The 60,948-nt window shown below is 44.6% G+C and overlaps 1 long non-coding RNA gene across 1 annotated transcript; it reads left to right on the top strand.

Annotated features, from left to right (window-relative positions):
• Positions 1 to 43,289: 43,289 nt before the first annotated feature.
• Positions 43,290 to 48,448, top strand: LOC141087772 (uncharacterized). The gene is made up of 2 exons (XR_012231718.1): positions 43,290 to 46,671; positions 47,279 to 48,448. It is a non-coding gene; the product is annotated as an uncharacterized lncRNA (long non-coding RNA).
• Positions 48,449 to 60,948: the final 12,500 nt, after the last annotated feature.

The following is a 60,948-nucleotide window of genomic DNA, read 5'->3' on the forward strand; positions in this document are numbered from 1 at the left end:
GTAACGACCCACCCTATAAAACTGTCCCACTAGTTAACCCCTTTATTGAACTCCTTAAAAAATAAAAATAGAAAACAAAGCAAAAAAGAATGCACAGCATTATTAGCGTAAAAATAAAAAAGTTATAGCTCGCAGAATAAAGTGATGCAAAAATTATTATTTTTTTATATAAAATTGTTTTTATTGCATAAAAGCGCCAAAACATAAAAAAACTACATAAATGAGGTATCGCTGTAACTGTACTGACCCGAAGAATAAAACAGCTTTATCAATTTTACCGCACGTGGAACGGTGTAAACGCACCCCCCCAAAAGAAATTAATGAAATGCTGTTTTTTGTTCATTCTGCGTTCCAAAAATCGGAATAAAAAGCGATCAAAAAATGACACGTGCCCGAAAATGGTACCAATAGAAACGTCAACTCGGTGAGTCAAAATAAAACTATTTTTACAATAAAAAGCGTCTTTTAGCGTGTGAAAGCCGGCAAACATAAAAACCCGCTATAAATAGTAAATCAACCCCCCTTTATCACCCTCTTAGTTATGGAAAATAATAAAATAAAAAAAATGTATTTATTTCCATTTTCCCATTAGGCTTAGGGTTAGGGCTAGGGTTAGGGCTAAGGATAGGACTAGGGTTAGGACTGAGATTAGGGTTAGGGGTGTGTTGGGGTTAGGCTTGGAGTTAGAATTGGGGGGTTTCCACTGTTTTGTCACATCAGGGGCTCTCCAAACGCGACATGGCGTCTGATCTCAATTCCAGCCAAAAAAGTCAAATGGCTCTGCCATGCGCCCAAATAGTGGTTTACCCCCACATGTGGGGTGTCAGCATACTCAGTACAAATTGCACAATAACTTTTGGGGTCCTGTTACCCTTGGGAAAATAAAAATTGGGGGTGAAAAGATCATTTTTGTGGAAAAAATATGATTGTACGGCTGTACGTTATAAACTTCTGTGAAGCCCTTGGGGGTTCAAAGTTCTGATCACATATCTAGATAAGTTCCTTGGGGGGGTCTAGTTTCCAAAATGGGGTCACTTGTGGGGGGTTTCCACTGTTTATGCACATCAGGAGCTCTCCAAACGTGACATGGCATCCGATCTGAATTCCAGCCAGTTTTGCAGTGAAAAAGTCAAAAGGCGCTCCTTCCCTTCTGAGCTCTGCCATGCACCGAAACAGTGGTTCCCCCCCACATATCAGGTATCAGCATACTCAGGACAAATTGCACAATAACTTTTGCAGTCCAATTTCTCCAGTTACCCTTGGTAAAATAAAAAAAATTGAACCTGAAGTAATTTTTTTTGTGAAAAAAGTTAAATGTTCATTTCTTTTAAACATTCAAAAAATTCCTGTGAAACACCTGAAGGGTTAATAAACTTCTTGACTGTGGTTTTGAGCACCTTGAGGGTTACAGTTTTTAGATTGGTGTCACTTTTGGGTATTTTCTATCATATAGACCCCTCAAAGTGACTTCAAATGTGATGTGGTCCCTAAAAATAAAATGGTGTTGTAAAAATGAGAAATCGCTGGTCAACTTTTAACCCTTATAACCTCCTAACAAAAAAAAAATTTTGGTTCCCAAATTGTGCTGATTTAAAGTAAGCATGTGGGAAATGTTACTTTTTAATTTTTTTATGTGCCATATCTCTGTGTTTTAAGAGCATAAAAATTCAAAGTTGGAAAATTGCAAAATTTTCAACATTTTCGCCAAATTTCAGTTTTTTTCACAAATAAATGCACGTAATATGAATGAAATTTTACCACTGTCATGAAGTACAATATGTCACGAGAAAACAATGTCAGAATCACCGGGATCCATGGAAGCGTTCCAGAGTTATTACCTCATAAAGGGACAGTGGTCAGAATTGTAAAAATTGGCCCGGGCATTAACATGCAAATCACCCTTGGGAGTAAAGGAGTTAAAGGAGTATTCCTATTTTCTAGATCCTATCCCTATATGTAGTAGGTGTAATATTAATAATATTAGCAAATATCTCCAATTAGAAATGTAGTATAGTTCTTCTGATTCGCTATGTCTCTTTTCTCATGTACAGGCATTGCAGGTAGGTATCCATAGCTACGACCTCTGAAATAGTAACAGTTAGCTAGTTGTTTGTGGTTGTAACCATGAATACCTAAGGTCCTGCAAGTCTGCACGTGAGGAAAGAGACATAGCTAATTAGAAAAACTATACTACATTTCTAATTGGAGATATGTGCTAATATTATTATTATTATTATTATTACACCTACTACGAGAATACTCCTTTATTGAGTAATATAGAAGATGAAACAAAACTGATGCAAGAGAAAAGTGGAGTCATTTCTTATAAAAGCGAAACACATTTCTGGTTTCATTTTTCAAAAGGTGTTACATGAGCTGGAATCTGATTGGCAGCTTTGGACCACTGCTCCACAATGTTTCCACCAATTTTCATGCACTTCTAATTATTTTTATTTTTTAAGATCTTTATTTTTTGTCTTTTTTTAACTCAAGTGATTAGTTACAAAACAAAGAAATATTTTCTTCTGCACAGAGAAATTAAATTAGTGACAAGGTAAAATATCATTACTGTGGAAATGCTACAAGATATTTGTGGCGCAGAATGACATCTAGTGGACACAATGTGTATGGCAACTAACTTCACTTACAAATATTTTAATTTAATAGTGGAACGTGGGGTGAGTACTTGTCCAGAGATAACCGTGGGGATGGGACAGTGAAAAGGTTAACTAGAATTTAAATTTCTTTTAAAAAGTCAAACTGTACAATATGTGTGAATCAATCAGTTTATAGTTTGTTGTTTTAAAAAGTTTTGCTTCTTTACCAACTTTAGTTCTATCCTATTCCCTCGTGTAAACTAATAATGTTTGTGTTGCCATTCTGTATCCGTACTACTGCAGACGGACAGCATTTAGCCCTTCTAAGGCTACGGCCACACTATCAGCATTTGGTCAGTATTTTTTCTCAGCATTTGTAAGCCAAAACCAGGTGAGGAACAATCAGAGGAAAAGTATAATAGAAGCCCGGGCATCAGTTCTGCATGATTGGCCCACTCTGGGTTTTGGCTTACAAATGCTGATGTGAAATACTGACTAAATACTGATAGTGTGACCGCAGCCTAAGTGGACTGACTTCTGCTGCTATTCGGAGGCATGGTGTGGTTTCACGGCCAGAACATGGACTATTTCCTCTGCATCTGATAATGGAGACAGTGGAGGAGCCATCAGATAACAAATTGCTTGCAGGACTCCTGAATGGATGTATGCAGGTCAGGGCAACTGCCCATGTGTGGGCGCACAGTCCAAAAGTCACCTGGAAAAAATACATTGATAAAAAATGGTATACAGCGTCCAATAGTAGGTGATAAAAAAATCAGAACATCTTTTTCCTGTCATAAAGTGCAATTTTTCTACCCCTCATAGGTCTTCTTTAAGCATACACAATGGCGATCACGGCATAATCGTGCAGGAGGTGCTGCATACCCAATCACTGCAGGAGTTGGGTCCTGCTAGAGGCTGAGCTCCTGCAGTGAGAGCCGGAGGTGGTGCTGAAACAGCCAGGGGCAATACCAGACCCGCCCCCTGCTGATTAACCCTCCAGATGTCGCGACATTTGGAAGATTGCGAAGAAATGCATGGACCATTGACACCGTCCCTGCATCTCTGATAGCTGTGATTGGACCGTAAATGTAAGTATCCAATCACAGCAATGTGTGCAATGTGAGGAAAATGCAGCATGGCTCCATTTTGTCACTCTGTCTGTGACATCGTTAGACAGAGGTGTATCTAGGCTTCCTGGCACCCGGGGCAAGAATTTGGTTCGGCGCCCCCCCCCCCAAGTACATATGCGACTTGCACTCTTAGCCATGTACCCACGAGCTGCTCTCCCTAATGCTTTCAATGTTCAGTAAAAAACTGTAAGCAGGAAGAGAAGCTCATTGTCAAGTATGAAAATCGCATATGAGTGAAGTGTCCGTGTGATGACTACTGGAACCTGCAGCGCTGAGTCCTGACATTGCAGCTTCTGAATTCTCACAACGAATGCACTGCACACTTTTAGGATTCTCCCTTGCCGATGTACAGTCATGTCAGCACAAGTATGTGATTTGTATACTTCTGGCCACACTCCGACTAGACGTGCCCGGCCTCGCTCTGTTCATTATCATTGAGTGAGGCCACACATGTCTAGTCAGCATGTGACCGTATGTATGTATATTACCGGCACGAGAGAATCCTAACAGCGTTCAGTGAGCACTGTGGGAATTCAGAAGTCTGCAGTCACATAGAATGACTGCAGACTCCGTACAAACCTGGACAGCCCCTTTAATGTTCCTAACAAATAAAAACATGAGAATAAGTCAGTAGCACAAATAACATTTAAATCCAAGTACCTTATAGATGACGTCGTCTCTGCAGTCATTCTCCTTTTCTTCTTCTTGTCCAAACCCCATGATGAGTTTTCTCACCCACATCTTGTCTCTGCAGGCTTCCCTCTTCTCCGGTCTTCTGCAGCAAATCTCCACACGATGCCCTTAAAGATAGAAGTGTCATTATAATGCTCCTGAATAAAAATGTCTGCAATATACTGTCGCCTCACACTATTCCCCTCCCTCCTCTAACATCCCTCTGTTCACTATACTGTCTCATCATATATTTACCCCCTCACTCTCTATACTGTCTGCTCACACATACCCCTGACTCCCTATACTGTGTCCACATACATTAACCCGTTTGCTCCCCATACTGTCTGCACCCAACCCCCATACTGTTTCCTCATACATACTCTGTGTCCTCAAATCTCCCCACACACATTAAATCCCCCCATCCCCACTCCAAATCCCTCACACACATTAACCCCCCATCCACACTCTAAATCCCTCAGACACATTAAATACCCCCCCATCCACACTCCAAATCCCTCACACACATTAAGTAACCCCCCATCCACACTCCAAATCCCTCACACACATTAAATAACCCCCCATCCCCACTCCCAAATCCCCCCCACACATTATATATCCCCCACTCCAAATCCCCCACTCCAAATCCCCCAAAACATTAAATAACCCCCATCCCCAGTCCCAAATCCCCCACACACATTATGTACCCCCCACTCCAAATCCCCCACATATTAACCCCATCCCTACTCATTAATTCCATCCCCACTCATTAACCCCCCATCCATACTCCCAAATCCCCCAACACATTATGTACCCCCACTCCAAATCCCCCACACATTAACCCCCATCCCCACTCATTAACCCCCCCAGACATTAATTCCATCCCCACTCATTAACCCTCCACAAATTAATTCCATCCCCACTCAATAACCCCCATCCCCACTCATTATCCCCCGACACATTAACCCCCATCCCCACTCATTAACCCCCCACTCATTAACCCCCATCCCCACTCATTAACCCCCATCCCCACTCATTAACCCCCCCACACATTAACCCCCCATCCCCACTCATTAACCCCCCACACATTAACCCCCATCCCCACTCATTAATCCCCCACACATTAACCCCCATCCCCACTCATTAACCCCCACACATTAACCCCCATCCCCACTCTTTACCCCCCACACAGTAACCCCCATCCCCACTCATTAACCCCCCACACATTAACCCCATCCCCACTCTTTACCCCCCCACACAGTAACCCCCATCCCCACTCTTTAACCCCCATCCCCTCTCATTAACCCCCCCACTCATTAACCCCATCCCCACACATTAACCCCCATCCATTAACCCCATCCCCACTCTTTAACCCCCCCACATTAATCCCCATCCCCACATTAACCTCATCTCCACTCATTAACCCCCCACGCATTAACCCCATCCCCACTACACATTAACCCCATCACCACACATTAACACCCCCCATCTTCGGTGGTTTCTTCAGCTCCACATTGGAGCACACTTACCACCAGCGCTGAGCGTTCACTCTGGGCACCGGGGAGTGACGTCAGCAGCGTGATCACATGACATGTCACGCTGCTGACGTCGCTCTGGCCCGGCGGTCAGAGCTGCAATTGTACTGGCGTCTATACAGACGCCAGTACAATTGTTCCCTGGGAGCCGGCACGCGCACCTTCTCTGCGCCAGCTGTCAGCTTGACAGCTGATACAGAGAACCGCCGACTCTCAGGCCAGGGGGGCAGCAGAACGCAGCCGCCAGGGAGGACACTGCGGACCGCTGCATTGCGGCCCGGACTGTGCCCCCTGCCGGCTGCGCCCGGGGCAACTGCCCTGGCTGCCCCTCCTGCCGGCTGCGCCCGGGGCAACTGCCCTGGCTGCCCCCCCTAGATACGCCCCTGTTGTTAGAGATCAGGGCTGTGCTGCTGGTGGAAAACGTCAAATCAAGAATCAACTACTGGATATCTCCCACTCCGTGTCACCCCAGTCTCCTTTGTCCCTCCTCCCTTCTCAGTATAATTTTTTAGGCATTACTTTTCCATATCCATTTTTTCGTCCATCCATCCATCGTTAAATAGCTTTAGTTAGGAATAGGCAGAGATGGACTGGGACTGAAATTCAGCCCTGGCATTTGAAATCACACAGGCTCATGCTGTACTTGCCCCAGATGGGGATATATTACTAATATTACCTTGCGTGGAGGAAATCAAGATTTACTACAAGACCAATATTTCTAATAATACCAATAATGCCACTATATTAAGATTAAATAATTATAGTATAAAAATAATAATAGTGCAATATGACAGACAGATACCAACAAACCATAACCAAATATTACCAGCATATAAAATATTAATAATACCACCATGCTGACGGGGTTGAGGGTAAAGTCTACGTAACTTCAGGTTTATGAATCCTCCTAGTGAGCAATGGGAGGATTCTCCAGTGCTGGCATTGGGAGTGGCCATCATGTGACCGCAAGTATGTGGTTTTCACACCTCCGACCACATTCCTACTAATTGTACTTGGCTTTGCCAAATTCACTTGTATTGAGTGAGGCCGTGCATAGCTAGTTAGCATGTGACCACATGTCTCGCATAAAATAATCAGGGGAGCAACTACAATAGGTTACAATCACACCCAGGCCCTGGAACCTAGGATGCCCCAAAAGTCCCTTTGGCCTACATAGAAAGATTGATGCTATTAAAGACTTGCAATAATTGGGGACCCCATTAGAACTTTTGCATTGGAGCCCATGCTGTTCAAGTTGCGCCACTGCACATGATTACCAACTCCCAGCGCCAGCACCGAAGAATCGTCACAGTGTGCAAGTTCTGTGAGGATTCAGAAATTCTCAGTCACATACAGTCACTGCGGACTTTAAAGGGAACCTGTCACCAGGTTTGGCCGATACGAGTTACAGCCACCGCCTTTCAGAGCTTATACACAGCATTCTATAATGCTGTAGATAAGCCCCCGAACCAACCTGCAAGAGAAGAAAAATAACTTTTATTATAGTCACCTGCGGGGCGGTCCTGTCTGATGGGTGTTGCAGGTCCAGGTCCGGCGCCTCCCATCTTCTTGCGATGCCACCCTCCTGCTTGCTTCATGACTCCTCGGCATCGAGCTCCTGCACAGGTGTTCTTATCTGTCCTGTTGAGGGCAGAGCAAAGTACTGCAGAGTGCAGGCGCTGGGAAAGGTCAGAGAGGCCCAGTGTGAGACAGCTGTGATCGGAGGTATAAAATTTACCTCAGGTCACTGGTGTCAGCGATTGGGACAACTGCTCCCATCATCCAACACCTGCTGCTGCTAATAATAGCGAGAGCAGGATCGGCTGATGAGAGTCTTCATTAGCCGGCTCCTGCGCAGTAAATAAATAATAATTAAAAAAAAAACGGTGTGGGTTCCCCTGTATTTTTGTTAACCAGCCAGGCAAAACTCACAGCTGGGGGCTGCAACCCTCAGCTGTCAGCTTCAACAAGACTGGTTATCAAGAATAGAGGGGTCCATGTAGAGGGCGCACTCAACAGGGTAAAATATGGCTCATTTATTGACATATAATTACATGTCAGGTCAGAGTGGAAATACAAGAGTGTCAGCTTGTGAACACTCTTGTATTTCCACTCTGACCTGACATGTAATTATATGTCAATAAATGAGCCATATTTTATCCTGTTGAGTGCGACCTTTCCTCTACATGGATTCAATCAGTTGATCGCTGCGAGGTCAAGCACCCAGGAGCTCTGGACGACAGCTTGCTGCCAGGCATACACCACCAGCGGACATCTGGTAATAGCTGTGCCGTCCGCAATCTCTGTTTTTGTACAAGAAGGGAGGGGTGCCATCCAATTTCTTCTCGTTGGACCATCTCTAATTATACTATATGGAAGCCTATGGGAAGCAAATTATACTATATAGAGGTCTATGAGGAGTGCAGTATACTATATGGAATACTATGAGGTGCATTGCACTATATGGAGGCTATTTAGGGTGTCATCATACAGTGAGGAGGCCATCATACAGTGTGGGGATTACAGTGAGGGGGGCTATCATCCAGAGTGGGAGATAATGTGGGGTCTTTTTACAGTGTGGGGGCCATCATGCAGTGTGAAGCAGTTTTGGGGCTACTAAGGAGTCAGTATACTGTGTGGGGGCATTATACTGTGCATAAAGGAACATCATACTTTGTAGAGGGGAGCTGTACAGGGAGGAGACTTGGAAGATTATTAAATGTTAAGTAGGCACATATTGTTATAGGGGCATTCCAGTTACTATGACTGGTAGACAGAGGTCATTATTACTTTCTAGGGGCAAAATATGGGCACTGTTTTCTAGGGCACTTGCACAGGGCATTAATATATTCTGCACATTTGTTTGACCATCTAGAGGGCACACAGTACCACACAGTAGGTGCAGTAATAGGGACACATACGTCACCAGCGGCTCAGTATTAGGGTTTTAGCAGGATAAGGAGTTTGTGCAGGTTGAGGATAGATGGGGACAGTGATGGAAATTTGCGAAGTCAAATGTGTCTTTGTTGTACTCTCTGCAGCAGAGTCCTGGTTGGAGAAGTCATCATATCGGTCTGGGCCACATGGAAAAGACGGGAAATGACTCCATTATTATTATTATTTATTTATATAGCACCATTGATTCCATGGTGCAGTACTGTAGATAAGAAGGGGTTAAATACAAATTACAGATATCACTTACAGTAAACAAACTTACAATGACAGACTGATACAGAGGGGAGAGGACCCTGCCCTTTCGGGCTTACATGCTACAGGATGGTGGGGAAGGAGACAGTAGGTTGATGGGTTGCAGCAGTTCCGGTGTTGGTTGAGGTGATATCTCCGGTAGTCGTGAGGAGGCAGCGGGGTCATTGCAGGCTGTAGGCTTTCTTGAAGAGGTGGGTTTTCAGGTTCCGTCTGAAGGATCCGAATGTGGTTGATAGTCGGACATGTTGGGGCAAAGAATTCCAGAAGATGGGGGCTATTCGGGAGAAGGGAGAATTCTTGGTGGCGGTTGGGTGAGGAACGAATAAGTGTGGAGGAGAGAAGGAGGTCTTGGGATAACCGAAGATTACGTGAGGGAAGGTATCAGGAGATTAGTTCAGAGACATATGGCGGAGACAGGTTATAGATGGCCTTGCAGGTCAGTATTAGTAATTTGAACTGGATACGCTGAGGGTTTGGAAGCCGGAGAAGAGGAGGACTAGCGAGGAGAAAGATGAATTAGTCAGGCAGCAGAGTTAAGGATGGACTGGAGAGGTGCGAGGGTGTTAGCAGGGAAGCCACAGAAAAGGATGTTGCAATAGTCGAGGCGGGAGATGATGAGGGCGTGCACAAGCATTTTGGTAGATTGAGGGTTGAGGAAAGGACAGATTCTTGAAATATTTTTGAGCTGGAGGCGACAGGAGGTAGAAAGAGCTTGGATGTGCGCTTTGAAGGACAGGGCAGAGTCAAGGGTTACTCCGAGGCAGCGGACTTCTGGTACTGGGGAAAGCGTGATGTCATTAATTGTGATAGATAGGTTAGGTAAGGAAGATCTGTGAGATGGAGGAAAGATGATGAGTTCAGATTTGTCCACAATGAGTTTGAGGAAGCGAGAGGAGATGAAGGAGGATATGGCTGATAGACACTCCGGGATTCTGGGCAGCAGAGAGGTGACGTCTGGGCCAGAGAGGTAGATCTGAGTGTCGTCAGCATAAAGGTGGTATTGGAATCCTTGGGACTTTATGAGTTTTCCCAGGCCAAGGGTATAAATTGAGAGCGTAGGGGTCTTAGAGCAGAGCCTTGGGGGACTCCAACAGAGAGAGGGTGGGATGAGGCGGTAGTGTGGGAGTGGGAGACGCTGAATGTGCGGTTAGAAAGGTATAAGGAGATCCAGGATAGGGCGAAGTCTTTGATGCCAAAGGAGGAGAGGATCTGTAGCAGGAGGCAGTGCTCAACTGTGTCGAATGCAGAGGACAGGTCTAGAAGCAGGAGTATAGAGTATTGTCCGTTTGCTTTGGCTGTAAGTAGGTCCTTAGTAATTTTGGTCAGAGCTGTCTCAGTGGAGTGATGGGGGCGGAAACCAGATTGTAGATTGTCAAAGAGCAAGTTAGATGAGAGGTGGGAGGAAAGTTCAGCGTGGACGTGCAGCTCCAGGAGTTTGGAAGCGAATGGGAGCAGTGATATTGGGCGATAGCTGGGCATAGCGGTTGGGTCGAGGGTTGGCTTTTTAAGGATAGGCGTGATTGTGGCATGTTTAAAAGCAGAAGGGAAGGTACCGGACGTTAGCGATAGGTTGAAGAGGTGGGTTAGGGATGGGATAAGTTTGGTGGTGAGGTTGGGGAGGAGGTGGGATGGGGTCAAGTGCACAGGTTGTGAGGTGCGATTTAGAGAAGAGGCGATTAAGCTCCGCTTCAATGATGTTGGAGAGGGAGGTTATGGGGTTTGGGCATTGGTCTGGTATATAAAGGGGTTGTGGTGGTTGAACAATCAAGACTTGCCTTGTTTGGTCGATCTTATTTTTGAAGTGTGTGGCAAAGTCCTCAGCAGAGATGAGGGAGGTTGGAGGGGGCAGTGGTGGGTGGAGGAGGGAGTTGAAATTTTTGAATAACTGTTTGGGATTGTAGGATAGGGAAGATACGAGGGTTGTGAAGTAGGCCTGTTTAGCAGAGGTGAGGGCAGATTTGAACACGAGTGTTGCCTATTTGAATGCAGTGAAGTCATCTAGCGAATATGTTTTCTTCCAATGCCGCTCTGCAGCCCTGGACACTTGCCAGGACTTTTTAGTGATGTTATTGTGCCAGGGTTGTCTGTTGGTACGTCGCATTCTGCCATGAACGAGAGGGGTGACCGTGTCAATAGCTGATGCGAGAGTAGCATTGTAGAAAGTAGTGGCACTGTCTGTGTCTTGAAGTGAGGATATGGATGCCAGTGGTAGAATAGACTCAGAGAGCTCGTGGATGTCTAGGTGTGCAAGGTTTCTGCGGGGGTGCGCATGTTGCTGGACTTGGGTGCCAGGAGAGGAGGACAGGGATGAGAAAGTGAGAAGATGGTGGTCAGATAGAGGGAAAGGGGAGGCTGTGAAGTTAGTTAGGGAGCAAAGACAGGTGAAGACCAGGTCTAGTGTGTGTCCGTCTGTGTGGGTGGCTGAGGAGGACCACTGAGTAAGTCCAAAGGATAAAGTAAGGGACAGGAGTTTGGAGGCTGCTGACTGAAGGGTATCAGTGGGGATGTTGAAGTCACCCATGATGATAGTGGGGATGTCAGTTGAAAGAAAGTGAAGAAGCCAGGTAGAGAATTGGTCAATGAAGGCAGTGATCGGGCCTGGAGGTCGGTATATGACGGCCACTTGGAGGTTGGAGGGACAGTAGATGCGGACAGAGTGAACTTCAAAAAAGGGGAGGATTAGGGAGGGAAGAGGTGGAATTGGGTTAAAGGTGCAGTTGGAAGAAAGGAGTAGACCCACTCCTCCACTGTGTCTGTTGCAAGGGCGAGGAGTGTGGGTGAAGTGGAGGCCGCCGTAACACAGCACAGCAGGGGAGGTGGTGTCAGAGGGTGTCAGCCAGGTTTCTGTGAGGCAGAGAAAGGCAAGATTATGAGAGAGAAAGAGGTCATGAATCACATGGAGCTTATTGCAGATGGAGCGGGCATTCCAAAGTGCTCCAGAGAGAGGGAGCAGGGGGTTGGGTGTTAATGGCACGGGTTTTAAGTTGGAATGATTGTGGTAGTTTTTATTAGATAGGGAGCGGTAAGAAGGGGTAGTAATGGGGTTATGAGCTGTGGGGGTCCAAGATTGGGAGATATGTCACCAGTAGAGTTGAGCGCCTTTGGTCGGACCGTGTTTCGTGAAACCCGACTGAAACAAAATTTGAGTCAGATGAAACTGGTCTGACTATGGCAAAAAAAAGTCGGAGTTTCGTCTGAAACCCGACCCTAAAGTAAGTCAATGGGGAATAAAAGTCGGCATTGAGTGGATGAATGTCAAAAATCAGCGACCTCACTAGCGATCTCGCTGTGTGTGACGGGGCCTTAACACCTTGCACCTGATAATATCTCTACTGGCCCCAACATGGATATACACAGTGGCGGATTATAATGAGGTCAATCTGGGCGGTAGCCCAGGGCCCAGTGGTGTGGGGGAGCCCACCAGCCCAGGATCAATTGCCCAATTATAATCCGCCACTGGTCTTTACTCTGGAGCTGTCCATCCAGCTGTGGAGGTTGCTCGGGTCCCTCCTCTGTCCCGGCTGCCCCCTCCTCTCAGCTGCTCCACACAGCTGGCTCCTCCGCTCCCGACGCCTGTGCTGCCTCCTCCCCCTCTCGCTCTCTCCCTCCTCCAGCATCGGCGGTCATCCTCCTCTCTCCCTCCATCTCTGTCCAGCTCCCCACTCTCAGTCCCACCGGACGAGGACCTCAATAACCACACCATGATGACAGGCAGGGGTGCAGGCTGTTATCTTCTGTAAGCACAGGACCTGTGATGAGATCACAGGAGGGGAGGAGTCAGGGGTCACATGATCAGGGGCTCGTTGTGTACAGAACTCTGCTGTGCTGATCGTCATCATGGTGCTGGATGAGGGAAGTTTCTGTGTGAAGTCAGGAGAGGTTTACAGGGTGGATGTAGCAGAGCTATGTGTGTACAATTTTGGACGTAGCAGAGCCGTGTGTGTATGAGGTGTACGGAGTGGAGCCATGTGTGTACGAGGTGTACGGAGTGGAGCCATGTGTGTACGAGGTGTACGGAGTGGAGCCATGTGTGTACGAGGTGTACGGAGCGGAGCCATGTGTGTACGAGGTGTACGGAGCGAAGCTGTGTGTGTGTGAGGTGTATCGAGAGGAGCCGCGTGTGTACGAGGTGTATCGAGAGGAGCCGCGTGTGTACGAGGTGTACGGGCTGCCAGGGCTGCAAACAGGTGCCCATTAGGTTGGTAGCTCTGTGCTGGGCACCCTGAAGAATGTGCATGCAGGAAGTATGGAGAAAGCAGTGGCAGCCGTGGCCACACAGCACATGCACTCACCTAGGCACCCCTGGACACCCTGTCTGCGCCCTGCTGAGGTGCAGGGTCTGCCCCCATGGGTGGGGGGTTTATAGATGCTGCGGCCACCCCTAGGCCCCTGTAATTGCTGGCAGCCATTAGCCTCGCTGTATCCTGTCAGCTGTGGCAGAAAGTCAGCTGGAGTGTACAAAGTATAATGGATGTCCTATGTCCCCCATGTAACCCCTGGCACATAACAGCAGGGCCATAGGTGCAGACAGTTACCAGAAGGAGCTATGAGGGGAAGAGGCAGTGAGCAGGCGGGGAGTGGCTGCCTAATGTTTCTTTAGGCTGTGTGCACACGTCCGAAATTCCCGCGTATTTTATGCGTTTTTACCGCATTTTTTTGCCGCAAAAACTAAACGCATAAAATTAGCAAGCCATTGTATTCAATGGCATTCCGCACATGCTGTGCTAATGCTGCATATTTTTCCGTTCCTAAATCGCATCGTGGAAAAATACGCAGCAGGCTCATTCTTTTTGCGGAAAATGTGCGGATCGTACCCAGGGTCTGGAGGAGAGGAGACTGTCCTCCAGGCTCTGGGTACCATATCTCTGGTAAAAAAAAAAATAATTAAAATAAAAAATCGTTGATATTTTCACCTTCCAGCGTTCCCAGGCCTCAGCGATGCTCCCGTTCCCAGTGATGCCTTGCGTGACAATGACCTGTGATGACGTAGCGGTCTCGCGTGATGCTACGTCATCAGCGGTCATTGTCGCGCAAGGCATCACTGGCATCGGGAGCTCCCGGGAGCATCGCGATGATCGGGAACGCTGCGGGGGACGCCAGAAGGTGATAATATCATAATTTTTTTTATTATTATTTTTAACATTATATATCTTTTACTACTGATGCCGCATAGGCAGCCTCAATAGTTAAAAAGTTGGTCACACTTGTCAAACACTATGTTTGACGAGTGTGACCAACCTGTCAATCAGCATGCAAATTATTTGCGTATTTCCCGTGGCAGGGAGTTGCGGAATTGCCGCGGAAAATTCCGCAAAAAATCTGCACACGTGCACATAGCCTAACTCTCTCCTTGTTTCCTGTTTTAGTTTTGTGTGGTTGAGCAGCAGCGCAGAGATGACAGCAAGCGGCGGCCAGGACTAGCTGTCATACATGTCCTCTCCGCAGCCGGAAATCATCATTACAATCTCAGTAATACAGCAAATCTCTTCCTGCTGCCAAAGTCTCTGCCCCCTGAAATCTCTGCTGCTCCCAGACTGGCACGGAGAGGGGTGCCCAGGCGTGCAGGAGGGATCCCCTCCTCTGTGTGGAGCGCAAGGCCAGGGCTGTGCAGAGGGATCCAGTGTACAGCAGGATGAGTCAGTCCCCGGGACCACCCGGCCTGCCGGGGGTGCAGGTAAGATCTGGCTGCTCCATGCTGCTCAGGGGGGCAGTAGCTGCAAGTTCACTCACTTCAGGCTGGGATACTTCTTGCGATACTACTCTTCTAGGGTGTATCTCAGCCGAGTTATGGAGGTACCTCAGTGTGGAATAGCATTATACAGGGAGTCCAGTCATCTCCATAGTGGGTGGTGGGGAGGTCCTGGGGTCAGTAGTAGCCGGTGATACTGAGAGGTCGTTACATTGTAGCCAGGATTTAACCCTTTCTCTGGGAAGATGTCCATACACAGACGACCGGTAACCAATCATCATAGTGGAAGTCGTCTGTTTCCATCAACTTTGTTATATGTGGGCAGTGGGTACCTCTATTAAGGTGGGCACGAGATGGCAGGTCTTGTCGCCTCTGCCTCACACATAAGTTACTATGAGGTGTACTTTATTCCTGCCACATTTCTTTCTTGGCCTACTGAGAGAAATGTTTTGACCAGTTGAAAGTTATACAACCTGAGGATTGTGCATGTGTGCGCTGCCCACATGTAGTAATATGTGTGTGTGTGTGTGTGTGTGTGTATGCATATATATATATATATATATATATATATACACACATATACAGGGGTTGGACAAAATAATGGAAACACCTGGAAATATCAACAAAAGTTAGTTTAATATGGTGTGGGTCCATCTTTTGCAGCGATTACAGCCTCAATTATCCGAGGTATGGATTCATACAATGTGTGAATTTTTTCCAAAGGAATTTTAGCCCATACTTCAGTTAAAACACCATGCAATTCTTTGAGCGACGATGGCGGCGGAAATCGACGTCTAACTTGAATCTCTAAAATCGGACATAAATGCTCAATAATGTTGAGGTCTGGGGATTGTGGGGGCCAGATGAGATGCTCAACTTCATTAGAATGTTCCTCGTGCCATGCTTTAACAATTCTAGCTGTATGAATAGGTGCATTATCATCCTGAAAGATGGTGTTCCCCTCCGGGAACAGTGCTTGAACCATAGGCTGCACTTGGTCGCCCAAAATGCCTAAATAATCTCAGCTGTTAATTCTTCCATGAAGGGATATCATTGGCCTGGCAGATCTCCATGAAATAGCACCCCAGATCATCACAGAACCTCCGCCATGTTTTGGGAGAAGGCAGTCTGGATGGAATGCTTCTTTCGGCTGTCTCCAAACGTACACTCGGCCGGAGGTCGGAAATAGGGTTAATGATGATTCGTCTGAGAATATCACGTTTCCACTGCTCGAGGGACCAATTCTGGAGGTTTCTACACCACTCTAAACACTTGGAAACATTTGTCATTGAGAGCAGTGGTTTTCTAATTGCAGCTCTTCCGTGGAATCCAGAATTGTGCAGCTCCTGACCAACAGTTTTCATGGAAAATGGGTTCTGTAGGTGTTCATTTTAGAGTCCGAAGGTCTCTCTCAGTCAACTTCGACTTTCGGCCGGACCTGTGCTTTGCTGCGGACATTTTTCCTTCTCTTTGAAACGTAGTCATTACTTTGGACACAGTACCTCTTGACACACCAAGCATTCGGGCACTTTCTGTTACACTAGCGCCTGCCATACGAGCACCAACAATTTGGCTTCTTTGAAAATCTGAGAGGTCTGCCATTGGTATCAGGTTTTCAGCAATGTTCTTACAATTCTGCAAAACAGACAGTTAATTTACATACACATATCACATAACACAAATCAACTACAAAACATTACCATATGTCACGGTTTGCATGTATGTTTATAACATGTTCGAAGATTATGATGCCAAAACGTTAGATGTTTCCATTATTTTGTCCAACCCCTGTATATATATATATATATATATATACTTACTCCGACCCCTATATAAACCCTGCCCCTCCGACCGCCGTCCACTTTCCCATGCTCCTGTTCCAATCCTGGGGTCTTTTTTGTCCCCCCTTGGTCCTCCACATGCTGAACATCTGGGACATGACTAACATTGTGCATTGTGCGCTTGTTTGTGGCCAGATGCACCATTGTGTCCAGTGTGTGAGGAGACGATGACTTGTCTGTGGAGTTAACCCCTCTGCTGACATGTTGGGCACAGCCTGTGATGAGGAGCGTCTCTTCCTGTGTATCCAGCCACAGGCTGCACATCGTAGGCTGCTTCTTGGGGAAGTTCATGAAGCAGAAGCCTCTGTGTGACTCATGTGAAGTAACTTGTCTGACAGGTCATGGGTTCAGGTCAGCAGGTGATTGCAGACTATTAGCTGGTTTCGATATTAGGTACAGGCGAGTCAGGACTAGATGTTGGGTGGGAGCCTTCCAGTATTTGTAAGGCCTCGTGCACACACTGAGTGTTTGGTGAGCTTTTACCTCAGTATTCATAAGGCCTCATGCACATGCTGAGTATTTTGTGATTTTTTTGCTCAGTATTTGTGAGGCCTCATGGACACACTGAGTATTTGGTGTTTTTTTACCTCAGTATTTGTTAGGCCTTGTGCACATGTTGTGTATTTGCTGAGTTTTTTACCTCAGTATTTAACCCCTTCCCGCCCCTTGACGCACTGTACGCATCATGAAAACTAGTGACTTCCCGACCCCATCACATGACCGGGGGGCCCACAGAGTCTGAACAGCCTGGGGCCCTGGCTACCCTTAATCCACCCCTGGATATACAGCAGTAAGTATTGAGTTCAATGCAATAAATCAATTTAGCAAACATTCAGTAGGCACTGTTATATACCATTAAAGGAAATGTTGCACTAGATGACAGCAAGCAGTAGCAGAGATTGTACCATTAAAGGAAATGTTGCACTAGATGACAGCAAGAAGTAGCAGAGATTGTACCTGTGTGAAGAGAGGAGAAGAGAAGATGTGGATGTCATCAGAAAGAATGTTATCTGTAACCGTGCTGTAATCTCCTATATGTTCTGCAGGACTGTTATCTACCACTATATGGTCACTATATGGTACTAATGTCAGTGTTGGTCTTTGTATGGAGATTTTTATTAGTAACAGCGTGGTCATCTGCTAAGGTTCTCCTACATCCACTATTGGGGTACGCCACCATAATTAAAATCAGGGTTACCTGGTTATGGGCCCACTCAGAAGTTTTGCCCCCGAACTAAAACCCTAGCTACGCCTCCACTACTACATATTGGGTTAGGTTCTTGGAGATTGGAATACCCCTTTAAATAAAGTGCAGGTGAGCTCAGTCAGCAAAGCTACCTCATGCTCAGCATACTATTAACGTATTGCATTTTGCATTACTGCAGTATACTGTATGAAAAGCACCACCAATTTAATACTAAGGGCCCGATTCAATAACACCTTTCTGACATTTGTCGTAATAATATTTCCCTGAGCCCTGGGCCTATCTGACCAGGGACGGATTATTACATAATTTCGATCGCCCACACAGTGCATGATCAGGAAGTTTCTCTGTCAGTGCAGAGCTGACAGTTTATGTAGCATGGGGATGCTGCATCCCCATGTTTTACAAGCGATCAGCCTTCAAAAAATGATAGTCCCATAGTGGAACAAAGTAAAAAAAAAAGTAAAATAATTGTACAAATATAAAAAAAAATCTAAAATAATAATAAATCAAAAGATATTGTGTCTATAAGTCTATAAATAAATATTTATATAAAAAAAATATAAACAATAAAAAGTACACATACAGTGGCATGCAAAAGTTTAGGCACCCCTGGTCAAAATTACTGTTATTGTGAACAGTTAAGCAAGTTGAAGATAAAATGATCTCTAAAAGGCCTAAAGTTAAAGATGACGCATTTGTTTTGTATTTTAGGCTAAAAAGTAATACACATTGTCATTTTTTTTACATTTTAAAAATTACAAAAAGAAAAATGGTCCGATGCTAAAGTTTGGGCACCTTTGGAGATTTGTGTGCTCTGATAACTTTGACCAAGGTTTCAGACCTTAATTAGCCTGTAAGGGATATGGCTTGTTCACCCTCAATGTTAGGAAAGGCCAGCTGATGCAGATTCAACAGGTTTAGAAACACATAGCCTCTTTTAACCTTGTGCGAAAAAACAGCCACCATGGGTTCTTTTAAGCAGCTGCCTAGCACTCTGAAAATGAAAATGGTGGAGGCCCACAAAGCAGGAGAAGGCTATAAGAAGATAGCAAAGCGTTTTCAAGTTGTCCTTACCTCAGTTCAATATGTAATTCAGAAATAGCAGTTTACAGGAACAGTGGAGGTCAAGATAAGGTCTGGAAGGCCAAGCAAAATTTCAGAGAGCGCTGCTTGTAGGATTGCTAGAAAGGCATATCAGAACCCCCACTTGACTGCAAAAGACCTTCAGAAAGATTTAGCAGATTCTGGAGTTGTGGTAATTGTTCTACTGTTCAGAGACACCTTATCAAATATGGCCTTCATGAAAGAGTCATCAGAAGAAAACCTCTCCTGCACCCTCACCATAAAATTTAGCATCAGAGGTATGCAAAAGAACATCTAAACAAGCCCAATGCATTTTAGAAACAAGTCCTGTGAATCTTTGAAGTTAAAATAAAACTCTTTGGTCGCAATGATCAAAGGTATGTGCAGAGAAAAAATTGCATAGAATTTCAGGAAAAGAACATCTCTCCAACCATTAAGCATGGGGATGGATCAATCATGCTTTGGAGTTGTGCTGCAGACAATGGCACAGGGAACATTTCACAGGTAGAGGGAAGAATGGAGTCAATGAAATTTCAACAAATTCTTGATGCAAACATAACACCATGTGTAAAAAAGCTGAATTTGAAAACAGGATGGCTTCTACAAATGGATAATGATCACACACATCAAAATCCACAATAGACTACCTCAAAAGGCGATAGCTAGAGGTTTTTCAATGGCCCTCACAGTCCCCCGATTCGATCATCATTGAAAATCTGTGGCTAGTCCTCAAAATAGCAGTGCATGCAAGACGACCCAGGAATCTCACAGAAATGGAAGAATTTTCCAAGGAAGAATGGATGAAAATCCATCAAACAAGAATTGAAAGACTCTTGGCTGGCTACTAAAAGCGTTTACAAGCTGTGATATTTTGAAAGGGAGTGCTACTAGGTACTAACTATGCAGGGTGCCCAAACTTTTGCATTGGCCTATTTTCCTTATTGTAATTTTTAAAATGTAAAAAATGACAATATATAATTTTTTTGGCCTAAAATACAGAGAAAATGTGTCATCTTTAACTTTAGCCCTTTTAGAGATCATTCCATCTTCAACTTGCTTAACTGGTCACAATAACAGTAATTTTGACCAGGGGTGCCCAAACTTTTAAATGCCACTGTACATGGTATCATCCCACTAACTAACCCCTTTAGTGAACACCATAAAAAAATAAAAAACAAGGCAAAAAACACACACCACCGAACAAAAGGTGGAATAAAACGTGATCATAAAAAGGATATAAATAAACATGATACCTCTAAGTGTCATCTTGTCTTACAAAAACGAGCTGCCATACAGCTCCATCAGCGGAAAAATAAAAAGTTATAGCTGTCTGAATATAGCAATGCAAAAATAATGATTTTTTCTATAAAATAGTTTTTTTGTGTAAAAGCGCCAAAATATAATCACTGTAATCATACTGACCTGAAGAATAAAACTGCCTTATCAATTTTACCACACCCGGATTGGCATAAACCACCCATTCCCCCCCAAAAAAATTCCTGAATTGCTGGTTTGTGTTCAGTCTGTCTCCCAAAAACCAGAATAGAAAGCGATCAAAAAATATCATATGCCCAAAAATGGTAACAATAAAAAAAGTCAACTCGTCCCGCAAAAACAAGCCCTCACATGACTGTGGGACAAAATATGGAAAAATTATAGCTCTCAAAATGTGGTGATGCAAAAACTATTTTATGCAATAAGGCTATGTGCCCATGTTAGCGTTTTTAAACGCTCAGGAAACGGGTCTCCTTCCCAGAAAACGCGCGTTTTTGATGCATTTTTTCCACGCCTCTTCTGGACTATAGGAGTTAGCCAAAAACGAAGACCTAAGCGGAAATTAATGAACATGCTGCGCTTTTTACTGCTAAGCGTTTCCTTAGCGGTAAAAAACGCATCCATTGGAACAAAAAGGCCAAAATGCATTAAAATGAATGGGATGCTTCTTTTAAGCGTTTTTGATGCGGTTTGACCCCGAAAAACGCAGCAAAAACGCTTAAAAAACACAACATGGGCACACAGCCTAAAAAGCATCTTTTAGTGTGTGACAGCTGCCAAGCATAAAACTCCAATATAAATCTGGTATCGCTGTAACCGCACCGACCTGAAGAATAAAATCGCCTCATCACTCATACCACACGAGGAACGGCATAAAAAAATAAATAAAACCAATTATTCACATGCTGTTGATTTTTTTTCATTATGCCTCCCAAAGATCACAGTAAGGCTTGGCGCACATTTAGGGTATGTGCACACACTGCGGATTCTGCTGCGGATCCGCAGCAGATTTGGCCCTGCGGATCCGCAGCAGAATTAGCTGCGTTGTATAGTACCATTATAGCCTATGGAAAATGGAAACCGCAGAAAGAATTGACATGTCATTCTTTTCTGCGGATTCCGCTGCGGTTTGCCATCTCCTCCATTGTAGAGATGAAAAACCGCAGGGCAAAACCGCAGGCTAATCCGCAGATAAACCGCAGGTCTTTTGACCTGCGGATTTACCTGCAGATTTTGCAAAATCCGTGCGGAAAAATCCGCAGACCAATCCGCAGCGTGTGCACATAGCCTTATTCTGCACTCTGTGCTGAGCGCTTGCACTGGGGTATCCATGTAAATCTGTGAAATACGTGATTCAGATCGAACCTCTGGTGGAAGATTCCCTAAAATGAGGCAGATGGAGGCACTGTGGACGCTGTCTGACCTGTGATCCGGCGGTGTGTGTCTTTTTAGGATTGCATAAAAGTGTCGTCGGCCACAGTTTTGGGCATTTCTGAAAAGAAGGACACTGCTGAACAGAGGCCAGACGAAGTCCAGAGTAACTCTGCTGCCTCATTATAGTGATTCCTCGGGAGTTTCATCTGAATCACGTCACTCAGAGATTTAGATGGAAACCCCAAAGTAAGTGCTCAGCGTAGAGCGCCAGATAAATATGATCCCAAATGTTATGTAAAATGTTTCCAATAAAAGTTTCAACTCAACCCACAAAAAAAGCAAGTGCCCACTCAGGTCCGTCATCTGTTAACGGAAATATAGGGGGCTTCCACATTACTGTAGTACTAAGGCTCTGTAAAAGCGAAATGACTCCTCACCTGCCAAAAGAAATTCAGCAAATTCTCCGCTCTCAAATCCAAATGTCCTCCGCTCCCTTCTGAGCCCCACAGTGTACCTGCTCTTCTAGCAATTTGGGACTCTGTATATGGAGTCAGCAAACTGTTCTAGGAAAATCTGCGCTCCAGGAGGCAAATAGCGCTCCGTTCCTCCTGAGTCTCTCCATATGCCTAAGTAGTTCTGTACAGCCACATATGGGGTATTGCCACGTTCAGTAGAAATTGTGGTAAAAATTTTGGTGCCATTTTTATCCAAATGCCCAATGGTATAAAATTCTGTGACACACCCATGGTGTCAATATAATCACTGCACTCCTAGATGAATTAATTGAGAGGTGTAGTTTGTAAAATGGGGTCACTTATGGAGGATTATGCTGTTCTGGCACCTCATGGGCTCTACCAGTGGGTCATGGCACCTGCAAAATATAACAGTAAAATCTGGAGATCCTTGCCTTCTGAGGTTTGCTCTGTGCCTGAAAAATATTTCCCGATTACATGTAGGGTATTGTCACACTCAGGAAAAAATTGACTTCAGTTTGCTGTTAAAAAAAAATGTCCTATTAGCCCTTGATCACTGCAAGACTAGATGAATTCATTGGGGAGTGTAGTTTGTAAAATGAGTTCACATATAGGGGGTTTCTGTTGTTTTGACACCTCACTGGCTCTGCCAGTGTGACATGGCACCCTCAAACCATTCCAGCAAAATCTTTACTCCAATATGGCGCCTCTTCCCTTCTGAACTTTGCACTCACTGTGCCTCAAAAGTAGTATGGCCCCACATATGGGGGATAAATTGCACAACAAACTGTATAGTGCAATTTCTACTGTTACCCTTATGAAAATGCAAAACTTGGGGCTAAAATAACATTTTTGTGAGGAAAATGTGATTTTATTTTTTTCACAGCTGAACGTTATAAACTTCTGTGAAGCACTTGGGGGTTCAAGGTGTCACCACTAGAGATGAGCGAATTTGTTCGGATTTTGACTCCGAATCTGATTTTGACATTTTCGAGCCATACTTGAACAATATTCATGCCGAATATATGTCTCATGATCGATCCCGAACATATTCGGTAATTTCTACTCCCATTGACTCTAATGACGTTCGGCTGTGTTCAACGAATATTACAAAAACAATATTCGATTCCGATCAGATTCGGAACTGAATCTGAACAAATTCGCTCATCTCCAGTCACCACACATCTAAATACATTCCTTGAGGGGTCTAGCTTACAAAATGGGGTCATTTGTGGGGGATTTTCACTGCTTAGGCACATCAGAGGCTCTCCAAAGACAACATGGCGTCTGCATATAGGGGCTCTGAAAATGTGACATGGCACAATCAAATCATGCCAGCAAAATCCAAACTCCAATATGCATATACTTTACTATAATATAATCTAACTCCATCGTCATGGAGTCAGTTTCTAACCGTTTGTGCAGACACATGCACATTTGTAGCGCCTCCAGCCTCTGGACACTTCGCTGACAGACACAGCAAACCTTCTTGCCACAGCTCGCATTGATGTGCCATCCTGGATGAGCTGCACTACCTGAGCCACGTGTGTGGGTTGTAGAGTCCGTCTCATGCTACCACGAGTGTGAAAGCACAACCAACATTCAAAAGTGACCAAAACATCAGCCAGAAAGCATTGGTACTGAGAGGTGGTCTGTGGTCCCCACCTACAGAACCACTCCTTTATTGAGGGTGTCTTGATAATTGCCAATCATTTCCATCTGTTGTCTATTCCATTTGCACAACAGCATGTGAACTTGATTGTCAATCAGTGTTGCTTCCTAAGTGGACAGTTGATTTCAAAGAAGTTTGATATACTTGGAGTTATATTCTGTTGTTTAAGTGTTTATTTTTTTGAGCAGTGTATATTGTGCTGTATAATGTTCTGCATATTTATATATAGATTAAGGTAAGCTAGTGCATCCTTTGGGATCATTAGAGGAGGGCACTATTATTACAGAGTTCCTAGATATGATATGGGTAAGTGTAGTTCTGTTGTGAGCCACTAGATGGGGGCATACAAGTGGGCCTTGTAGGTATATCTTGTAGGTAGTTCATAAGTAAGTAGGTGTAGGAGATAGGAACAAGGCAAAAGGGTGAGGATGCCCGAAGTGTCCACATAGGCTCTAGGCCCAGGACGACATAGCAGCTACAAAACATTCTGTTGGAAGAAAAGTGCACGGGCACAGTCAAACTGGTGCTGGATGAGACTTAAGCACCCCAGGAGTTACGGTGTTTCACAGCAGCAAGGAAAGGAGAGAATTGCGTGGTCCAAGAGTCATGCAGGGTGCAGAATATTCACAATGTGGCAGATCTTAAATAGGGCTGAAGCTTGTAAGTCTGGGGCGAAATGGATGAATGGAATCCCCTATGTCTCGATGTATACAGAATTGATGCTGCGGTACCGCCATACCGCCGGTTCAACCAGTGCAGCTGCACCAGGGCCCAGAGGCTCCAGGGGGCCCCTGCAGGGCGGCTAATGAGGGAAATCTGGCCCCTGGCCAGATTCTCCTCATGTGCGGTGGGCAGAGAGCGATCTCAGCAGCTCCGCTGCTTGCAAGAGAAAATAGCAGGAGCGGAACTGCAAGGATCCATTCTGCTTCCTGCCCGGCGCCCACGCTTCCTGTCTCTGACACGGAGAGCAGCGCCACTGTGCCAGAGTGAGGAAGCGCAGGCGCCGGTGATGCTGCAGACAGGTGAGAGATGCTGTGTGTGTGTTTGTTTTGTATGTGTGTGTTTTGTATGTATGTGTTTTGTATGTGTGTGTGTGTTTTGTATGTATGTGTTTTGTATGTGTGTGTGTGTTTTGTATGTGTGTGTGTGTTTTGTATGTATGTGTGTGTATGTAGAGATGAGTGGTTGTGTGTGTGTGTGCGTGCTTGCATGCATAGCACTGCGGGGAATATGCAGAGAGGTCAATGGTGCTGTGTGTGTGTAGGTGGAGGAGAGGGGAGTGATGGGGAGAAGGCAATGATGGGGATGATGGGGAGAAGGCAATGATGGGGTGATGGAGAGAAGGCAATGATGGGGTGATGGAGAGAAGGCAATGATGGGGTGATGGAGAGAAGGCAATGTTGGGGGTGATGGAGAGAAGGCAATGATGGGGGTGATGGAGAAGGTGTGAAGGGTTAATACTAAAATCAGAGCTGAAGTTTCGTTTTGTCCATTCTCTGAAGGTTTCGTTTCTTCATTTTTGTTGCTGTAAGATAAATTTTTGTAATTGGCAAGGGCTGTCATTAAACCAGACTGTTCGCATCAGGTGCAAAGATAAGGGAGGCGGGGGTGTAAAACTCTGAAGAATATGCCACTATACTACTTTCCATGACGGACATATATGTAGTTTCCAGTTTTCTTGCAATATTATTGGCTTACAAAGTGAAATGATGCTATTGGTAGTTGAGAACCTTGCATAATTAAGCAAAAGATTATAAAATATGTGACTAAAATAAAGGGGCTTAGTGATCTGCCTCGATCCTCCCGTACAGAGACCCCCGTGTCCGTGTGGTCATTTGAGTTGCTAGCAACACTGGAATAATTTGGAAATCACTGGCTCAACCATGAAGGGTTAATTTATCCCTCCCTAAATAGCTACCCCGACAGTTTGGCGCCCAATGTGGGGCCCCCGAACAGGGACACCTCTGCCCCCGGAGGACAACAAGACAAAGGACCCTCGGAGCGGACACAGGTGGTGGAAAATTGGGATGACAACTACGGTAAGTTGGCAGTTATACTGTTCAGACTGACTGTTGGTGTGGTTTTCCTGTGCTTGATGCTGCAAAGAGTATCTGAGGTTTGTCCCCATGGTGGGGTGATTCATGGGTGGAATCATATAGAGGTGTAGTCCCATTGGGGGCCCAGTGCTCGAATCGTACCTCCTAAGGGACGGACACCCCGGATTGACCAGTGATTTTTATAGTCAAAATATCCTGAAATTCCCGATTATTATTAGTATTGGGCGTGGTGATGTGATCGAAGATGAGTAGGATACGTAACTCAGGTATATATAGAAAGATATATATAACCAGAGGTGTCCGGAGGGACAGTCTGAGACACCCTCATCCTTTCACTGAGTACCGCGAATTTTGGGCAATCCCAGAGGGGGATTATTGACACTGTGGAACAGACTGATATGGCCGCTCCAGATCTGTGCACAATTTAAGTAAGGGTATTTAGCTCTAAAGGAGAGAATTATGTTTCTGTGGAAGAAAAAGAAAAGTTTGGAATTGTGTGAAGGATCAGATACTGTTAGTCTTATGATTCAAAGACAAGGAAAGAAATCTGTCAGGAATGCAGGAAAAATATTTTCGATTTTGGGATTTCCTAAGGGCGGGAGGTTGCAGCCTACGATATGGGATGAAGGAGTTAAAAAGAATAAAGGGAGGTTGACTGATGATGGATTACTTGAAGGCGCTGAGGAATTCCATTGCTTGGCACATGAATTGTATAATGAAGGTTATGTGGAAATTGAACAGCAAGTGAATTCTGATTGTTTCTGTTACTGCTATGTTGAAGAAGGAAAATTGTCTATTATTATGGCAAAGATGGGATGTATTGTGGTTCAAGAAAGTGACTGTGGTGTGAGAAAGTGATTGATTAAAGAAGGAACTGAGATTAATGTGTCAGGCAGACGAATAGTTAAAAGTGATGATTTGAAAGAAGAGGTCTCCCTGCTAGATGTCAATTGTACAAGGAGACCGAGAGTCGCAGCCCCAACCTCTGCTGACGGCACCTATTATCATCCGCCGCCAGCCTTAGTCCCCGTTATTGCTATTGGTTATGAGTATCCACCCCTTCCATTTACCAGATCCAGAGGCAAAAAAAAAAAAGTTTTGAGAAGACTTTAACCCACTTTGTTCAGCAGAGAGAGAGAGAGAAAAAAAAAGCAAACAGCAGCCTCTAGCCCCCACACAGCGTGCCCTTCAGCCCACACAGCAAACTCTCGCCCCCTCAGACTTCAGCTACTGGGAACCCTGCTCCTCAGCCCCTCCCTGCTAATTCCAAGATGGTCAGATGGCTCTTATGTTATATAATCCCTATGTAGATGAAGACAGTGAGGAAATCTGTATTTTGCATGCCTTTTCCACAGTTATGCCACAAAGGGCCCAAAACAGTCCCAACCAGTTTGCAAAAAACATGAGCGAGTGTCTCTTGCCCTGGCAGTTAGATCACCCCCAGGTCACGCTGCTTCAGTATGTGGATGATCTTTTGTTGTGTGCACGATCGGAGCAGGAAGCCATTGTTGCCACTGTCAGCCTCCTCAAGCATCTGGCAGCGCTGAACTGTCGGGTTTTGGCCTCGAGACTTCAGTTCTGCCTTGGTCAAGTGATATTCTTGGGTCACTGTCTCCTTCAGGGTGCGAGACACCTCGCAGATGAATAATAGCTGTCAGCTCCCTTCCTTTCCCAAAAGATGAAACTGAACTCCAGCGATTTTTGGACTATGCACTTATTGTTGTCAGTGGATACCGGATGCATCCCGCATAATGCAACCCCTTTACAATGCCTTGAAAGACGGTATAATGAACTATAAGGAAAGATGGCAGTGATGAGGATTACCTCCAACATGATTGTTTCTGACTGAAGAAACAGCTACTCCACCGAATGTCTGTGAGAATCCACTCCCAAGTCCCGATCTGGTGTTATACACGGATGGTTCAAGATATGCTGACGAGTTTGGTAGATTCCACACGGGATTTGCTGTTACCACAGAGGACACTGTAGTGCACGCAGCTGCACTCCCGCCCTCACAGTCAGCACAAGAAGTAGAACTCCAGGCTCTGTCTACTGCATGTACTTTGGCCAAGAACAGACGGGCTAATATATACACGGACTCACGGTATGCATTTGGTATTGCTCACGATTTTGGGGCTCTATGGGCCAATCGAGGGTTTATTACTACTGCCGGAACTCCAGTGAAAAATGCTGAAGCTGTTAAAACCCTCATGGACTCGATCAAATTACCTACTCAGGTGGCTATTATCAAAGTTAAGGCGCACGGTCCTAGGACCAGTCCACAGACTGTTGGCAACATATTTGCGGATATGCAAGCAAAAGCCGCCGCTCTTTTACCCGTTGAACCAACCATATCAACTATGGTGACCACACGCTCTCAGCGTAAACAGTTACAAGAAGCATTGACCCTACAAGAACCTGATGATCTACAACAGACTGAAGTTTTCTGTCGGACCCCGCGAGACCGCTTAATGACGATGCAGAGAATGTCTCCAAAGGAAGAGGTGAAGCAATGGAAAACTGATGGGGCACGAATGGATAATGGTCTCTGGAAAAAGGACCAACTCGTGTGTCTCCCTAAGCGGATGTACCCTGCTATTGCCACATGGGCACATGGGCCTACACATCGAGGAAAGAATCAGGCCCTCACGCTGATGCAAAAATTCTACTGGGCCCCGGTTCTCCAGTTGGCCGGAAGTATTCCCTGTTACCAACATGACTGCAAAAACTACAGCGAAGAAACTGGTGATGGAAGTCATATGCAGATATGGGGTTCCTCCAGAAGTTGTTGAAAGTGACCAAGGCCCGGCCTTTTCTTCTCATGTGTACCAAGAAGTTCTGACAATGCTTGGATCCACTGTAGCCCTCCATACTCCGTACCACCCACAATCCAGTGGGAAAGTTGAGAGGATGAACGGCACACTGAAGGGACAATTGACCAAAATGATGCAGGAGACTACGGCTCCATGGCCAGAGCTCCTACCCATTGTACTATACCACATTCGTACTACCCCTATTGCAAAGCATGGCCTGTCCCCATATGAGAGATTGTTTGGTACTAGGCTCCCAGTTGCAAATTTCCAGCCCCAGTTGTTATCAGAAGAAACTGACCGTGCTGTTCAATGTGTTATTCAGCTTAGTAAAAATCTTGCTAACACCGATGTTCTAGTTTCTTCTTCTTTTCCAGATTCAGCAGAAACCGACACCTGTTATAACCTGAAGTCTGGTGATTTGGTAGTCGTGAAAAGGCATGTCAGGAAACACGGACAAGGACCCTTTTATGACGGTCCCTATCAAGTTCTCCTCATCACCCCTATATCAGTGAAACTAGAAGGAAGACTGACTTGGATCCACGCATCGCACTGCAAGCTGGTCAAACAAGCCAATAGCAAATAAGGGGACATAATGTTTTGGTTTTTCGCATTTTCCATATTATTATTGGTAGAAGTTAAAAGTTAAAGTTAGAAGATATTCAAAGACTCAGAGATCAATGCGATAAACACAATGATCATACTAAGGACAGTTGGTGGTCAGACACCTTCTCCTTTCTCAATCCAGCCAATTGGTTTAAGGGAATTGGGGGCTGGATAGCTGGGATCTTAGAGCTTGTTACACATTGCTGCCTGTATCCTTGTTGTATATGTGATACTAAAACTTGTTCTTTGGTGTATTCCTGTATGTATTAGGAAATTCTACACTAAGCCAGCTAATGATGATACCAAAGGCGTCATTGCCCCTGCTCTTCTCTGCACCGATCTCAAAAGGCTATCTGATGAAGATGTTGAAGCCAAGCACATGCCTACCTACAAAACATCCCCACCACTGTCATCAAAAATTGTTATTCGTGAACTGCAGTATACAGGGGGCATGGGTGCGCCGCGACAGCCATGACTGATAACACGGCATCAGTCATGTGAAGACCAGTACCCCTCAAGCTGTTAGCTTGGGATAGCACCTCTGATGCTGCATATGTGTTAAAAAAAAAATATCTAGGGGGGAATGTGAAGGGTTAATACTAAAATCAGAGCTGAAGTTTCGTTTTGTCCATTCTCTGAAGGTTTCGTTTCTTCATTTTTGTTGCTGTAAGATAAATTTTTGTAATTGGCAAGGGCTGTCATTAAACCAGACTGTTCTCATCAGGTGCAATGATAAGGGAGGCGGGGGTTTAAAACTCTGAAGAATATGCTACTATACTACTTTCTATGACGGACATATATGTAGTTTCCGGTTTTCTTGCAATATTATTGGCTTATAAAGTGAAATGATGCTATTGGTAGTTGAGAACCTTGCATAATTAAGCAATAGATTATAAAATATGTGACTAAAATAAAGGGGCTTAGTGATCTGCCTCGATCCTCCAGTACAGAGACCCCCGTCTCCGTGTGGTCATTTGAGTTGCTAGCAACACTGGAATAATTTGGAAATCACTGGCTCAACCGTGAAGGGTTAATTTAGCCCTCCCTAAATAGCTACCCCGACAGCGGCAATGATGGGAATGATGGGGAGAAGGCAGTGATGTGGAGAAGGCAATGATGGGCGTGATGGAGAAGGCAATGATGGGAGTGATGGGGAGAAGGCAGTGATGGGGAGAAGGCAATGATGGGGTGATGGAGAAGGAAATGATGGGTTGATGGAGAAGGTGATGGGAGTGATGGGGAGAAGGCACTGATGGGGAGATGACAATGATGGGGTGATGGAGAAGGCAATGATGGGAGTGATGGGCAGAAGGCAATGATGGGGGTGATGGGGAGAAGGCAATGATGGGGTGGTATTGGAGAAGGCAATTATGATGGTAGTGGAAAGGGTAATGATGGGAGTGGTGGGGGAAAAATAAATGATGATGGGGTGGTGGGGGGAGAATGCAATGATGGTGGTGGTGGAAAGGGCAATAATGGGGGTGGTGGGGGAGGAGGAAATGATGGAGGTGGTGGAATGGGCAATGATGGGAGTGGTGGGGGAGAAAGCAAAGATAGTGATGGGGAGAAGGCAATGATGGAGGTGGTGAAGAGGGCAATGATGGGGTTGGGGGTGAGGACAATAATGGGATGCAGGGGGAGGATAAAGAGGGGTGTGGGGGATTGGGATGAGAGGAAGGGAGACTTATAGTGGCCTTAGGAACAGGGGGAGGTGGAGGAAGACATTATCGCTTATTATGTCTAACACAGTCCCTTAGTATATAGTGTACTCACTTACTATGTCTAACACAGTCCCTTAGTATACACTCACTGGCCACTTTATTAGGTACACCATGCTAGTAAGGGGTTGGACCCCCTTTTGCCTTCAGAACTGCCTCAATTCTTCGTGGCAGAGATTCAACAAGGTGCTGGAAGCATTCCTCAGAGATTTTGGACCATATTGACATGATGGCATCACACAGTTGGCGCAGATTTGTCGGCTGCACATCCCTGATGCGAATCTCCCGTTCCACCACATCCCAAAGATGCTCTATTGGATTGAGATCTGGTGACTGAGGAGGCCATTTGAGTACAGTAAACTCATTGTCATGTTCAAGAAACCAATCTGAGATGATTCGAGCTTTATGACATGGCGCATTATCCTGCTGAAAGTAGCCATCAGATGTTGGGTACATTGTGGTCATAAAGGGATGGACATGGTCAGCAACAATACTCAGGTAGGCTGTGGCGTTGCAACGATGCTCGATTGGTACCAAGGGGCCCAAAGAGTGCCCAGAAAAAATTCCCCACACCATGACACCACCACCACCAGCCTGAACCGTTGATACAAGGCAGGATGAATCCATGCTTTCATGTTGTTTACGCCAAATTCTGACCCTACCATCCGAATGTCGCAGCAGAAATCGAGACTCATCAGACCAGGCAACGTTTTTCCAATCTTCTACTGTCCAATTTCGATGAGCTTGTGCAAATTGTAGCCTCAGTTTCCTGTTCTTAGCTGAGAGGAGTGGTACCCAGTGTGGTCTTCTGCTGCTGTAGCCCATCTGCCTCAAAGTTCGACGCACTGTGCGTTCAGAGATGCTCTTCTGCCTACCTTGGTTGTAACGGGTGGCAATTTGAGTCACTGTTGCCTTTCTATCAGCTCGAACCAGTCTGCCCATTCTCCTCTGACCTCTGGCATCAACATGGCATTTCCGGCCACAGAACTGCCGCTCACTGGATTTTTTTTCTTTTTCGGACCATTCTCTGTAAACCCTAGAGATGGTTGTGCGTGAAAATCCCAGTAGATCAGCAGTTTCTGAAATTCTCAGACCAGCCCTTCTGGCACCAACAATCATGCCACGTTCAAAGGCACTCAAATCACCTTTCTTCCCCATACTGATGCTCGGTTTGAACTGCAGGAGATTGTCTTGACCATGTCTACATGCCTAAATGCACTGAGTTGCCGCCATGTGATTGGCTGATTAGAAATTAAGTCTTAACACACAGTTGGACAGGTGTACCTAATAAAGTGGCCAGTGAGTGTATAGTGTATGTACTTATTATGTATAACACAGTCCCTTAGCATATAGTGTACTCACTAATTCTGTATAACACCATCCTTAATTACATAATTTTCTTTTATTATGTATAACACCGTCCCTTATTACGTACCATCCTCTCTAGTTATATATGGTGCCGTCCCTTATTATATAGCTTCTTATGCTGTTATGTATAGTGCTGTCTCTTACATAGTGTATTCTTGTTAATTTTTGTTATTCACAGCGCCCTCTTTTATTACATAGTCCCCTCTCTTTTTAAATATAAAATGACTGCTGATCGAGGAGCCAGTGACCAGATTACCAGACCATCAGCTCCTCCATTAGAAAGGAAGCTTTCCCATGCTCCATCAGAAAAAATCACTAATTCATGGAGATTGGAAAAAACTTAGTGTACATAAAAATCCCCTTAAAACACAATTTTATTAATGATCATAAAACACACCTTCCCAGTGACGTTGAAAAAATGTCAAAAATTAGACCTAGTATAAGGTGCTGCATAGCCCTACATAAAGGCCTGACTGATACCTTCCTGTCCGTGGAGGTTGGCACCCTAATAGTACGATATTGGCGCCCCCACTCAACGAGGACTATCCCTCACTTCCCTAGTGATCCCTAGTATCACAGAGGGGAAAACAATTTCCAAGATAGAACAGTAATGAAAAAATCAGAATGCCCTAGGACTTATGCAGACCAAACAGATAATACAGCAATAAAAACATTTACCACATCATGATATCATGTGACCCACAAAGATAGCAGCTATTCTCACTTGGAGAGATAAACATCCTCAAATACAATCAGCAATTAATAAAGAGGTCACTTATCATGTCTCATGAGACATGATAAGTGACCTCTTTATTAATTGCTGATTGTATTTGAGGATGTTTATCTCTCCAAGTGAGAATAGCTGCTATCTTTGTGGGTCACATGATATCATGATGTGGTAAATGTTTTTATTGCTGTATTATCTGTTTGGTCTGCATAAGTCCTAGGGCATTCTGATTTTTTCATTACTGTTCTATCTTGGAAATTGTTTTCCCCTCTGTGATACTAGGGATCACTAGGGAAGTGAGGGATAGTCCTCGTTGAGTGGGGGCGCCAATATCGTACTATTAGGGTGCCAACCTCCACGGACAGGAAGGTATCAGTCAGGCCTTTATGTAGGGCTATGCAGCACCTTATACTAGGTCTAATTTTTGACATTTTTTCAACGTCACTGGGAAGGTGTGTTTTATGATCATTAATAAAATTGTGTTTTAAGGGGATTCCCATGCTCCATCAGCCATCATTGCATTATACAGCTAACAAGACAGGACAGTATGTAATAAAAAACGGGGCTCTATATAATCCAATATGTAAGGGACGGCACGGTACATAACAGAAGAGAGGGCACTGTAAAAAGGACAGCAACATACATAACAAAGGAGACTATGTAATATATATATACATGTATGTGGCTATATATATATATTAGTTGAAGAGCCCGGCGTTGCCTGGGCATAGTAACCAACTGTGGTTAGTTATAACAAATTATAATGATTATATTGCACATAAAAACATTTCACATCATTTATTCAACACTACAGATTTGCAACACAAATTACCTAAACGATTACCCAAGTATTGATAGTATTTTATTTTCAACTCATTCAAGAGCCTTTTGATAAACATGTGTATCTAATCCTATCTTGTGTGATAATGTCTGCTGAGCTGTGTACCTAATCCTCTCCTGTGTGATACTTTCTGCTGAGCTGTGTAACTAATCCTATCGTGTTACTGACTGCTCTGCCATGTATCTAATTCTATCCTGTGTGATACTGACTGCTGAGCAGTGTATCTAATCCTATGCTTTGTGATACCGTCTGCTGAGCAATGTATCTAATCCTATTCTGTGTGATACTGTCTGCAGAGCCGTGTATCTAATCCTATCCTGTGTGTTACTGACTGCTCAGCCGTGTATCTAATCCTATCCTGTGTGATATTGACTGCTGAGCCATGTATCTAATCCTATCCTGTGTGATCCTGACTGCTGAGCCGTGTATCTAATCCTATTCTGTGTGATACTCTCTGCTGAGCCGTGTATCTAATAATATTCTGTGTGATAGTGTGATAAGCTATGTATCTAATCCTATCCTGTGTGATACTGTCTGCTGAGCAGTGTATCTATTCCTATCCTGTGTGATACTGACTGCTGAGCTGTGTATCTAATCCTCTCCTGTGTGATACTGACTGCTGAGCTGTGTATCTAATCCTATCATATGTGATACTGACTGCTGAGCCATGTATCTAATCCTATCCTGTGTGATACTGGGCTCCCCCTGCAGCCTGTGTCTGAGGGTGGTCTGTGTTGGCACGGTAATAAATTGTGTTATTTCCAGCTTTACAGAAGGACGATAACACCATAGAAATGATAATAATAGGCAAAATTGTTTGGTGAATTGGAACACACGGGGTTAAAATTTAGCCTCACAACATAGCCTATGACGCTCTCGGGGTCCAGACGTGTGACTGTGCAAAGTTTTGTGGCTTTAGCTGCAACGGTGCAGATGCCAATCCCGGACATACACACATACATACATACACTTTTTCCCATTATGTACATAGGGGCAAAAATGTTTTGTGAATTGGAACGCGCGTGGTTAAAATTTCACCTCACAACATAGCCTATGACGCTCTCGGGGTCCAGACGTGTGACTGTGCAAAATTTTGTGGCTTTAGCTACGACGGTGCAGATGCCAATCCCGGACATACATACATACATACACACACGCATTGAGCTTTATATATTAGATATAAATATATGTAGCTTTGTCACCATAAAAGGAAGGGGGCCCAAGCTGTCAGTGTTCGCCCCTGCCCATAATGTGCGTGAGGACAAAGAAAGCAGGAAAGGGAAAGTGCAGGAGGAATGCTGTGTGGACTGTAATGTTACTGATGTGCCCGGGACCATTGAAGAGAAAAGTAAAATCATTTGTTTGGCATCTGAACCGGTATCTGTGTCCGTTCTTTCCACCCTATGCACCAAAGCTGAGTGTACAGGAGCTGTGCAACACCGCTGTGGAATCCCTGACGGTGAACTAGAACCTCAAAGAGGTGTACCTGTAGAAGCTGACAAATTTTCTGTGGGAGGAGGCCACGACAACAAGGCCCTGGTATCCTTGACCACGACTACCGTCCTGGCCCCTTCTTACACTAGTATATAAAGGTCTGACTTTATAGTACTTAGCTACTCATATTCATATTTGTTGCCTTATGTCTACTGTTTGCCATCATCACAGATGGTGGATGCATTCTGTGTTTGCATTTACTTGTACAGTGCATCTGTACAATATTGATCTTCCACTTGTAAGTCATCGCTTTAATTTTATTAGGATCAGAGAGACAAGAATGCTAGCTGGAGCATTTTCACATTTATTATACAAAGTAAGCTGGAATAATGTTCTTGAATTATTGACCACACTTTTATTAGTGAACCAGAGCAGACATTTAATTTCCAGTATGTGCAGGTCGCACCATAATTTATTTTGTACAGGCCCTTTGTGGCTTTGAAAGCATTTTTGTTTCATCTTATTCAGATAGTTTGGGCTCAGCCGCACAGTGTATCACTCATTCAGCATCCTCCATGTTGTGATGATGATAATGGCTACTGTATGTCCCAAGTAAAACCGTTCATCTCCCACCATGTGTCATGTTTTCACAACAAGAAGGGCACAGAGGATTGTGGGATCCTTCCTCGGTATTCTGGGATACCACAACCTGAATGTTCGGGAGACATTAGGGATACTTCAGGCCACTTTTGATAATAGGTTTATTATGCAATTATATCCAATCACTGCTCAGATCGCCCTGACTTATTGCTATGATAAAGATCTAGATTAGTTTTGTATTGCCTGCCAATAATATCCCCAATGTATCTTGTTTTCTCTAATCCAATGTACCAGTATAATAATATACGATAATAATAATTACGATAGGTCATCAATATGAGATTGGTGGGGGTGCGACAGCCAGTATCCCCCTTAGCAGCTGAAATCTACTCCAGCGGCAGCAGAACCTAAGCAATGTGCGGAGTGGAGCACTAATTGACTTGTATCAGAGGTACACTGCAGTACGCAGCAGCAGCCACTACACAACATACAGAGCAGAGATGTTCCATTCCATACATGGTTTACAAACAGAAGATCCCAGCTGATTGCTGGACGTGCCAGGTGTTGGACTACCACCGATCTCAAAGTGATGACCTATTGTATGGATAAGCCATGAATGGTTTAGTCCTGAATAACCCCTTTACCATGAACGTCTACCCTTCTGCTCCTTTTATGCTCCTAGGTTTCAATTTCATTTCATTTATAATTAAACATATACAGCTCAGCAGCTCAGAGAACAGGCTTACAATTGTTTTTCTGCACAAACTGGTTTTCCTCTCATTTTTATTACAGGAATATTATGCAGTAACAAAACAACATTCCACAGCATTTGAAGATCATAAATATTTTCTTTTTTCAGGGTCTGATAAAGCTTACTTAATAAACTTGGAATGGCTTCCTTTTACCTGGTTGGTGCGCTTTAAACCAATTTCACAATCTTAGGCTACATTTACAAACCCATGTGAGCGTTACCATCCAAGAGATTCGGAACAATTTGTTTCTTCAGTTCTCACCATAGGTGGACCTGTTTTGTTTCTTATCTTCTCTTTACTGAAGCAGGTAGACTGTGAGAACCTTATTTTATCCAATGACTATTAGCAGGGCTGCCACTAGGAATTTCGGGGCCCCATACTGGCAAAATTTTCAAGGCCCCCTTGAGAATCCGCCCAGGCTCCACCCCAAGTTCTGTCTCCACCACGCCAACCTTCCACAGTTCCTCTGCCCTTTCTTGGAAAAACTCCACTTCTGCACCACACCCTCACAAATCACGCATTAACACCATATCATATACATAGCCATCAGCTATTGTTTTGACCAAAAGATTTTTTAAGCGATGAGGCATCAGCGCCTTTCTCAGATACGCTGAGGGGTTATGGTGACCTGGGAGGTAATCTTTGACTCTGTATTACAGATCTAAGGCTACACGCTGCGTTTATGGCCAGAAGTTATACCCTCAACAGTGGCCACAGTCAGGATAGACGCCTAGCTTTCCATCCACCATAAGTGATCCATGGGAAATGAAAAAAAAACAACACAAGTATCCTAGGCTCATATTTCCTATTCCGTACATAAGATTTTTTCAATAGTCTCATTACCATCACAGACAGGGTTACAGTGATTGCTAACACCTCTGTATTCAGTATTTAAGACAGGAGCCACAATTCATAGTATGTTATGTTACAGTTCACCTCAATAAAAACAATTCATAGTATGTAATGTTACAGTTCACCTCCTCCTGTACAATGATAACATTCCTATATTTATTTAGTTTAATGTATTTATTATAATTGGCACTATTTCCATTGTGACTCATTATCTAAATTCCCTATCAGTATGTCTTTGAGGTGTGGGAGGAAACCGGAGAACTCGGCGGAAACACGGGGAGAACATACAAACTCCTTGCAGATGTTCTCCTTGGTGGGATTTGAACCCAAGACTCCAGCGCAGCAAGGCTGAAGTGCTAACTACTCGGCCACCGTGCTGCCCCTATACAACATATACAGTAGATTACACAGGATCCACTTATTCATCATAGGTGATGTCACAGCTCACCTTCTCCTCCTTCAGTACAATGACTGATGACTCATCTATATACACTAGATAATACAAGATACAACTCACCTCCTCCTCAAGCACAATGACTGGTATCTCCTCTATATACAGTAGATAACACAGGATCCACCAGTGACTATAGGTGATGTCACAGTTCAACTCCTCCCCTCTTGTACAGAGAGTGATAACACCTCTATATACAGTAAATAACACAACAGGTGATATCACAGCTCACCTCTACCTCCTTTCACAGTGAAATTTTCCTAAATTAGTGTATATCTAGTTTATACTTCTATAAAAACAAATAGGGTCTGAGTCTGTATAGTGCTGCTAATGTCAAAGTGAAGAACAGTAAGTAGGAGTTTAATATGACACTTAGTAGCAATTGTTTTCTTTTGATTTTTTTTTTTAATTATAGATATAGTTGTGGCCAAAAGTATTGACACCCCTGCAATTCTGCCAGATAATACTCAGTTTCTTCCTGAAAATGATTGCAAACACAAATTCTTTGGTATTATTATCTTCATTTAATTTATCTTAAATGAAAAAACACAAAAGAGAATGAGGCAAAAAGCAAAACATTGATCATTTCACACAAAACCTCAAAAATGGGACAGACAAAAGTATTGGCACCCTCAGCCTAATACTTGGTTGCACAACCTTTAGCCAAAATAACTGCGACCAACCGCTTCCGGTAACCATCAATGAGTTTCTTACAATGCTCTGCTGGAATTTTAGACCATTCTTCTTTGGCAAACTGCTCCAGGTCCCTGATATTTGAAGGGTGCCTTCTCCAAACTGCCATTTTTAGATCTCTCCACAGGTGTTCTATGGGATTCAGGTCTGGACTCATTGCTGGCCACCTTAGAAGTCTCCAGTGCTTTCTCTCAAACCATTTTCTAGTGCTTTTTGAAGTGTGTTTTGGGTCATTGTCCTGCTGGAAGACCCATGACCTCTGAGGGAGACTCAGCTTTCTCACACTAGGCCCTACATTATGCTGCAAAATTTGTTGGTAGTCTTCTGACTTCATAATGCCATGCACACGGTCAAGCAGTCCAGCGCCAGAGGCAGCAAAGCAACCCCAAAACATAAGGGAACCTCCGCCATGTTTGACTGTAGGGACCGTGTTCTTTTCTTTGAATGCCTTTTTTTTCCGGTAAACTCTATGTTGATGCCTTTGCCCAAAAAGCTCTACTTTTGTCTCATCTGACCAGAGAACATTCTTCCAAAACGTTTTAGGCTTTTTCAGGTAAGTTTTGGCAAACTCCAGCCTGGCTTTTTTATGTCTCGGGGTAAGAAGTGAGGTCTTCCTGGGTCTCCTACCCTACAGTCCCTTTTCATTCAGACTCCGACGGATAGTATGGGTTGACACTGTTGTACCCTCGGACTGCAGGGCAGCTTGAACTTGTTTGGATGTTAGTCGAGGTTCTTTATCCAACATCCGCACAATCTTGCGTTGAAATCTCTTGTCAATTTTTCTTTTCCGTCCACATCTAGGGAGGTTAGCCACAGTGCCATGGGCTTTAAACTTCTTGATGACACTGCGCATGGTAGACACAGGAACATTCAGGTGTTTGGAGATGGACTTGTAGCCTTGAAATTGCTCATGCTTCCTCACAATTTGGTTTCTCAAGTCCTCAGACAGTTCTTTGGTCTTCTTTCTTTTCTCCATGCTCAATGTGGTACACACAAGGACACAGGACAGAGGTTGAGTCAACTTTAATCCATGTCAACTGGCTGCAAGTGTGATTTAGTTATTGCCAACACCTGTTAGGTGCCACAGGTAAGTTACAGGTGCTGTTAAATACACAAATTAGAGAAGCATCACATGATTTTTCAGTGCCAATACTTTTGTCCACCCTCTTTTTTATGTTTGGTGTGGAATTATATCCAATTTGGCGTTAGGACAATTATTTTTGTGTTTTTTCATTTAAGACAAATTAAATGAAGATAATACCAAAGAATTTGTGTTTGCAATCATTTTCAGGAAGAAACTGAGTATTATATGACAGAATTTCAGGGGTGTGAATACTTTTGGCCACAACTATAGCAATATCAAAAATAAAAATTAGCATCAAGCATTTAAAAAAAAAAAAACATTTAACATAAAAACCCGATTTAAACAATAAGTCATTTCTGAGTACACTTTCCCCTTAATGTAAAAGGAGTCATCCTAATCTATGTGTCGAGGGTATTTCCTGAAGAAGAGGTTGCAAAAAACCTTGAAACGTGTAGAATAAACCACTGTCAAACTTGATTAACCTTCTGGAATTTCATCATTTGGGCAGCGCGGACGAAATCCACGTATTCCTTTGCAGAGTTCTGTTTCATATAGTCGGTGACCGACTTGTGGATCTGCAGCAGCCCTTATCTATACGTGCTTTGAACACCTACTACCAGGTGAGCAGCTTTTAGTCAAACCGCTTACTTTATTTGTGGGATAAGACACTATATTGCGCTTGTGTCTCCCTCTTTCCTCACAATATTAGTCACTCGTCATAAGTAGTGTTGAGCATTCCGATACCGCAAGTATCGGGTATCGGCCGATACTTGCTGTATCGGAATTCCGATACCGACTTCCGATATTTTTTCAATATCGGAATTCGGCATCGGAATCGGAAGTTCAGTTGATTGACAGCCTGACGTCATCATGATGCGCGGTGTGTGCGCATCATGATGCGCCGTCATTTCGGGCCTTCCGGGGGTCTCTGCCGGCCTGCCGGGGGGCTGTGCCGGCCTGCCGGGGGGCTGTGTGGACTGCCCGGGGTCTGTACCGGCCTGCCGGGGGGCTGTGCCGGCCTGCCGGTGGTCTGTGCACCCTGTGGGGGTCTGTACCGGCCTGCCAGGGGGCTGTGCCGGCCTGCCGGTGGTCTGTGCACCCTGTGGGGGTCTGTACCGGCCTGCCGGGGGGCTGTGCCGGCCTGCCGGTGGTCTGTGCACCCTGTGGGGGTCTGTACCGGCCTGCCGGGGGGCTGTGCCGGCCTGCCGGGGGGCTGTGCTGATGTCCGGGGGTCTGTGCAAGCATCGTCCGATGGGACTACAAGTCCCATCTGGCGATGACTGCTACCATGACAGTGATTGACACATTAGCCAATGATGGGACAGTAGTAGTCCCATCATCCGGCTAATGTGTTAAATGTTAAAAAAAAAAAAAAATACTACATACATACTACATGCATGCTACATACATACTACATGCTACATACATACTACATATATACTACATACATGCTACATACATGCTGCATGCTACATGCATGCTACATGCATGCTACATGCATGCTACATGCATACTACATGCTACATACATACCACATACATACTACATACATACTACATATATACTACATGCATGCTACATACATGCTACATACATACCACATACATACTACATACATGCTACATGCTACATACATACTACATATATACTACATACTACATACATACATGCATGCTACATACATACTACATACATACTACATGCATGCTACATACATACTACATGCATGCTACATACATACTACATGCTACATACATACCACATACATACTACTGATAGAAACTGAAGGAGTTAAATTGAGTTCTGTCTATGTTGCATTCTCTTGTTTAAAACCTTATCTGTTCTTCGAGGAGATGTCTCAGACATCTCCCTTGTGAACCAAGGTCAAATACCTCTGCTTTTTCGCCTAAATGACTTTCTTTGTCGAAAACAAGTTGTAAAATCATTTGTACTGCGCATGTCTGTAAAATGTTTAAATTCTTTACTATAAAAGACGGAAGCCTAACTGATAAGCCAGAGGCATCTTGGCAGGCATCCCGAGTGGTATTATACAGCTGGTGTCTGTGTAGTTCTTCTCGACGGAGCTGATTTAATTAGCGACATATGATGCTTCACACCTAAGAACATCGGTCCTTCAGATGAAAGAGTAATCTGAGGGATCCCGACAGTTTCCTGGCGCCCGAAACAGGGACCTGATATAGGCACCTCTCCAAGACTACCCGATCTACAGACCACTCCAGTTACTGATGAAATTGTGAACAGCAGACCTAAACACCTGGCCAGGTAAGAGATCAATTTTTCTCTTCTCTGCTCTTCATAATCTATCATTATAACTAAGGTCCGTATAAAGGGGAATCTAGTAGAGGAGGGGGCCGTAAAATCAGGTCCATATAAGAACTCTGAGGAAATCGGGTGTGACACGCATATGTAATTTCTGCTCGAATGAGAGGTTACTGTAGGTTCTGTGTGTGCACAGCTATTTTTAGAAAAAGAGCTGATGCAAATCAAAATGGGAGAGGTCTGACATTACGGAATATAAGGCTGGGTGAACAGTTCATACTGCGCAGCCCGGACGGACAAGTTTTTCACAATAGACGATTCAGCACTAGAAATAGAGGAGGTTGTTGAATGGCTACTTTGATTTGAAAGGTTGTGGAAAGTAGAAAAATAAGCTGCACAGTAGGTATTCGTTCAAAGAGTGGTGATATTGCCTAACTGGGCCATGTGACAGCGTCCTTTCGGGGAGGTCACCGCCTAAGCTTAAATCAACACCCTTTACGAATAAACCTTGTGACAGATAAGAGTGTGACCGAATGAGCACAGGACCGTGAAATGAGCCTGTGACAGGATATGACTGAAGAACCCCGATAGATGGACACTTTATTTACAATCCTGTGTGTTGTGGGAGTATTTCTGTTCGGATGCTACATAGCATAAAAGTACACGAAACACGTAGTACACCGAGGAACAGACACTCCATTTAGCCTGTTAGCACCTTAGGAAGAAGGTAACGAGGTATAGTAGAGCCTAGTCTTGAGCTTACCCAATACACCACCTAAGGCAGGGGACTAACAGGAAGACAACAAGAGAGACAGGATAAGAATAAAAGATAAGATGGGGAACAGTCAGGGAAAGACACCTGAAGAAGGAAATCGGTTATGTGATATAATTGAGGATAGATATGGAAGTAGTGCAGCAAAGAACCTGGAAAAAGTATTAATCAAATCCAAAGTGCAAGATAGGCAGGCTGTGTGAATCCTTGTATATATGTCTATGAGAACCTCTGAATAAGATGAGAGATGAGTAATTGAGTATAAAAAAAAAAAAAAAAAATCAGTGAATGAGCACGTATGAATGAATCATCACACATCGTTTTTGTGTCAAGAGATTTGTGACCTTTCTAGTTGTGGTGGAATCCCGGACAGATGCGTTATAGATATTTCAAATCTACATCTGAGACTGAATGAATTGAGTAATGATATAGCTCGTGTTATATGTGGCATTACATTGTAAAGTTTCCTGAATGCATTTGGCCAGAAAAAGGGCAAGACATGGTTAATCTCATTATACAGTTATCTGCCCTTACAGTGAAATCCCGTGATTTTGAGTTTCTTTGTAGAAATTGATTTTGATAAGTCTAAAGAACTACAGAATTCTGTGAAGGATGACGCTGCATTCTGATGGGAGGGGTGAAGGATGGAGCTGCGTAGTTTTTCTTCTCCCTTCGCTCTTATCTCTGCTGAGTGTGAGCTGTGCTCAAAATTCTCTGTAATTCTATCCGTAAGGAACGCGCTGAAAGATTTGTGCATTTTAAAGCAACAGTACTTAATTGAAGATTGGAAGTTAAAAGTAAGATATGGTGCCTAATTTAGAAGGGAATTGTAAGTGATTGCTTGGTCATTAATGTGTTTGAACCTGCTTCTAGTTGTGTGATTGATTTGTATAGCAAATTGTGTCAAATTACAAGAGACAGAGAAGGAAGGCAGCAGTAAAACAAGTGGGACAAACATTGAAAAAGGCAAAAATACCAGAGTGTGAATGTTTGGATGTACAAAAAGGCACAGACAAGTGAAGAAAATAGCAAGTGAATAAATGATGCTTGAGAATGTGCAGCAGTATGGAAGGTGTATTATGAATGTTTGATTGACAAAGTGTAACCAGAGACCCAGATAAAACAGATGGACTTGTAAACACTGTGGTCAGACTCAGACAAACCCAGACTGAATAGCTACTTGTGTGACCTGTGCTACTGACCTAAGAGAATTGCACTAAATCCTATCCAGACAAGATCATAAGAAGCTGACATAATAGTGTGGATAGTGGGTAGTGGGGACATTGGCCCTTGAGGAGTAAGCTGACAGTAGACATCAGACGGCCAACCCCATGAGGACCTAGAAGTGTGACTAGAATAAGAAAGATACAGGTGTATTATCCCTGGAGCCCCTCTGACCAGCTAGCTTTGCTGAAGCAGCTGCCTGCCCCTGAAGACCAACCATTCCCGTTTTACAGACACATAAAGGAAGTACAGCAGACATATAAGTGTACCTGGGCAGACCTAGAGAGGTTGGTGAGTTTAAAGGCAGGTGACGCACTAGATCATATAATTAAGACACACAGATGTGACAAAGGATCAGGCTTGGGGCATGGATGATAAATCTGCACAATCTGGGGAGACGTACTGTGAGTCACTAAGACAATGGGCTGCAGTGGAACAATCAGAGCAGTCTGTACTCCTGACTAATGTGACACAGCAAAGAGGAGAGAGAGTAGAGATATACCTTGGACGGTTACAGCTGAAATGGGCAGACATGGGGTACATTTGCATAAACCCACTTGATGTTAGAATACTGGTGAATGCATTCATTGACGGTATGAACAAAGACTTACGAGACGCAGTACAGACAGCCAGACCTGAATGGAGACATGTAGATCCGAAAGACCTCCTTAAGGTAGCTAAAGAAATTGAGCAAACAAGGACAATAAAACGACCTGTCATGTATGCTGGAGCACAAGGAAAAAAGTGGAGACGTAATAGGAAAGGCATGTGAGATGACACTGACGTTTCTTTTGACAATCTATTCCCCACATGACATCCATGCCATACTCCTACAAGTTCAACCAAAACATCTGTCTATGGCCAGACAGCTCTGACTTGAGTGTGCTCTACTAATTCCTGAGTATGTCACTCCTCAAAAGATGTAACGTTCTGAATCCAGCCACCCTCCTGCCTGTGGATTCAGAAAAGGGGGAATTGGTGACCGTATTGGCAAGTGAGGAAGGATACTTTGACATGACGCATGAACATGTCTGCATAGAACTGATGAGTCAGGAGACAGTTGGGTTTGCACACATTCATGAAAAACCTGTTCCTAATGCAGACTTTGAGTTTCTTTTTTGTAGATGGCCCCAGATACCACCAGGATGGACGATTCTACACTGGATATGCAGTAGTATCCTCACATGAGGTAATCCGAGCGGAACCACTCTCTCCTCACATGTCGGCGCAGGAGGCAGAGTTGAAGGCACTCACTGAGGCGTGTAGAGCCGCTGCAGGTAAAGTCGCTAATATTTTCACAGATTCGAAGCCCATTAAAAATGCAGAGCTGGTGAAACAATTGATGGAGGCATTGATGTTATCAGTCCAGGTTGGCATTGTCAAGGTAAAAGCACACACAAAGGTGACTCCGTGGAGGTAGAGGGCAATAGAAGGGCGAACGAGGCTGCTAAAATAGCACAAGGCGGCCTAGAGAGAGCAGTGGACGGTGGCGGGGAGTCAGCGTATTCCAGCCACATTGGGTCTAGATGTCCTGAAATCCCTCCAGCAAAAGGCTGCCCAAACAGAGAAGGTACACCGGGGGAGACTGGGAGCTGAGCTGAACTCAAATGGAGTATGGGAGAATAAGGATAAAATGTGCCCACCAAAGTCCCTGTTCCCAATCATGGCGCAAGCAGCACATGGCCCCAATCACACCTCAAAAAGTCACATGTGTGCCATGGTAGATGCCTTCTGGATCGCTCCTGGCTTCAGTTGCGCAGCCGCGAAACTTGTACAATCATGCCTCATCTGTGCACAGCACAACCCAGGTAAAACAGTAAAAGTCCCTAAGAAAGCGACACCTAGGCCTCTCTACCCGTTTCAGAGATGGCAGATTGACGACATACAGCTACCAAGGTAGGAGTGTATGCAAATATCCTAGTATGTGTAGATCTCTTCTCTGGATGGCCAGAGGCCTACCCGGTGAAAACGGCTACAGCTCGAGCCACTGCAAAGAAACTGGTGATGGAACTAGTACCACGATTCGGTGTCCCTGAAACAATTGAATCAGACAGAGGTACACACTTTACTGCTGAGGTAATGCAAAATGTAATGCAAATGATAGGTGTAGAACAGGCATTTCATACACCCTACCACCCACAGAGTTCAGGGAAGGTAGAGAGAATGAACAGGACACTAAAATTGAAAATACAGAAAACCATGGAACAAACCCATAAACCATGGCCAGAGTGTCTCCCATTAGCATTATTCTCAGTAAGGTACACACCCACGGGGAAAACTAAACTGTCACCCTTCGAGATACTGTTTGGAAGACCACCGAACACAGGGTTGTACTACCCACAGGTCTTAACACTCAATGTGGATAATTTGACAAGTTATGTAATCCAGTTGCAAAAGCATTTAACTCAAATGCATTCTCTAGTTTTCTCTTCCATTCCAGATCCAGATAGTGTGGAAGGAATCACTGTCTACAACCTGGTGATTACGTATATGTCAAGAAACACTCCAGAAAGACCCCTGAACCCCGATATCAAGGACCTTACCAAGTACTCCTGACAACGCCTACTTCTGTTAAGTTGGAAGGACGACCAACCTGGATCCACGCATCGCATTGCAAACTAGCCACAGGAGTTAACAAAGCATAAGAGTGCATAATGTTTTGGTTTGGTTTTGTTGCATTATCTGTAATAATGGTAGCTGCGTGGGACAATCTAAATTCTCCAATGTCCTTGAATAATAAGTTTATACAACATCAGGAAAAAATACTAAATGATTGGTCAAAAGACACTCAGTCTCCAGCAGATTGCTGGATCTGCACACATTCACCAGTATCGGCCACTAGTATTCCGTTCCTTGTTATTCCTGTGCCACCCGAGGAATTATTTGCCTGGACCAGTTGTTCTGATACACTTGCTAATAATGCCACAAATAATGTGAAGTTATGGAACACAACTGTTGGAATACCTATTGTGGGATGGGTAGGATACCCTTGGTGGCAGGGTAATCTTTCAGGAAGTAACACATACCTTCAATATCTGGCATATAAGGGGGGGCTTGGGTACCCAGGAATAGAACTCGATTAACCTACCTGGGGCAAATTCCAATGTATGGCCTACAAGTTAGTTTTAATGTAACTTCCCACTCTACTGATGCCTTCAAACCAATACTGCTAGAAAGAAGGTTGCATAATACGTCCTGGGAGTATTCCAATTTATTTCCCCAGGGCAATAATGAAACTTGTTTTAATATTTCAGGTAATATACCTTGCAACGAGTCATCTGGATATGAGAAAGGAACTCCCACCTGTGGAAATCCCGATGTAGGGTAGTGTAGCCCTTTAGGACAACTTCCAAATTGGTGTATGCTTCAGAATGCATCTGCGTTCATAGATTTAGTTCATAGACTGGTATTACAACATTCAGCCCTATGGGACCTACCTAGTGACATGTTCTGGGTATGTGGAGACAATGCATATAAATGGTTGCCAGTAGGGGTAAAAGGTGCTTGTACTCTGGGTCGTTTGACTCCAGCTACCTTTGTTATTCCGAATGACCAGTTGAATACTCAGAGCATACCTAAACACACGTTGTACAAAAGAGCTGCTGACAATACACCTCGCCTCTCTGGGAGACCACATATAGTGCAGATGAGTGTGGCTAATAAAATTGACAGTTCTATTTTTATTTATCCTATGATTACTCAAATGTGGGATAAATTAGTCAGGGCTACAGATTACTTAGATGACCAAATATGGGATATATTGGATATATTGAACACCACCGTTGCTGTCCAAAATCATTGTTGTTTGTATCTTCGTAATATATGTGCTATTGAAACTTGTTTTTTTGGTGTATCTCTGTATGCAAGAAAAGATGTAGAAATAGATAAGGAAGTTTGACTGTAAACAACAAGAATTTAACTATTATTCCTTTGAGTCCTAGATTGACATCTCATTTCTGGCATGAAGGAGCGTACTCTTGCAATGATGGACGTGGCTTCAGTATCTGGGGGATGGAGAAGGTAGAAGACCTGTCTCCCTTGGGCAACCCGTCGGCCTGGGATAGTACCTGGTGAACAAGCCACTATCCGCTGTTGTTGCAGGATCCAGTGTTCCAGATTGTGGAAAATGAAGATGTCAAAGGGGGGACTGATAGGAACTGAAGGAGTTAAATTGAGTTCTGTCTATGTTGCATTCTCTTGTTTAAAACCTTATCTGTTCTTCAAGGAGATGTCTCAGACATCTCCCTTGTGAACCAAGGTCAAATACCTCTGCTTTTTCGCCTAAATGACTTTCTTTGTCGAAAACAAGTTGTAAAATCATTTGTACTGCGCATGTCTGTAAAATGTTTAAATTCTTTACTATAAAAGACGGAAGCCTAACTGATAAGCCAGAGGCGTCTTGGCAGGCATCCCGAGTGGTATTATACAGCTGGAGTCTGTGTAGTTCTTCTCGACGGAGCTGATTTAATTAGCGACATATGATGCTTCACACCTAAGAACATCGGTCCTTCAGATGAAAGAGTAATCTGTGGGAATTTCCCACACAGCAATGGCATAAAGTGAGACTAGGGACTTTTTTTTTTTAAGTGGCGGAGGAATACAGTGCGGAAGGATACCTACCTTCCGTCATTGGATTCCTGCAGCCCGTAGAGAACGGCAGCATCAGCTGATGCTGCAGTTCTCTACCCAAGATCGTCGTGGGACACACTCGTGGACTGCTTCGGATCGTGGGTGAGTATTTTTGTGGTTTGTTATGTTAATATTTATTCCGGAAAAGACAATGGCTTCGGGGAACAATGTGACAAGTATTGGTAAGTATGTTACTCTATGTTATATGTACTGTATGTCTATGTATGTATTGTATGAATGTATTGTATGTATGTAGTATATATGTGGTATGTATGTAGCATGTAGTATGTATGTAGTATGTATGTAGCATGCATGTAGCATGCAGTATGTATGTAGCATGCATGTAGTATATATGTAGTATGTATGTAGCATGCATGTAGTATATATGTATGAATGTATGTAGCATGTAGTATGTATGTAGTATGTATGTGGTATGTATGTAGCATGTAGTATGTATGTGGTATGTATGTAGCATGCATGTAGTATGTATGTAGTATGTATGTAGTATATATGTAGTATGTATGTAGCATGTAGTATGTATGTACCATGCATGTAGTATATATGTAGTATATATGTAGCATGTAGCATGTATGTAGTATGTATGTGGTATGTATGTAGCATGTAGTATGTATGTAGCATGCATGTAGTATATATGTAGTATGTATGTAGTATGTATGTAGCATGCATGTAGTATATATGTAGTATGTATGTAGCATGTAGTATGTATGTAGCATGCATGTAGTATATATGTAGTATGTATGTAGCATGTAGTATGTATGTAGCATGCATGTAGTATATATGTAGTATGTAGCATGTAGTATGTATGTAGCATGCATGTAGTATATATGTAGTATGTAGCATGTAGTATGTATGTAGCATGCATGTAGTATGTATGTGGTATGTATGTAGCATGTACTATGTATGTAGCATGCATGTAGTATGTATGTGGTATGTATGTAGCATGTACTATGTATGTAGCATGCATGTAGTATGTATGTGGTATGTATGTAGCATGTACTATGTATGTAGCATGCATGTAGTATATATGTGTTATGTATGTAGCATGTATGTAGTATGTATGTAGTATGTATGTAGTATATATGTGGTATGTATGTAGCATGTAGTATGTATGTAGCATGCAGTATGTATGTAGCATGCATGTAGTATATATGTAGTATGTATGTAGTATATATGTAGTATGTATGTTGCATGTAGTATTTATGTAGTATGAATGTAGCATGTATGTAGTATGAATGTAGCATGTATGTAGTATGTAGTATGAATGTAGCATGTATGTAGTATGCATGTTGTATGTATGTAGCATGTAATTTTTTTTTTTTTTTTACATTCAACACATTAGCCGGATGATGGGACTACTACTGTCCCATCATTGGCTAATGTGTCAATCACTGTCATGGTAGCAGGCATCGCCCGATGGGACTTGTAGTCCCATCGGACGATGCCTGCACAGACCCCCGAAGCCTGCACAGACCACCGGCAGGCCGGCACAGCCCCCCGGCAGGCCGGCACAGCCCCCCGGAGCCTGCACAGCCCCCCGGCAGGCCGGCACAGCCCCCCGGCAGGCCGGCACAGACCACCGGAGCCTGCACAGACCCCCTGGCAGGCCGGCACAGCCCCCCGAAAGGGCCGTACAGACCCCAGAGAGGCTGTACAAGGGCAGGAAAGGGTTTTTCTTATTCCGATACCGGAAGTCCCATAGACTTGAATGGGACTTCCGGTATCGGAATCGGCGATACCGATACTTTTTTTAAAGATCGGCCGATACCATCCGATACGATACTTTGAAGTATCGGACGGTATCGCTCAACTCTAGTCATAAGTGATGTCACATACATGGGTAGTCCAAGGCTCAGTGGCTCACAGGGGGAGGCTAGTGGTGACTGGGGGCCCACGTCCAACAGGGCCCAGGAGCCCTGTTGGACATGGGCCCCCAGTCAACACTTGCCTTCCCTCATCAGCCACACATAAGCTACCAGACACAGCCACGGTGAGCCAGCTGAAGCCTCTTCTCACAGGAAAGACTCGCCCTGCTTGCCTGCCACCTCACACTGCTCGTCCGCCCACCGCCTCACCCTGCTCGTCCGATCCGCATGCCGCTTTAGCCTGCTCCTTCGGTCCGTCCACCACCTCCGCCTGCTTGTCCGGTCCGCATCCACCCACACGTGCCACACCGCATGCTACTCTGTTCCAGAATTAGGAAGTGTGAGCAGCGTGTGCGTGTGACGTCAGGACCATGATGCACCCCGACCGGCCGCACCTTAAAAGTACAGTGCCCATTTCCATTCGCCGGATGCAATAACAACACTGTAGGTGTATCTTTAAATCACCACAGTGTTGTTATGCATCGGGCATTCGGCAGCTTGCCTTGAGCAAAATATCCAGAGGACCGATGAGCAGATGCAAAGAGAGGGGGCCCGACCGGCCCAGGCTGCCAGCGTGTTCAGGCCCCCCTTTTTGCATCTGATCACCGGACCCCATACAGTAGTAAGGGCAGTAATGCCCTGATGGTGGCCCTATTAGTAATGGATCAGTTAAAAATGGATGAAATGCTGATGTACAAAGTAGATCTTCAGTGTATTGTCAGTTTTATGCGAATCCCTATACACTGTAACGACAGAGTAAGATCTGCAAAACAGATAGAATAGGACATGCTCTAAGTCTCATGAACCAGAGAAATGGCTGTGTGTATGGATTAATGAAATTCTGGGTCTGTGTGCCATCAGGGAAAAAAGGAACAGCAAAAGATGTGTCATGTGAATGTGTGATTGCAGCCTTCTAGGGTTTTTGACATTTTGACAAGGTCTTCTCTCACTACAGGCTTTAAGTCTCTTGCACCTTTTGCAAGTGTGCCTTTGCAATTAACAATATGATCTTGTTATTTCACTATTATATATGGAAGACTCCACCTCCCAAGTTTATACAGCTATAGCAAGTAAACCCCATAACCCCATGGGTGGCCTCCATAGACCAATTTACAGAAAAAGCCTTAATAAACTTTGTTTGGAAACAAGATATGGGAAAGGCATTCCTGATCACAAAGATCTTGTCTACTATTTGTTTTAGCATTTATTTTAAATAATACGTTTCTGCAGTTTGAAAATATTAAATTTGCCACATCATGGAATAATGGCTGCAGAGCTGTGTGAGTTTGCAAAATACTAGGAGCAGAGCAGAGCTGAGTGTAATTTCTAAGGCCATGTCCTCACGATATAGCAACGTTTTGGACGCAGGCTATTTTCGTGCATCTAAAACGCTGCGTTCTAATCACGCAGGTAAATCTGCATGTGTTCAGTGAATCATGCGGATTTACCACATCTAATGAACGGCTATGGGTGAGACTGTGCAGCGCAGACTAGTGTCTCCGCTGCAAATAATTGACATGCTGCAGCTTGTAATCCCGCAGAGTGGGTGAGTTTACGGGTGTGTCCAATGCTGCTGCGGGGGTCTCTGTTGCTGTTGCGGGGGCCTCTGGTGCTGCGGGGGGCTCTGCCGACATTCTGTGAAATGCCAGAGCCCCACAGTTCCATGGTTTCCTATGCGGTGGACTACGGGAAAAGGGCCGCCGGGAGGTGGCGCATGCACAGATGGAGATCACGGCATCAAGATCTCGGGAGATGAGATTTCAGCGCTGAGTCAACCCCTCACATGTGGTAGATAGTGTGGGCAGCGATCGAGGAACCCGGATAGAGGCTGATGAAAACTGCATGTCCTGGGTGAAATCCGCCATACAGCACAACATGAAAGAGTTGGTGAAACATCTCGTTCAGGCACATCAGCAACACCAACTTGCTAGTCAGCAGGCACAGCTAGCACAGCAAGAAAACAAATAAGCTGTTGATACAGTAGCTTCAGCAGCGACAGCAGCAGGAGGCACTAATGCAACAAATGGAGCTCCTCGCAGAGGCGGTTCAGGTAAGGCCGGCGGTCTCTTCATCTCCGGAAGGTGATGCATACACCCAGAAGACGATAAGGCGAGCTATGCAGAAAATGACTTCGGGAGATGATGTGGAAGCCTTCTTAACAGTTTTTGAGCGGGTGGCTGAATGGGAGAGACTTCCGCCTGAGCAGTGGGCAGAGGTACTGGCGCCATATCTGGCAGGGGAGCCCCAAAAGGCATATTATGACTTAGCCCTCCAGGATGCCAAGGAGTATGGGAAGTTGAAAAGTGAGATACTAGCAGGGGTGACAATGTCTGTAAGGGCTCAGCGAGTTCACCGCTGGGCATACTGTATGCTGGCGAAAAACCACCTCCCTCGCAGATGTTTGACTTACTTCACCTGGTCCAAAAGTGGCTACTCCGGCCCAGATGGTTGAGCGGGTGGTGATGGACTGATTCATTCATTCCTTACCCAGGCCAATACAGACCTGGGTTGCCCAGGGTGACCCACGGAACGCAGATGATTTGGTTCGACTGGGTGAGAGGTACCAGGTAGTGGAAAAATCCCTGGGGAGACCAGACGTTACTAAGTCCCTCTACTGGGATACCGAAAAGGGGTCGGGATCACCAAAGAGGGTGGCTAGGCCCACAACAGGGGGAAGACCCAATCCTGCTGAGGGGACCTCTAAGGGTGTGTGCACACGTTGCGGATTCTGCTGCGGATTTTTCAGCGCAGAATCCGCAGGTCAAATGACCTGCGGTTTATCTTCAGATTTACTGTGGATTAGCCTGCGGTTTTCCCCTGCAGTTTGACACCTGTCATGGAGCAGGTGCCAAACCGCTGCGGAATCCACACAAAGAATTGACATGCTGCGGATTTAAATCCGCAGCAAATCCGCGTGGAAAATTCCGCAACGTGTGCACTGCGTTTTTTTATTTGCATAGACTAAAAGGGTACTGTACGATGCAGCAAAAACTGCAGTGGATCCACAGCAGAATCCTCAACGTGTGCACAAACCCTAATACTAGGATGAAAGATGTGATATGTTGGCAGTGTCACAGTCCCGGGCACGTAGCCGCCCGATGTAATATACTCCCTGAACCTATGGACTGCAGTCTCAACAGACGGTGCTCATATTATGCTTATCCCATCTGTGGGGTGGACTTTAAACCCAGCGACGGCCCCCCAGTCGTGTGCCATCTCTGTCAATGGGGTGAAGGTCCTTGGGCTGCTGGACTCTGGAAGTCTGGTGACACTAATCAGCAGTGCACAACCCCACCAATTAATCCCCAATAAGTTGTTGGGTGTCTGCTGCATACATGGAGATGCCAAGGACTACCCTGTCGCCAGAGTAACTATGGGAACAGACTGTGGTAATAAGACCCACAAGGTTGGGGTAGTGAAAGACTTGATCCATCTCATCATACTGGGTCGTGACTTTTCCCTATTCTTGGATTTGTGGTAGAAGGGGCTTTACCGAGTGTCCCAGTGCAAAGCCAAGCCCCTCTGAAGGTAACTCCATCGGGGACGGAGGTGATGGAATTTCCCCTTTTTGTGTCTCCTCGCTGGAGAGGGGAAGGAGACTGTACCAGAGGAGCCCAGCTCGGAGAGAACTTCGGAACTGCTCAGCTTCGAGACCTCACGTTGAAATATGCTTTTGAAAATGTCACTGTTTGTAATGGGGTTGCTCAAAATCCAGGGGCTGACACCAGGTTCCCTCATTTTCCTGTGACTAGAGAGCTACTGAATCATGTGCCCAAATTGAGGGATAGAGAAATTATGGAACAGCTGTTAGTTCTGACATTGCACCGACAGAGGGTTCTAGATATGGCCCATGCCCATATACTGGGTGGTCACCTAGGGGTAGAGAAAACCCAGGAGAGAATACTGCAGAGATTCTATTGGCCAGGTTGTTACTGTGAGATTTTAGGTTATAGTAGGTCGGGCCCCACCTGCCAGATAACTGCCCGTGTCTCACTTCAGAAGCCCCTTAGTGCCATTGCCGGTGATAGAAATTGCCTTAGAGAAAATCACTATGGACCTGGTGTGTTCCCTTAATAAGTCTGCACATGGCCACCAATACATCTTGGTTGTGATGGATTATGTGACCCGATACCCCGAAGCAGTACCACTGAGGAACTCATAAGCTAAGAGTATCGCCCAGGAGCTGGTAAACATGTTTGCCAGGACCGGTTTGCCCAAGGAAATCTTGATGGATCAGGGAGCACCTTTATGAGCAAGGTGATGCGGGAGCTGTGTAGAGTCCTCCAGATCGCTCAGCTGCGAACCACCATGTACCATCTGCAGACCGATCGCCTGGTGGAGCACTTCAACAAGACTTTGAAGGCTATGCTCAAGAAGGTCGTTGAGAAGGACAGTCAAGACTTCGGCTATCTGCTAACGTTCTTGCTTTTTCTCCATTAGAGAAGTTCCACAGGCATCCATGGGGTTCTTGACGTTTGAGCTTCTGTACAGCCGACATCCACGAGGGCTCCTGGACATCGCCAAAGAAACCTGGGAGGCCGAGGTCACACCACACCGAAGAGTGCTAGAGCATGTCACCCAGCTTCAGGAGAGGATGTAATGCCTATTGTGAAAGAACATCTGCTCCAGGCGCAGGAGGCCCAAGTCAGGGTGTAGAACCGATCAGCCAGGCTGAGGCAGTTCCAGCCCCATGACCGCATGCTAGTACTCATACGAATGGTGGAGAGAAAGTTCCTGGCCAAGTGGTAAGACCTGTATGAGGTCATGGAGAAACTTGGGGACGTGATTTATAAGGTACACCAGCCCGGTCACAGGAAGCCGTACCAGGTGAACCATGAGAACCTGCTCAAACCCTTGTGGGACCGTGAACCGCTGAAAGCTCCTTGCCTGGGGGCCCATCCCGAAGTCAAGGTCGAGGAGGTTGTGATTGCGGAGATGTTAACGCCGGACCAGAAGCAGCAATGTCGAGAGCTGATACAGCAGAACCCTCATCTGTTCTCAGAATTGCCAGGGGGCACACAGGTCGTTGAACACAACACAATAATGGAACCACAGGTACGGGTGAACCTGAAGCCCTACAGAATGCCTGAAGCATGCCGGGAGATAATCTCACAAGAGGTGAAGAGGATGCTGGACCTCGGGGGTAATAGAGGAATCAAAAGGTGGTTGGTCCAGTCCCATCATCCTCGTACTAAAGCCCAGTGGAGAGTGGCGGTTTTGCAATGACTACCACAAGCTCAATGAGGTTTCCAGTGTTGACGCATACCCAATGCCCCGTGTGGATGAACTGATTGAGCGACTGGGGCCTGTGAGGTATATCACCACCCTCGACCTAACGAAGGGGTACTGGCAGATTCCCATGTCGCAGAGCGCCAAAAAGAAGGTGGCTTTCTCGATGCCAGATGGCTGCTTCAATTACATCAAGATGCCAGTCGGTCTGCACGGGGCTCCCGCTACCATCCAGAGGGCGATGGATTGGATCTTGGTGCCGCATAGGAAGTATGCCGCCGCTTTCTTGGATGACATCGTCATCTTCAGACATGACTGGAGCTCGCATCTCCCAAAAGCACAGGTGGTCCTCGATGATTTGAGGAAAGTGGGTTTACGATAAACCCGAAGAAATGTGACATCCGGAAGGAGGAGGCCAGGAATTTGGGCTACATCGTCAGGAGAGGAGTAATCAAGCCCCAGCGGAATAAGATACTGTAGAGGCAATTCAGGAATGGCCGCAACCGCTGTCCAAGAAACAAGCGAGGTCATTTCTTGGGATTGTGAGATATTATCTCAAACCTCGCCACGATTGCAGCACCATTAACGAACCTCCTCGGTAGATCCAGGGCATCTGTGGTAAAATGGGCTCCTGCCACAGTGAAGGCGTTTCAGGATCTCAAGCAGGCTCTGTGTAGGCATCCGGTCTTGGTCACACCAGACTTTAAGAAGTAGTTTGTGTTACAGACTGATGCTTCAGAGGCTGGATTAGGAGCGGTACTCTCACAAGAAATTAACGAAGAGCATCCCATCCTGTACCTGAGCCGAAAACTCTCTTCTTGCGAGAATTATGCAATTGTGGAGGAGTGTTTTGTCATAAAGTGGGCCATAGATATGGCCCAGAAGGTAGTACCTTAGTGTAGGTTAAAATTAGTGTGACCAAGCCCCACTGAGATGGTTGAGTGGGGAAAAGGGTAAGAACGCCAGGGTGACTAGGTGGTTCTTAGTTCTTCAGGACTTCTCGTTTCATGTCGAACACAGGCCAGGGAGGTTGCATGGCAACGCGGATGCCCTCTCCCAAATTCCCTGTCTAGTGTTTGATGGTGCCAAACCCCCGGCTTTGGGCAGAGGGGGAAATATGTGACAGAGTCACTGGTTTTGTGGAGTAAGGGAGGTACATGTCACTGCACATGCAGCAGTCAGTGATGTAAAACCCGAATGTTTTTATGTTTCCAGCACACTAGGTGCTGAGAGGCTGGTACAGAGTTTAATGGGCCAGTTTTATGTGATCACACGCAGTGCGGGTGGGAAGGTGCTCACCGTACCCCTTTTCCCTCCAGATGTATGAGGACCTGCAGTAATGTTATGATTACATGAATAGTACATGTGATGATATACCTGGACCTGTGGTTCAGTCTGTGTGTGTTGGGAGAGAGGTGGAACTCCCATGTGACTCCCATAGAAGCTGAGGATGCTGTGTGCGTTACCAGCGGTGAAGCTTGCAGGACAAGGACTCTGAGAGTCTTTATTTTTGTTTTACCTTTTGCCAGAAAGACTGTTTGTTTTTCATGAACCCTGCGAAGGTTTATGCTGTCTAAAATAAACCAGCAGGTGAATTTCTACTAGGACTGTTCCTGTGTCTACCTTTGTGAAGCAGCGGAGCGAGTCAACCCCTCACAATAAATATATATAAACACTCATATATACATACCACTCCGGCAAAAATTAAGAGACCACTGCACAGTTTGATAAAAATCAGCTTCTCTACATGTCTGACAGCCATTCCATTCCAGTGTCAAAGTACACCTCATTCTACTTAAAGGGAATCTGTCACCCCTTTTTTGAGATATCACATAATGATATCATTCAATTGTGTGTCACATAAGGATTCTCTTAGTACTTTTGCTTCCCCTTGACCCCGCACCTTTCTTGCATAAATACCTTTTTTATATCAGTTCAGATGTATGTAAGCTGCCACGGTCCGGTCCGATTGGCGGGGCTTATACAACTGCTCCCCCGCTCCCTGTCTTGCTCTACACAAGAAGAAATGTGTAGAGAAAGACGGGGGGGGGGCGCAGAGGAATAAGCCCCGCCCAGCGGACCGGACAGCGGCAGTTTACATACATCTGAGCCGATATAAACAAGGTATTTATGCATGAAAGGTGCGTTGTCAGGGGGAAGCAAAAGTGCTAAGAGAATCCTTATGTGACACACAACTGAATGATATCATTATATGATATCTCAAAAAAGGGGTGACAGATTCCTTTTAATGTGCTTCTGATTAGGTGATCACCTGAAACAAATCTTATTTAGCGAAGGAAAGTATAAAAAACCCTGCTGTGGTGTTCACAATCCTTTTGCAATAGGACAAGCTGGATGGCAAAACAAGTGCTGGTAATATCCCAAAAGTAATAGGAACGAAAAAATAAAATTTTACAATGCCAAAGGAGTTGAAAAGAAAAGTCTTGAGTGAGGAAAAAAGGACTCATTTCTGGCTTTACTGGCAGAGGGATACAGTCAGCATCATGTTGCCTCCAGCCTTAAAATTTCTAAGACGGCAGTCCATTACAACAAGGTCAAGCAGCAGACATTGGGGACAGCAAAGCTACACACAGGCAGAGGGCGAAAACGACTCTCCACTGACCGGGATGACAGTCATCTTATTCGAAGGTCACTCAGGAAACGCAGGATGACAAAGTGACCTACAAAAGGAATGGCAAATGGCAGCTGGGGTGAAGTGCACGGCAAGAACAGTTCGTAACAGGCTCCTAGAGGCAGGGCTCAAGTCATGTAAAGGTAGAAAAAAGTCTTTCATAAATGAGAAGCAAAGGAGAGCCAGGCTGAAGTTTGCCAAAGACCATAAGGATTGGACTATAGAGGACTGGAGTAAGGTAATCTTCTCTGATAAGTCTAATTTTCAGCTTTACCCAACACCTGGTCGTCTAATGGTTAGACGAAGACCTGGAGAGGCGTACAAGCCACAGTGTCTTGCACCTACTGTGAAATTTCGTGGTGGATCGATGGTGATATGGGGATGCTTCAGCAAGGCTGAAATTGGGCAGGTTAATCTTTGTGAAGGACGTATGACTGAAGCCGCATACAAGGTTATCCTGGAAAGAGTTGATTCCATCTGCTCAGGCAATGTTCCCCAACTCTGAGGACTGTTTTTTCCAGCAGGACAATGCGCCATACCATACAAATCCCTGTCATGGCCAGCCCAATCTACAGACCTGAACCCCATTGAAAACCTCTTGAATGAAATCAAATGGAAGATGGATAGTCACAAGCCATCAAACAAAGAAGAACTGCTTAAATTTTTATACCAGGAATGGCCTAAGTTCAGCCAAAAGCAGAGTGAAAGACTGGTGGAAAGCATGTCAAGACGCAAGAAAGCTGCGATTAAAAATCATGGTTATTCCACAAAATTTTGATTTCTGAACTCTTCCTGAGTTAAAACATTAGTATTGTTGTTTCTAAATGATTATGAACTTGTTTTCTTAGCATTATTTGAGGTCTGCAAGCATTGCATTTTTTTATTTTGACCATTTCTCATTTTCTGAAAATAAATACAAAATTTAGTGCTTGGAAATTTGAAAACATGTCAGTAGTTTATAGAACAAAAGAGTAATTTACATTTTACTCAAAAATATAATAATAATATTATTTTTATAGCGCCGACATATTCTGCAGCACTTTACATTTCAGAGGGGATTTGTACAGACAATAGACATTACAGCATAACAATAATCACATACAGTAGATTATAACAAATTCCAAGAGGAATGAGGGCCCTGCTCGCAAGCTTACAGTCTATGAGGAAAGAGGTAGACACGAAAGGTGGGTGGTAACAGTTGCCCTGATTGTATGAACCAGCCATAAAGTGTGTGACAGTACAGACACAGAGGGCTAATGGATGCATAAAGCATGTGGGAACATGATACAGGAAATCTGGTTATGGTAAAACTTTTGGCTGTGCCACACAGGGATAGATTAGGTTAATGTGTTGAGGCGATAGGCCAGTCTGAATAAATGCGTTTTCAGGGCACGCTTAAAATTGTGGGGATTGGCGACTAATCGTATTGACCTGGGAAGTGCATTCCAAAGAATTGGCGCGGCACGTGTAAAGTCTTGGAGACGGGAGTGGGAGGTTCTGACTATTGAGGATACTAACCTCAGGTCATCAGCAGAACGGAGGGCGCGGGTAGGGTGGTATACTGAAACAAGGGAGGAGATGTAGGGTGGTGCTGAGCCATGGAGGGCTTTGTGGGTGAGGGTAATAAGTTTATACTGAATTCTGGAGTGGATGGGTAGCCAGTGTAATGACTGGCACAAGGTAGAGGCATCGGTGTAGCGATTGGTGAGGAATATGATCCTGGCTGCAGCATTTAAGACAGATTGGAGAGGGGAGAGTTTGGTAAGAGGGAGACCGATTAGAAGAGAGTTACAATAGTCCAGACGAGAATGAATAAGAGAAACAGTAAGAGTTTTTGCAGAGTCAAAAGTAAGAAAAGGTCGAATTCTAGAAATGTTTTTGAGGTGCAGATGACAAGAGCGAGCCAGTGATCGAATGTGGGGGGCAAAGGAAAGCTCAGAATCAAGTATGACCCCAAGACAGCGGGCCTGTTGCTGGAGAGTAATAGTGGAGCCACACACAGAAATAGCAATGTTGGGTATAGGTACATTAGTAGAGGGAGGAAACACCAGGAGTTCAGTCTTTGACAGGTTCAGTTTCAGATATAGTGAGGACATGATATTAGACACAGCGTTTAGACAATCGCCGGTGTAAAATATAACTATAAACAGAAAATTAAACAAACTGACCACTGCAAAATTTTCAGTTTGTTTGATTTTCTGTTTATAGGTATATTTTTGAGTAAAATGTAAATTGCTCTTTTATTCTGCTCAAAAAAGTAAAGGGAACACTATTCCATTTGCAACAGGCTGTTTATGTTCCCTTTATTTCTTTGAGCAGTATATATATATATAATTACACAGATAGAAGAAAAGCCAGCAATTCATATGCCGTGCACTGTAAAATCACTGCAGGAGCCGACAGGATAGAAGAGATGGATTACGTACAGTAAATACATATAAAATAGATAGATATCTAGATGTCTGTGACAAATAGAATAGTACAGTGTGTGTGCAGCTTACTGTACATGTATTTAATTCAGAAAAGATTTTTTTTGCATAAAAACGGCATG

This window comes from Dendrobates tinctorius, unplaced genomic scaffold, assembly GCF_039654945.1.
Source record: "Dendrobates tinctorius isolate UK_male_01 unplaced genomic scaffold, ASM3965494v1 ptg000035l, whole genome shotgun sequence".
In the NCBI taxonomy this organism is placed as follows: domain Eukaryota; kingdom Metazoa; phylum Chordata; class Amphibia; order Anura; family Dendrobatidae; genus Dendrobates; species Dendrobates tinctorius.